The following is a 69337-nucleotide window of genomic DNA, read 5'->3' as shown; positions in this document are numbered from 1 at the left end:
ATCTGATTATGTCTGCAGCTTCAAGCCTAATGACACATTTCCAGCTGGATAACACAATTCAGAAAAAGTTGGGATGCTGTGTAAAATCTGAATAGAGGGCCATGTTTACCACTGTTTGGCATTTCCTCAACTTTTCACAATAGTCTGTAAACATCTGGGAACTGAGGAGGCAGCTGGAATGCCTCATGTTTGTCTAATATAGTCCTGCGATTTCTTGGTTAGTTCTGGTCTGTAGGCACTCTAGTTCAACACCTGGATTCTTCTACCAAAAAGCCATTCACGCAGAGATTTCTCCAAATTCTCTGAATCTTTTATTTACTGTAGATGATGAGATATTCAAACTCTTTGCAATTTGTAGAAGGTGTTACACCATTTTTTGCTGATTGGTGAACCTCTGAACCATCTTTACTTCTGAGAAACTCTTGCTCTTATTATACCTGCTTAATTTTAGTACAACTTACTTTTCCAGTCTGGTCCTACCTTTTCTATAATGAGTTGCTGCCATCACACTTAAAATGAGCTAATATTTTTCATGAAAATCTCCCAGTTTAAACACTTCATGTTTTCAGTGTTCTAAATAAGAGTTTATAACATTTGCAAATCACTGGGTTCTATTTTTATCTATATTTTACCCAGCATCTCAACATTTTCAGAATTGGGCTTGTAACTCTACTTCTGGCTCCGCCTGGTGTGCATTTGCATCCACAGAGGTTTCACTAGAGCAGAAGAATTTGTTTCTCTGTCTCTGATATTACAGAAAGATATCTGTAAGGCAAAACTTTTGCAAAACCCCTGAGAAATACTTCTGATTTGCAGCCTAGATGATGAAGTGTGCTGCAGTGTATGTGTCATCCAGTCCTTGTCTGTTACCCCTCTCTGTGCCTGCACTGATATTTACACCAAGATTCAGCACAGGTTCTCTCAGCGCGCCCACTCGAAAATGACTTGTGAAAAAGTAGAGTATATCAAGACTGCTGCTATCTGAACACCCTGCTGATTTCTCAGATTATCGAGCTTCACACTGGCAACTAAGTTGTGGTACTAAACATCTGCAGTGACACTGTTGGTGAGGAGAGGAACAATATCAACAGGAGTCCAAACTAAGTGTTTTATACAGTGCGAAATTCCAGGATTTTGTCATTTGCAAACTCAATGAGAGTGAGCATTTAGTTTAGTAACATGATTTCTTTGCAGTTGGGTCATTGCTGCATTTTCCCCTAAACATCAAAACCAGATGGAAGGAAAATAAGTATGTGGAAGCTGCTGCTTCTTGGGAAAATGCTCTACAAAATGCAGGCTGCACGCCCAAATACTACATTGCAGATAGTTACAATTGAGGTGCTGTGTATCTTTTGAAGAGCATGCGGTCTAAGTCAGTCAAAGGACTCGGAACAACAGGGGGTGGGTTTCCAATTTAACATCAGAAGGAATATCCTCTTATTTAAAGTTATGTGGTGATCAGTAATTAAACCTACAGAATATATACAGCATGGCATCCCACACCCGCAGCAGGCGATGTGTCTCTGCAGTCCATTATAGCTTCCCACAAATAAACCAGTGAGCCCAGTCGCACACCACATACATCACATACTGTGAATGTAGAGATCTAAAGTTCAAAGATTCGCAGTGCAGTCATGTTGGAGGCAGATGTTGCGCTATATATCCAGGGTTCCCTATATTACGTTCCTCCTGGGTAAGCCAAGAAGATGATAAGGCCAGGGCCGTCCTGCATAGGCCGGGGGGAGAGGTAATAATCGTAGCGTATAATTCAGGGTAATGAAGGCTCCGCCACGATAGATCAGCCATAAAGAATGATAGGGGAGGCAGACGGGAAGCTGCTCACGCATTTGACCTCCACTGGCATCCCTCCACCTCCTATAAATTTGTGCTGTGGTCTGACTCCAGGCAAGTGGAAGGGAAGGAAGAAAAGACAGGAAGGAGATAGACAGATGTGGAGAAAATAGAGGAGGGGGGAAAAAGAGATGAGTGACAGGCTAAATGAGAGAGAAGGACTGCTTGATTTAGCCTCAGCCAAGACACAGAGGTCAAATCTTTTCCTCTGATCTTTAGAGAAATATATTGTACTTCTTGTGTCATTCGGGACTACTGGAGACAGAACAGTGCTCAATAATGTGTCGAGCAATGTTGGAGCTCCTGTGAGCGCAGAGAAAGAAAAAAGAAAGTCTCTTTCTTTTTAATTTTCGATTGATTGCAACAGTTTGTGAGGATTCTGTCGTCTGTGAGCGACTTATGAAAACATCCCCAAAAGTACGCCATAGCATCTATTACAGTCTCCTAACCCTCTCCCAGCCAGTGCATCCCTACCCCTCTCTGTTTTGCCTCCAGTTCATCGGTATGCAGGGAGTGTGGTGGTATATTGTGGGCAGACTGGGCTGCGCTGCTCTCCTCTACATGTCTGCTAAATGACAGTAATTATTTTCCTGGGCTGCAGGCGACTCATGCATGTTTTATTTCCACCTCCACCTCCCCCATCTGCCTTCATGGCAATGCATGGCATACACCGTGGCGGAATGAAAGAAGGAGAAAAAACCCCACAGCAGATAATTTTATTTCTCTCCATACCGTCCGATGGGTCCCCACTGGGTTCTCTAGCCTCAGTTCTTTTAGCGAGGGGGCCCGGTCTTTTATGGTACCCAGGGAGTTTTTGCAGGGACTGACAGATGCTGTAAGCCTGGTCTCATGATGGTCTAGACACAGATAAAGACACCTAATAGTGGCTGCTGGTGCAGGCATTTTCCTTCAAAATGGCTACCATGTTTCAAATGGAGACTTTTATTTCATAAAAAAAAAAGATAACCAAATGGTTTTTTGATCAAGCCTCTCATTACAACCAGTGGTAAGGCTACACTTCACTGTAACAGTGCCCTAAAGCAGCGTTCCACAACCTTTTTTGCGCCACAGACCGGTTTATGCCCAACAATATTTTCACGGACCGGCCTTTAAGGTGTCGCGGATAAATACAACAAAATAAAACTAGTACCGGTACTGAAAAAAAGAAGATTAATTCATAACACATGTGAAAAGACCCAGGAAAACCGAGTTAACGATAAAAACGATAACAAAATCACGCTGAAAACCGATAAAAACCCTGAAAACTATACATTTCACACCTGAGCCTCAACTCTCGCGGCCTGGTACCAAACGACTCACGGACTGGTACCGGTCCGAGGCCCGGGGGTTGGGGACCACTGCCCTAAAGTAGCCATAGTACTTATGATTAAAAAGAATGGTATTGTAAAACCATATGGTCTACATGGAAGACTGTGGTGTGGATAGGTGAGTGGATAAAACACAGGACCTTAACATCAAAAGCCGATGTTCATTTCCTTTTCAAGCTGATAGTCCACGTTACTTTGACCGTGGCCTTTTTGCATGTTTGTTGTCCTAACAATGACAACAAAGTCCCAAACCCTGATCCTCACCTGCACTTGACCTCTTTCTATGCCAAATATAGCCAAACAGAGATAGGAAAAATATCTGTGCTATATTTCTAGTAGAGGGCTGGGACACTTTTCATTGGCTGGTCCATTAGCTGTACTTAAAGTAGCCCAAGCAGACTTTTGCATTGTGGGCTTGTGAGCATCTTTTAATACCTTTAGAATGACTACAAATCATGGAAACATTAAGGTTAAATGATTGGTTAATTCGAGTGATAGTATACAGGCTTTTGTTGTTTTCTTTGCACAGAGCTGAATGAATACAGTCAGCTGGGACTACAAATGACATGTCAAAACCCAAAATGCTACCAATAATGTGGAAAAACTGGCTTGTTATTCATTCGCCATTTCATGATACTAGCTTGTCACATCAGGCGCAGGTGTTCCCAGGTGCTGGTAGTCGTATCCATCAGTGTACTTCCCAAACAACCTGGCCATACTGTATGTATTCAGCTGTGACTGAACAGTGAATCATTGTTGAAACAAAAGAAAACGAACCCTGTCAGAGTCCAGTCAAGGTTGCCTGATGAATGCATCCTATTAAATCCGGAGAAGGTTGTGTCTTTTTTCCCCCCCCTTCATGGCACCATGTTGTGTGTCACACCATCCTGTGACATGCAGCTCGTTTGGCGCGACTCAGGGGATCTCTAATACCCCTGCAGCTTTCATAATGAACATGTGGCTTCTCTCTCTTGGGCACAATTTAGCGTAATTCATAAGCCGAGGACGGGGCATTAGCCAGATGGTGCTGTGGGTGGCATCCTTTCTCTGGCCATCCATTAGAACTGTGTTGGTGACAAAATTCCAATGTGAGGAGACAGACAAGGTATCCGCTTTCAGTACCCATCCAACTGTTTGTTTTGGTGTTTGTGCAGTGAGGTTGCAATAAGTGGATAACTGAGATCTCTTGAACGCTGGCTCTCTCAGGGGAGACAAGTTAAATTAGAGAAATGAATAAATTCAGGAATATATTTAGATACAGTGAAACTATGCTGAAATTTATGATCAGTTCCTAGCTAACCTACAAAATGTTCCTAAAAGAAAACTAAAGACTGCAAGCCACAGGGACTTAGAAGAAGCTGGAAATATAAATATATGCCCATTAATTTGCTATGTCTCACCTCTTTAACTAAACAAAAACGCATTAATCTTTCACTGACTCTTTTTGTCTAAGGAATATCTGCATTCTCGTAAAGACTTGCAACATTTCTCTCGCAAATATAAACAACAAGCAAAGATCTGATTTGTAAAGCTGTGGAAATCAATAATTTCATATGAAAAATAGATCCAAAAAAAGTACAAAAAGATCACAAAAAGTGGTAGAGGTCACTCACAGCAATAAACATTGAGTCAGTATTCATTCAAATCTGTGTTTCCCATCCCTTCAGTTCTGATTTTTTTTATGTTTTTTATTTTTTATTTTAAATCATTGTTCAATTTATTGTTTTGTTAAAATGGGGCATAACTACATTCTGAATCACAGATATACATCTCCCCTGCAGTCTGTTGTTAAGGTCAAGCAACAAAAAGACATTATTAGTCTAAGGTTCTGCAACCAAAATCCAATCTTTCCCTGAAAATTCAAGTGGTACGCTTTCAGTAAATATTTAAATTAATTCATCTTTATTTCAGACATTTAAAATCATTAAAAACGTTAGAAAAGAGTTGTTTTACTTGCACCTTTACTTTTCAGATTCCAGATAAAAAGGATCATACCTGTGTTTTATGATCTCAGAAGGGATCCCCGTCACCAAAGAAATACCATCCTCTTCCTCCTCACCTCACACCTCATCTCCTGAGCTGAAGTCACAGCTGTGATATGTGACAATGTGCATAAACATGCGTATTTATTAATGGTACTCATTGCAGTTACTTATTATCAACAGATTAGACATGCAACCCTCCAGTCTTCAGACTGCTGACAACAAGCTAGCTAAACATCAACAGCTGGTTATAAGCTAACTTATTCAATTCAATTCAATTCAATTTTATTTATATAGCGCCAAATCACAACAAAAGTCGCCTCAAGGCGCTTCATAGATACAGAGAAAAACCCAACAATCATATGACCCCCTATGAGCAAGCACTTTGGTGACAGTGGGAAGGAAAAACTCCCTTTTAACAGGAAGAAACCTCCGGCAGAACCAGGCTCAGGGAGGGGCGGCCATCTGCTGCGACCGGTTGGGGTGAGAGAAGGAAGACAGGATAAAAGACATGCTGTGGAAGAGAGACAGAGGTTAATAACAGATATGATTCAATACAGAGAGGTCTGTTAATACATAGTGAGCGAGAAAGGTGACTGGAAAGGAAAAACTCAATGCATCATGGGAATCCCCCGGCAGCCTACATCTATTGCAGCATAACTAAGGGAGGATTCAGGGTCACCTGGTCCAGCCCTAACTATATGCTTTAACAAAAAGGAAAGTTTTAAGCCTAATCTTAAAAGTAGAGATAGTGTCTGTCTCCCGAATCCAAACTGGAAGCTGGTTCCACAGAAGAGGGGCCTGAAAACTGAAGGCTCTCCCTCCCATTCTACTTTTAAATACTCTAGGAACAACAAGTAGGCCTGCAGAGCGGGAGCGAAGTGCTCTAATAGGGTGATATGGTACTACAAGGTCATTAATATAAGATGGGGCCTGATTATTTAAGACCTTGTATGTGAGGAGCAGGATTTTGAATTCAATTTTGGATTTAACAGGAAGCTAATGAAGGGAAGCCAAAACAGGAGAAATATGCTCTCTCTTTCTAGTCCCTGTCAGTACTCTTGCTGCAGCATTTTGGATTAGCTGAAGGCTTTTCAGTGAGTTTTTTGGACATCCTGATAATAATGAATTGCAGTAGTCCAGCCTGGAAGTAATAAATGCATGAACTAGTTTTTCAGCGTCACTCTGAGACAGGATATTTCTAATTTTAGAGATGTTGCGCAAATGGAAGAACGCAGTCTTACATATTTGTTTAATATGTGCGTTGAAGGACATATCCTGGTCAAAAATGACTCCAAGGTTCCTCACAGTGTTACTGGAGGCCAAGGTAATGCCATCCAGAGTAAGAATCTGGTTAGATACCATATTTCTAAGCTTTTCAGCGCCGAGTACAATGACCTCAGTTTTATCTGAATTAAGAAGCAGAAAGTTAGCGGCCATCCAGGTCTTTATGTCTTTAAGACATTCCTGCAGTTTAACTAATTGGTGTGTGTTATCTGGCTTCATGGACAGATAGAGCTGGGTGTCATCTGCATAACAGTGAAAATGTATGCTATGTCTTCTAATGATGCTGCCTAGGGGAAGCATGTATAATGTAAACAGAATTGGTCCTAGCACTGAACCCTGTGGAACTCCATAATTAACCTCAGTGTGTGAAGAGGACTCTCCATTTACATGCACAAATTGGAGTCTATTAGATAGATATGATACAAACCACTGCAGTGCAGTACCTGTAATACCTACAGCATGTTCTAATCGCTCTAATAGGATATTATGGTCAACAGTATCGAATGCTGCACTAAGGTCTAGCAGGACAAGCACAGAGATGAGTCCACTGTCAGAGGCCATAAGAAGATCATTTGTAACCTTCACTAAAGCTGTTTCTGTGCTGTGATGAGCTCTGAAACCTGACTGAAACTCTTCAAATAAACCATTCCTCTGCAGATGATCTGTTAGCTGTTTGACAACTACTCTTTCAAGGATTTTTGATATGAAAGGAAGGTTGGAGATTGGCCTATAATTAGCTAAGACTGCTGGGTCTAGAGATGGCTTTTTGAGTAAAGGTTTAACTGCAGCCACCTTGAAGGCCTGTGGTACATAGCCGATTATTAGAGATAGGTTGATCATATTTAAGATCGAAGAATTAATTAATGGCAGGACTTCTTTGAGCAGTTTTGTAGGAATGGGGTCTAAAAGACACGTTGATGGTTTGGAGGAAATAATTATTGAAGTTAACTCAGAAAGATCAATTGGAGAAAAAGAGTCTAACTTAACATCAATGGTACTAAGAGTAGCTATAGATAATATTACATCTGTGGGATGATTATTGGTAATTTTTTCTCTAATGATAAAATTTTATTTGTGAAGAAGTTCATGAAGTCATTACTAGTTAACGTTAAAAGGATGGTTGGCTCAAAAGAGCTCTGACTTTTTGTCAGCCTGGCTACAGTGCTGAATCAGTGCTTTAATCAGTGACGAGTAGTAAGCTGTTCTGGCTTTGCGGAGGGCTTTCTTATAAAGCAACAAACTATTTCTCCAGGCTAAATGATGATCCTCTAAATTTGTGACACGCCATTTATATTAAAATTATATTAAAATATTTAATTCTAGAAGATGGTGCATTACCTTTCCAAAACCAAATAACAGCCATACAAAGTTTGATGTTAGTAGAGAATTCAGCAAAAAAAAAAAAAAAAAAAGTCAGATGAGAAGAGTTTGGTGGAGACCAATATTGAGTGAACATTGAACTTACATCCTCCAAAGTCAACATGAATAATAATAATATATCTTTCTTGAAAACATTAGATATTTAAAGTTTATAAAGCATTTTTTGAAGAAAAGCCACCAACTCTATGAAAATATTTGGAGACGTTATTTGATCATTGTTATTGTCTTAAAAACACTTTAATAACCTGAAAATGTCAGACCTAAATCAGAAACCTCTTGTACAGTTGCTGTAATAGCTTAAGGCAAAGATCTTTCTGGTGTACTTGAACCACAGTGCTCCAAAATCCAGGCTCAGACTGTACAATATCTATGTTAAGATGATTAGAGTCATGTGTTGATCAGCCCATAACTGGGCTTGTCATTAATCTTGCATTTAATTCATCAAATTTATCTGAACTTCTAGTCTGTGTTTGACATCAAATGAGTTTATAAATAATTGACAGGACAGCAGAACAACATTATATTTCAGTGGAAATGAAAAATAACATGTTCTAATATTCTAAATATAATGGGCACCTACAGGGTATATCAGAAATAAGGAAAAATTACACTGGAAGTACTATGTATGTACCTACTTTTTATATGCACGTGCTGACTCAGATTGAGTGCTCGTTAAAAAATAATTGAGTACGTCTAGATTCTATTCTACTGAGTAGCTGACATTTTTAAGTGTAAATTATGACAATAGCTAAATGTTATACAGCTGAATGAAAAATTCTTAAATTGCTGGTGTAAGACCTGATTTCCTCATTAAAATTAAATAGCATTGCGATTAGTCTGGATTTAACATGGCATTGATGGTTGTGATGAAAGTGCTTTATACGGATAGCTATACAATATCTTTTCCAGGGTTATTTGGGCCTTAAACATATCAAATGTTACTCAAACCTGGTGCCTCTTTAGCATTTAAAGTAACTTCTTGATATTAGCATGTCAACTTTGAAATAATTCTATACATGCCATCTGGGTAAGCCCCAATGGGTTTTCTCAGTTCAAAAGTTCATTGACGTTTTCCAACGTTTTCTAAGCCACGCTGTGATTGCTTACAAAGTGGGTTTGGTACATCTGTCTGTGTATTATTAGCTTAGTTAGACTGTTTGTTTATAAAGTGGTGTAGGTGAAGAGCAACGCTGTAAAATGAAAAAGTCAGTAAAAACACAGTACAATGTACTGTTTAAAAATAAAGTATAAAGAAAGAAAGAATTTTCCATGCAATTTTATTATTTATTTTTTATGTATGTTTTAACCGCAAAATGATTTTTATGTACTATTTCTACAATATTTTTTAATTCAGGTTGCTGGCTGCTAGGCATCCTGATAAGGTCATAGTATCTGATATAGGCACAAACCTTCAGGATGTTTTGTCTACGTTTTAATGCTGAACTCCTGATCGTGTCAGAAAGCCAGTGTATTATAGTAATACACCAGATTGTATTATCCGGTGTGTTTTCAGCTTTGTGATCACGGACATCTTCTCCGTTCATTAACAACTCCTTTGAACACATATTGAAAGTTCCCATTGACAGCTACTAGATATAATTTCATCACTTCTTTTGCTTTGAAAGAGAAAACAGGCTGCGCCTCCTAAAAACGTTATTGCAATATTTTGTTGAACGCCCTGAATTTAAGCTAAAAGTTTTAATCACATGTAAAATAATTTCTTTTAAATCCATTGTGCTGATGTTTAGAGACATAATCAGTTCTCCCTCTTTTGGATGTATAGAAAAGCCCTCAGTTATTTCAGCTACTTCTATAGCGACAAACACGTAGGAGAGAATAGGTACACATATCAGTAACAAACATAAAGACGTGTACGGTCACAAAAGACACACACGTACATACACACACACTTTCTGATCAGCAACTCAGCCTTGCGTGGCTCTCACTTCGTCAGCGGAGGTGTCAGGGTCCCCATGGCAACTGTATAATGGGGCAGGCCTAATTCAATCCCAGGGGCGAATGGTGGGTCTGGCGGGGACGCAAAGGGAGAATTGGTCTAGGTCTGAAACCTATTCAAGTCAGGGCTGATGCACTTTAGCTGCTGCCTGCTCAGTCACCAAGGAGAAAACATTCTGTCGACAACTGCACCCAACTTTTGCATTTACTCTAAAAATCTTCGCTTTCCTCTCCCCTCGTCTTCCTTTCAGTCTGCCTCTAATTTATTTTATTTTTGAATTCCTCTGTTTATTCACTTACTTTTCACCAACTACGCTTCCTTGCCTTTCTCTTCCTCTTCACTTCCCCCTTTATCTTTCTCTTGCTTTGGTCTCTATTCAATCAATACCTCATACACTCTCAGCCCCCCCCCCCCCCCCCCCCCCCCCCCCGCCCCCTCTCTGACATTCAGGAACCTGATAGGATTTCATTAGTACCTCTGGATCTTGTTGTATTATTGTTATCCCTCCCTGAAGTAGACAGGGATTAGCGCTGGGGCTGGAGACAACTTAAAGTAATAAGCTTGGATCCAGCAGTCCACATTCACACACACACACACACATATGCACACACACACTCATGCATGTACGACTGCGAGCAGGGAAAGGCTTCACATGCAAAAAAGGCAGAAGGTGGGGGCGTGGGCATCGCACTATTCCCATATTGTTACCATACCAAACCAATCACACAGCTTCATACATGCAGCCCAGAGAGAGAGAGCATGGCTCGCAGCTTGTTACTGAGGGAACTTACAGGGGGGAGAATAGTGTGTAACTCCTGTCACTGGTTCTGCATATAGAAAGGTCTGGGACTGGCCTGGGGCTATCTATGTTTGCAGGTGGGGGAGGGGAGGAAGGAAGTGGGTAGATTTGCATCCCTTTGACTCTATATCTCTAAGAACTGAGAGGAGAAGAGAGGCTGTGTGAAAACACACACACACACACACAAAACTATACAGAGAAAGCTGTTGGTAGGTAGGTGTTGCTGATTGGTGTTGTCAGGCTCAACTCATGCAAGCGTTTAATCCAATCTGATTTACATACTGTAGTGTTCACCACAGTTGCACTTGACGTAAAGTGTTTTTCAGTAATACAAGCCCGGCCACACTCATGAGAGGGAAAAATGTAGAGGCGAGGCAGCGCTGTTCACACAACTGTGCACAGGCTCAGAGACTGGCCATTACACTGACTTGAATAGATTTCTTGTGTGCATGAATGGCCCAGTGAGAAGTTAAAAAAAAAAAGTGTTTCCTCTCCATGGGTTCATATTGATATTCATAGTGCCTCTCCACACCGAGAGCACAAATGTCAGAGAAAACGGCCTTGATATATGCTCTAATTCTGTCCTCTTCCTGTCGCTCCATCCTTCTTTTTCTCTGTCTCTCTTCCCCTTTCTTTGTTCCCATTCGCCGGACACATGGTGCCTGCCGCTGCCGGATAGGGGGGGAAAAAATGAAGAAGAAGAAGCAGCAATGTACGGATGATGGAAGGAGTGGGAACATTATGCTGTTACTCATTTAGGCTTTTAATCAAGCACCAGTGAAATGTTAAAGCTATCTCTTCCTGTAAAGCCTGCCTCACCTTTATGTGGAGTTGTTCACTCTCTCAGCGCGCAACCCCAGATCCTCCGAGCGTGTTGCACATCCTATTAAATGTCACATTACCTAGAAGCTGAAACTCTCTTTGGCTCTGAGGATTTTTTTCCTGCAAGCCCAAAAGAATGTGGCTCAGATTTTTTCCCCTTGGCATCTTTATCAAAGTCTGCACATTTTTTCCCCCCATTGTGGTACCACGGAATATCCAATTCACATGCTTTGTGAGCATGGTGTCCTCTTACATGTGTGTCTTATGTCAGTGAAATATATATGAAGAGGAAAAGAGAAGTCAAGTGGGTTTCCTCCCATTTCCCGGCAATCACTGTGATGTTATAAACACTTTCACGGAGATTTAGAGCCTTTTGGACAGGCATCCGGCAGAGCGTTGGAAGAAATTGTGAGAAATTAAGGAAAAGTATTCCTGGTGTGCGAGCAGCTGGGGCACAGGTGCATAAATCTCTGTATATTTGTTAATTGTACTTGGAAATCGCTGGATGACAGCACTTTTGGCTTATTTGTGTTGCTTTGGCTGCCAGGTAGGAACATTGTTGTTTTTTGTTATCAGTGTGACATTTTGTTTCAACATCCTGACGTCTTCCCAAAAAGCTACCTTAACAGCAACATGTTTGCTCTTAGGTGCTGGGAAAGTTTATCATTCGTGAGTCATGAAGTGCAATTCAGTAAAAATCATAAGGATAAAACAAACACCAGATGAGGCCCTGCAGAGCAGTTGCATATTCCAGGGCACAGCTTCCCCCAATCTGGTGGTAGTTCAAATGACATTTGGCTGACTTGTTATACATAGCTCAATATATTCCAATAGCTTATAATGATTACCGATATTGGAACCAATAAAACATTTGTGGGCCAGAAATTGTGAAAGAATAAAATTAAATGATGTGTGTAACTTTGTTCTAACATTTTATGTCCCTCAGAGGCTCGTTTCGTTCTGCCTGAAAACGGCGGGAATGTCAAAAGAGGTAAAAAAGATGGCACCGCAGTGTGTGCTCAGGGTGTAAGTTATGGCTGTAACTTTCTCACTCTGTCAGGCGCTTTAACCGTCTGTCCTGGAGGACACATTAACTTGGTATCCTTAAATAAAGTCCTTTAAATAAAGCTGGGGGAGTTAAATAATGAGAAAGCTGCTCCCACTGTCCTTTCTGCTTTTAAATGAACCTCTGCCTTTCTTATTAATGTCCCCTTATCGCTCATCATGGCCGCTGACCCGCTGCTGTAACCCCTTCCCACTCAACCACATGAGAAGCTCCGGCAAGTGGTCGGCACAGAAGTAATTGAGGGCAATTTTCAAATTAAAATTTAAACCCCTCGTCCATCTTTGCGCGATGGGAGAGGGGTGGTGGATGAGAGGGGGTTTTGGGGGGGGGAGGTGGTGGCTGATGACTTGATCAGGTTTTGCGAGCCGGGCAGGTACTCAGGCTGGGAGAGGTGGGATGATGAACGAGGGACATTAATCTCTGTGACAGAGAGAGAGGAGTTAGCAGCGGTGATAGCACCGCTAACGGCTTTAATTAGCATTTAATCAGATGCCTCGGGGCCGATGGAGGGGGAGAGAGGAGATCAAAATCCAACGGCCTTCTGTAAGAAGAGGAGGAAAGGAAGTCAGTCCCTGTGGTAGCGCGGCCGATGCTGAAGGCTGTGCTGAAGAACACATGTCTGTGATCCTCTTTTTGTACTCCTGTAATGATGGCAAGCTCAGTGCACCACAAAGGCCCCAGACCCTGTGCAGAATAATGTAGTGAGTAGGAATACAGAATGCACTCTCATATACTGTAAATGCTCAGCCTGTGAGCTTTTCCTAGACAGATGCTGGAAGTGCTGAAAAGATCATGAAAAGCGTGCTATTTGCAGAGATATTAAAGATACAAGGATCAAATTCTGGGGGTCTAAAAGCATTTTTATATATTCTTCTGCATAAATGTGCTTTAAGTCACAGATATACAAGCAAATAAAGATAATAAAGACTTGGTTTTTTTGCATAATTTTAGGTGACTTGCAGTCTTTCAAGGGCTGGATGGGTGTGAAGCTCAGTTTTCCAATAATGCTAATAAGCATTGAAAAGCCCATAAAATGTAAGAAGAATCAAAGATCAAGAAACATTTCAGTAAGAAACATCCAGCCATTGCTTTTGCAGGTCACTTTTAGATCCTGGAAGAGTTCTGTGAGTTGAATTGTGGGTTTTGTTGTCAGAGCAATGAAGGTTTTTGAAGCTGCTGCAACTCCTGTTCACAAGGGTCTTACAGTGTTCAGAGCCATCTGCAATTGTAAACGATAAAACATTTCTGTGATCCACAAAAGTCAACTATGTGCCTGCAAGGATAAAATGTGAGGCCAATGGAAAAAAACAAAGCAATGCCTGTTAAACCTAATAATATCACAGCATCTTTTCAACATCTAAACAGTGCACTCAAACCTATGTGAAAATTCCACGTAAAAGATATAGACATAAAGTAGGGGTGCAACAATACTCGTATCGATATTGAACCGTTCGATACAGTGCTTTTGGTTCGGTACGCATATGTATCGAACAATACAAAATTTTTAATTTATTTTATCAACTTTTCTTCTGACGGTGCTGTCTGTGTTGAGAGCTCAGTGGATCTGCGCTCGACAGTGCAGCCTAGGCGGAGTAGTCGAACGCAGATTCACTGAGCGCAGGGCAAGCTAGCAGACAGAAGTTAAGCTGTGCAACATGGCAAATTGAACCTCCCCCACCCTCATTCAGATCTGGAAGTATTTTGGTTTTCATGTGACGTATGACCCTGAAGGTAAGCGCGTCATGGACAAAAGTAAAACAGTATGTTGGATGTGCCACGCAATGCTCAATTATATTGGTGGGAACTAGTGCATTAGCGCAGTTAGCTCGTTAACTTGTTGGCCGTCCAGCCCCACGCACGGGGCGATCCGCGGTAGCTCGTTAACGGAGAGTTGCCGTGTTGTGGCGTTAACGTCATTTCAACGAGATTAACGCTGACAGCACTAGTGGGAACACAACGAATATAACTGCACATTTACACGACATCATCCTAGTGCAAAGACAAGTGGAAGCAGACAAACAACAAGCACGCATGCTACAAACTTTACCCGAGTCATTTAGACACCCGTTAGCACATGAGTCTCCTTATGGGGACCTGATATGTTTAATATGCTGCTGAGAATGTAGCCCAGAAGAAGCGTATAGGATAGCTTTTATTTTGGAAACAGCCATTTCTCTGTAATAAACTCTCTTTTCCGAAGATGAGTGATTTCTCGATCAGATAGATTTATTTTTTTTATTACTTTGTTGTTTCAGCAACATTAAATTTAAAAACTGTACTTTTGAGTTAAAATATATATTTATAATTTTAATAAATGACAAATTAAAAAGGCATGAACATTTTTTTTGTATCAAAAAAATATCGAACCGTGACACCAAAGTATCGAACCGAACCGTGAATTTTGTGTATCGTTGCACCCCTAACATAAAGATATAGACAGATTACAGTAACCCCATATCAAAGGAAAATAACTTCGTTTGGAGCTGTCCAACACGTGCCATTAGAGATGCTTTAGTGTGCTTTTGAAGTGATTCTCTAGTCTTTTCGTGAGGTGGCACAGTGCTACAGTGGCTAGCATTGGTGTCTCACAACAAGAAGTTCCTGGATTCAAATCCAGGCTAGGGCCTTTATGTGTTTTGGCTCACCCCCAAGGTCCAAAGCCATGGGTGCTAGGTTAAAGGGTAACCTGTCCAGGTCTATGACAACTGGAGCGACCTGTGAGCATGAATTGGATAAGAACTAAGAAAACAGACTGTGGTTGAAAAAGTTGTTTAAACAGCTGGTTCTAAAATCTTCCCATAGGTGCTCAGTTGGGTTGCGATACAACTGAAAAGCCTATAAAACTGTTATCAAACTCATTAAAACGGAAACCATACAAGCATTGAAACCTTCGTGCTTTTTGGATAGATGTACTCAGATCAGAACGCAAATAATTAATCATAGGAAAAATGTGATTGCCCAGAAAAACTTTGCAATAATTTGCAGTGACTGTTACCTATAAAGCAGGAGGGAGTAATTCATTTTCCCAAAGGACATGAGAAACTGGGACTGTTGTGTGGAGTGTGCACCAATACACTGAACCTAATTCAATTTACTTTAATTCAGCTGTATTTATATAGCACCAAACAGCAGTCACCTCAACATGGTTTATATTGTAAGACAAGGCGCTACAGTAATATAAAAACAAAAAACAACAATTGAACATCTACAATGACTGTTGGGGGTGAGGGGAGGAAGACAGGGCAAGAGACACACTGTGGAATAGAGCCAATTGTATTAAATATGAATGTATGTCTTATTGGTGCAGCCCAGGTTTTTATGTGGCCTGTTGGAAAAATGAATTGCCCATCCCTCATCTAAAGGAATAACTGGAGGTTGTTCCAGGTTTTCCCTTTATTTTGTCACTTGTCTGCTGGACGACAGGTAAGAAACTGTCCATTTTTCCTACAAGACCAGGATGATTTATGAGCAACTCATGGTGTAACATGCTGCTGTCAGTGTTCTCTACTGGGAAGCTGTACAGAAGCATCCTTGTCTGCAGGTTACGACTTTAATATAAAGTGTACAATTTTTGGCTTGGCAGCGATCGCCCGCAACTATAAGCTGTCTTGCACAGCACATTTAAAACTCAGAAACAGTTGAGGTTGGACTTTCTATAGGTGAAAATATAAAGCATATTGAATTTACCGTCTGACCAAAAAAAAGCCACGGCCTTGTCAAAGTCTTGATGTGTTGTGAAGTCGTGGTGCAGCGTGTGTGTGAGAGAGAGAGGGGGGGGAGACAGACAGAATTAATACCCTAGATGGGATTTTTGATGGTGATGGTGAGGAAGAGGGCTTTTGGCATAAAAGGGGCCAGCGTGTGATCATGATGTCATTAGAAGTATACAGTGAGACAGACTGGAGGAGGCTGCTGTAACGTGCTACACCCAAGGGACGTCATTACCAGCTGAAACTGAGCAGGGACCCGAGCACAGGTCAGGCACACAGGAAGCGTGTATCTCCTACAAACGCATGCAAGCAAGTGTATTCTTACTCGCATGTGTACACACTTGCATGAGTGCGTTTTTCCTTCAGCGCACACACCATTTCTCACAGGATAGCATCCATAAGATAACAAATGGACAGCGCTGTCTGGCCTCTGACAGCAGACCGGTGCTTTTGTTGGCGAACCTGACGAATTCCTCAATATCTAAGTGGACACCTCTACAGACAAATGCACCTCATTAATGAGCGCACACAGATGGACAACACACACAAACGCACACACAGATGCGGACTGCAAGCTCGTGCTGTGCTAAGTTGCAGTGTGTATACCAGTGTAGCCGTCTGCGCTTCATTACTGTTCACACACAGACAGTTGCAGTGTTTTTGTGTCAATGTTTAATGAGGGGCTGGGAGTCTGGGGACCTTACTGCTGTCAGGAGCTCCTGTAGTCTGGAGCTACCACCTGTTCCCATCCGCTCCCTAAAGACCTTAACACACACACACACACACATGCACACACATGCACATTAAAATACATGCAGACACGCAGAGGCATGCAAACAAGGAGCAGCACACACCAAAACATGCCTGCACAAACGCACACACTTGACAAACTGCATACACTGATTTAGTCATCCTGTGGCACCACTGTCAGTGTTGGATACATGTAAACAGGTTATTGTGGTTGGCTGAGCCTGGCTGCCTGACAGAAGCTACAAAGACCATGGGAATATCAATTGATACATTTCACATTCTTCGTCAGCTCGCCCGGGATGACAGCGTGAAAGCTGCTGCCAGCGAGAGTGATCCCTCTCTGCCTTTTTCTGACATCGCCGTTTGATGGAGATCTGAACCGTCCTGACTGATCGTCTCTCGCCGATACGCCGAGCAGCATGCGCCGTCATGCTCAGGGACCGCGTCACATAATGATCTACGACAGACCTTCTCAGACAAAAGTGCAGCTGTAAAACATATATAAAAAATTAAATAAATAGATAAAAGAAATGCTTCCCGTTTTTGGCAGGGTGTAAGTATAAAAGAAAAAAAAAAATCAACTTTGAGAGGAAATAAATATACATTTCAAAAAACTAACTTTTATTAAAACAAAAAAAACAAAAAACAAAAGAATCAATTATTGACTCATTAACAAGATTATAAAACAGTGATTTAGTTACATAAATAAATTGATATCGGTGTATCAAATCTTAATTTCATAAGCATGTATACATGGGTCATTGTAATAAATAAAATGGGAGAGCAGAACATTCCTACACGAACAAAAACAACAACAAAAAAACAAACAAACAAACAAACAAGAAAATTAAAATAAAATAAAACAAACAGCTAGAAAGACTCAGAGGAAATTGTTTCTGAAGAGAACAAGAGACACTGGACAACTTTTCCACCAAACACACGTGAGGAATTGCTTTGTTAAAGCATCAGTTACACAGCCATTCACTTACTAATTAAGGACACTAAAGCTGGGACCAAGGTTGGTTGTCTCTCCCCTCTTAGAACGCGTTTGGTTGTTAGATAGATCTTCTGTTTGGTTACTTTAAAGCGTTAAGACAAGGCAAGAGAAAAGGCTGCTTTTATCTTTAATCAACACAAGATAGAAAAAAGACGCAGAGAAAATGAGATATTAAAAAAAAGAAGAAGAAGAAGAAGAAGGAGAAGGTAAAAAGGCAGGTAATGATGGGACAGCTTGAACTTTGCAGTGGAGACACTGGAAAATCTGCAGGGAATGAAGGAGAGAGCTGAGGAGACTCATTTGTCCATGTGCAGAATTGTCGAGTTTGATGACTAATAAGTTACTTGCGCGGTTATTATATATTACTGGAACATGAGGCAGGTTCTCAGTAAAATATGTCCTTTTAAATGTACGACTGTAAGGCTGGACACATAATACACGCTCTGTTCGCCAATTAGCTCCCGTATAAAGCACATTATAGTATTTTTCCAATAGGATCCCATGGAAATCTAGGCTACTACAACAGCTTACATGCATAACTAAGTATGAAATCACGTATTGTGTTTTTAAACATTTATCCACCACTGGCGTGGAGTAGTCTACCTCTCTTCCCATTCTACACGTCACTCAGCGGAACAACATTTCTGACAGGATCCAGCGTCTCGTGCGTGAACACATGCGAGTCCAAAAAGCTGTCAACAAGGTCAGTCGAGTCCTTCTGATATGTTCTGTTTTGTTGTTGTTGTTGTTGTTTTTTTTTTTACAAAAGAGTGGAGGGGAGGGAGGAAAGCCCACACCCCCAAAAAAAGAAAAAAAAATGAAAAAAAAAGGGCAAAAAGGGAGAAAGAGATGAAGAGCGAGAGAGGGAGAGAGAGCAAACTACAGCGGCTTCAAGTATTTCACATTACATAGAATACTCTGTATAAATTAGTTAACATATACTTTCAGATCCTCCATATTCAGACATATACTATGGCATATATACAGAGTACAATAAATGCTCGCTCATGTTGTGTCGTGTTTTTGTCTTTTTTTTTTTCTCCTTTCTTTCTTTTTCTCCTCGAAGTTCAGTTGTTCGTATGTTCCGCCTTTTTTGTTGTTGTTTCTTCCTGTGTAGAGAAATCCCTGAGAACGTTCTGGCTGACAATTACTGAAGGTTCCACACAATCAACTATAACAGTAGAAAGTCTAATTTCTATGATTCACATGCACAGAGGGAGGTGACACTGGCCGAGTCGGAAAACACCACGATGATGGCGGCTGTATATAGATGAGAGTGGACTGATATACTGACACATGTTGTGTGTGTGTGCGCGTGTGTGTGTTGAAGCTTTTTGGAGAGGGGGGGTGCAAGTACCGATGCCAGGGCAGTGACGTACAGCAGAGCCAAGGGCAGAAACACTTAGCGGGAATCTGAAGCTTCCTCATAACCTCGGTCTCACTGATGAATCCCCCTGTTTAATTAACACTGTCAGCTATCATAGACGATAACAATCACGATAGCAAATAAAAAAAGAAGAAAAAAAATAATCTGGGAGCAGTTCAATACCGTATCATGAGGTAGTCGTCTGCCTCTGGGGTTCTGCTTCAGCTTGAAGTAGCTGAAGCTGAAGCTATAACAAGAATACTCATTATCTTTGTCTATAGCGCCTGCATTACTGTCTTCTGTCTGGAACAGGTACTCATTATGGAGGTGGGTAAGATTATAACAATATCAACAACACGAGTTAGCTGAGAGCATTGTTGTGTATAATGAAGCTAATGCCTGGAACTCAGAGAAAACTAATGGCTGCTCCAGTGCTGCTGCTTCTGCTGCTACTGCTGCTGTGTCTGGAGAAAATGCTGATAGCGGCTTTTCTTTCAGTGCTAACCCAAGCTGTGCCGAGCCGAGCTAAGCTGTGCAGTGCTGGCCAGCGCCCGCCGGTGAGGGCGTGGACAGAGGGAGGTGCTCTGTGTGTTTTGAGTGTGTTTTTTTAAAGCCTTAGTTTCTCTTTGAGGATACCAAGTTTTCTCTTTTTTTTTTTTGTTGTGTTTTTTTCCTCTTTTTTTTTCTTTTTTAACATGAGCGCCATTGTAGAAGGGCTTCAGCCACTTGACAACATGTAACTCAATATACACTGAAACGGGAGGGAGGGGGGGAGATGCTTTAAATCATTAGAGGAACGAAAAGGAACGGAAAGAAAAAAAAAAGCCGTTTCGCTTTCGTTTTCGTCTCGCACACATGTAGAGAAATACACACAACATTCACAATGTGACAAATTTCCTCTCTTCTGAAAAATAAAAACACTTCTGTACACATAGTAGTAATAATATTATTATTAATAATAATAATAGTAATAATGTTTATGACAATAACAACAGCAAGAACAATAATACCGCGTGTGGCTCTGTTGATTTTTTTGTCATCTTTTCCTTTCTCTTTTTTGCTTCATTCTACAAGTCGCATCCCTCTTTTTTTTTTACTTGTCTATTTTTAATCAGTCCAAAAAGAAGTTCAAAAGGCAGACTCAAGTTAATAGAAAAGTACTAGAGTGGGAGGAGGGCGGGGAGGGGCGGGCTTTTTCACCACCTCCCCTTCGGCCTCGCCCTCAGCCGAACCTCTCCCTCACTAGCATCATTAGTTTCTTTTTGCCCTTGTAGATCTGTTTCAGGTTGTCTATGAATTGGGTGAACTGAATGTGTCCGTCGTGAGCCATCATGAAAGTCTCCCGGGCTTTCCCCAGGAACTCGATGAACTCGCTATAGTGGCGCGGGCTGATGTGCGTGAGCCGTGAGTGCGTGGTGTTGATGTAGGCCCCAATGGTTGCGTCCAGCAGCTGCCTGAGCGGCGCTTTGTCCAGCGACATCAGCTTCCCAGAATTCCTGCGGCTGTGCAGCGCCGACACCATGCCCGGCGTGGTCAGCGTGCACCGCCGCAAAATGTCAGACAGCACGGTGGCGCACTTGACGCTCTTGACCACCAGGGGGATTACAGCCGCTAGCTCGTTCTTCCCCAGTGAGTGGCTGAGCGCGCAGGCCCACAGAACGTCGTTGATGGCCGGGTGCGTGTCCTGGTTGTAACTGAGGTTCAGGTGGGCCATTGCTAACGTCGCCAGCTTGTACGCTCTCATTGGATACCCGCGGTGTTCCATGTAGCGCGCAATAGTGAACAGCTGTGTGTAGCTCATTCCCGTCGCCGCCGCGTCCAGTACAATCTGGTAGGCTGTCTCAAAGGCAATGTGGTCCTTTTCGCAGAGCGTGAGAGCGGAGAGGGCGCAGTTCTGGGGGTCCTTCATGGCACACTGTAGGGCGAGGGTGCGAGCAGATGAAGCCAGGTTCTCCTGCTGGTGGCAGTCCAGGTGCAGGCGGACGATAGTGCTGTTGGACATGACAGTGGTGGCCACGATACTGGTGGCTTCCGTGGGGGTGAAGAGGGTGAACCAGCTCTGCATGATGCTATCCAGTGCGTACACACCTGGGGCACACATAGAGGCATGAATAGATGTGAAGAGAGATATAGAGCAGAAGCTAATAATAATCCTTAAAACAGCTGAAAAACACCAATTAAGCGGACGGCGTGGCTTACCAACTTCAGTGGCACATGTGACTAACCAGCGAACCATCTCTCTCCTCCTCCAGTTTAATGTGGACAGAGTTATTCTCATCACCTGAGGAAGGTGAAAGATGATGGAGCAGGAGGGAATGAAAGGTGAGTTACTGATCAGACATGTAAAGCATTAAAATGCACAGGGAAGATGAGCTATATCTACTATTACCGCTGAAGAGTATTATAAATATTCCTGTAACCAGTTCAACTGTAACTTCAACGACGCACTAGAACTGTGGCGGAAAAGACTGTGGTACATATTGCAACAGCCTTGGGGGGGAAAGGCCCACAGGAAAACCATCAAAGTGAATACCTTTACAAATATATGATCCAAGGTAAATCTATAAATAATTTATTAAAGTCTGCAAAGGCGAATAAGGTGAAAAAACATAATGAACAATATTGTGACATTTACCAAGCATCACCTCTCAAAAGCTCATTCTCCTCCCTGAGGTGCACAAAATAAAGGCCCCTTAGAAAATAGCATTGCAGTGCTGTTCCATCTAGAATTAAATATTCAGGAAACCAAAGGATCCACAGATACAGATCTGTTACAATATCCTTTCTGATTCCTCTGCACTCATCATATAATGGAGCTATTTTACAGGATTAAGAGCACCCTATAATGTAAATGCCGTTTCCTGGTAATCTTCCTGTATTCCAAGACAATAATGTAAAATTCTGTTTCATGAACATCAGGGTAAAATCCTTTTACTGACCCAAGATAACTAAACCCTTGTGATGTACAGGGTTAATGTCATCCTCCAGAGCTATAAGCTTTTCTTGTAAGAAAATGATCCAATATATCTCTACTCAAAGATACAAGTCAACAGCGGCTTGGTATAAGTAGAATATTACCTTCACATACACATGTGGATGTATTATTAGGCTTTTTTTTTTTTTTTTTAAACAAAGGTGTGCCATGGAAATTTACAACCTGACTTCCACTAAAAGGTGAAAATAAATTCACAGAAGTACACTTTTTAAAAAAAAAAAAATGCATACCTGCAGTCCTAACTCCAGAGAGACTTTGAGAAGTGTTATATCAGGCAGGCTGTCCATGAGCGTGGCAATCTTAAACGCGTCCTGCGCCAGTTTGAAGATGTGAGACGAGGAGTGAATGTTTTTCTGGATGGACTCCAGGACCGTCTCCAGCCTGCGACTGTCGCCTGTGGTACAAACACAGAAATAGTTTCGAATTGCACAGAAATTACTGCTACCCCTATCTGTATACATGCAAACGCATGTGTTACTAATAGCACGTCAACATGAGGAAAGTTAATGGCGGGATCTGTAATTGTGCAAATATCTGTGCACCTTTGGCAGCAGTGAGCATGGTAGAGGCCAGCTCACACTGCTGGGACTCTATGTGGCTCAGGGTGAACCAGCGCGGGTAGCGGTTGGGCACTACGGACACGATGTGGTGAGGTCGCGACAGGTCACCGGATGATGCCGTCGACTCCAACACCGGCAACCTGACGGAGAAACACACCCACAGCACAATTATTAAAGATATTCTGTGGAGAATTATGTACTTCAATTAAATACATAAATATTAAATAGAGTCTTGAGTCTTGAGCCACCCCTTATTTCTTTAGATTTTGCTTTCAAGAAGCCAGACTTTTCTAAAGTGGTCTTGAGCAATATTTCTCCAGGTCTCCAAGTTTTTCTTTGGACACTGGCTGCTTTTTCACTCAAATTTAGTCCATCCTTATACCTGAATATATTTAGAGGAAACTAAGCAAAGAGCAGTATTTTTGTAGCAACAAATCATCCCTGACACGAGACCCAGAGGTGGGTTTTTGGCAGTCACCCTGTCAAGAAGCAAGTCTTAAGGAAAGGAAACAGGGAGACGAAGTGGAAGAAGAAGTGGACAGAAAAATCAGTGGCAACAGGTTTTATAGAGCGATGAGTTTCAAATCATTAATGGTATATATGGAGGACAACAGTGTCTACAGCCATCCGTAAAACATGTAGGAGGCTCTGTCATGATTTGGGGCTGGGGATCTGATCAAAAATGGTGAAATTATGAACATAGAAAAGTACCATCAGGTTTTAATCCTCCATGCAATACCATCTGGAAAGCCTGTAACTGACAACAGCTTTACTTTTCAGCATGACAATGATCCCAAACACACTGCCAATGCAATAACAGCATGCATGGAATGAAAAACAAACAATGGGAAACTATCAGTCATGGACTGACCTCCCCAGAGTCCGGACCTTTACTGAAACAGTGTAGGATCATCTTGACAGAAAACGGACCAAAAGACAGCCAACATCCAAAGAGGAGCTTTGAATGTCCTTCAAGAAGTCTGGAGAACTAAGTGTATTTCAGTTAATTAAGAATATTAAACTCAAAAACATCAAATTAAAGAAATACAAGAGTGAAGAGAAATTAGACAACAAAGGTCCGTGAATCATCATCAATGAAACCTCTTTTTTTCCTCCATACTGTAACAAGTAAACAGAATACCTTACTGAGAGAAAAAAAGGCTTCATTATGAATGCCTGAAAGTCACTTCAAAATCAAAATGACTTCAGTCGACACAGGGGGATTACAGTTAGCCTCTCCCAGCAATTTACTTTCAACCTAGTATTTAATCACCTAGAAACCATGGTATAATTAGTATTTTCTTCACTCTAATTGGTCATAATGAAGTCAGAGCCGTGCAACACCTGCTAGTGGATGGAGGAGCTTCACTAGTTTCTGTCTCTCATTATAATAATACTGACAGGGCCAAGTCTTCACAAGAGCCACGAGCACAACACAGTTACCACTGTGGCCGGCTCATCTCCTATTCTGCTTCACTTCTCTTCCCTCCGCTCCCACCTCAGTTTCAAAGGTCTTCTTTCCTTCAGAAGACAGCGCAACCTGGCCTTCTCTCAGCCAATCACAAAGCTAATTGAGTCCATGGGGAAATTAAGGAATTCACCTTCTAGCCCCGTAAGGCTGGACACACATCAAACAAATACCAACACACATCAATGAAAAAACCCAGAGCATACACACGCACGCGCGCACACACAAGATCAGATACACACACACACACCTGCCCTTTTGAAAACACATCAAAGCAGCCCAGTAAAAGCAATGTAATGCTAAATGCCAGTTTCAATTTCAGAGCAAGGTGCATGTGATACCGCTGCCACCCGAGTAAAGGCATGTACAAAAACAGCCTCGTCTTCGCTCCGTTTCGCCCAAGAGGGCACCGGCGGAGCTCGTTTCTCGGAGACAGAAGGTGTCAAAAACCCAGTTGAGATGCGTGCAAGTGTGAACGCTGACACTTGGTGCAAAATGGAGATGTTTGGAAGCCCTAGCAACAGCCGGATTCATTCCACACAAAGCTTAAGAGCTGCTAAAAGCTTTTGCCACACTGGGACCTTCTGGAAGATTCCTGGGGTGCAGCAAAGCAAAGCAAAAAAAAAACCCGCCTTGGATAAAGATGGAGGCCTCATCAACATTCCTGCTTTTGTTTGGTGTTCACCAGAGAGCCGAGTACTTGCATCGGATGGGTGCTTAAGGACCTGGATTTGCTGAAGAATACCTCAATGTAGGAGAGGTAAATGAACCCTCATGAACTTCTCCAAAGTATTCAATCCAACCACAAGTACAGTTTAATCCCAGCCAGCTAATATAATTAGTGCAAAATGCTGCACATCTAAATCCAACACCAATTTACTGTGTTTACAGTATAATAAAAAAAAACTGTAACAAACTGTTCTTTACAGGTTTTCCATGGTTTGAAGTAATTGCGTATAAATATATTATCTAAAAAGAAACAGAGTGATCGATAAGAGGCAATCAATTCCTGTGAGGGTCAGTGAGAAGGGTTTGTCGCTCTGGTGTCAAATGTCTCCTGCGGCACTGTAGCACGCTGTCACATCTGAAAGGGGCAGAAATATGCAATACAGTCAACGTGGAGGCAGCTGGCAACAGATTACAGAAGAGGAGCCTGTGATGAGGCAGTGATGGGTAAACCAACGTTTAGGGTCACACATTCACATGCCCATGTAAGAAGAATGAAATGCGTAATGCTTTGCAGAAAAGCTGCAAGGATACAATGATAAAAAGCAGTGCGAGCAGGTTTTACCTAAATCCTGAGGCCCTTTGGGTTTCTGGTCTGCATCACCATGACTACTGACCTCTTTACCTCTTTCTCTGTTCCCCCTTTGACTGTAAACACCCTTCACTTCCATAATTTATCAAGCGCACATCTATCAGCTAAGTGACACATCCGGTGGAAGACCATACACAAACTCCTGTGGGATAAAACCTGCAGAACACCTGGCAGCAGGGATGAAGTCATACATGAACGAGATGAGCAGATATTCTAGCCGTCAGGAGCCTAGGATGCTAAAAATGACATTTGCTTTGAGTGATGCTTTTTGAGGAACATGTACTACATTAAAGTCATCACTGTCGCAGTCACGTGAAAATCTGTGTTTTTAAAATATCATTCTCGAGAGGTTTGTTTGTTTCCGTGCACTTGGATTTTCTGCAACTCACAGATGAGCATGTTTCTTTATATTGTTCAATAAATTTCATATAATACAATAAACACATGTGCATGAGCAAAGTGATTGCAAATACACCGTCTGTACGTGTGTGAGAGTTTGTGTAGTGGTGATTCTTTATAGCTTTGTGCGGACAGACAGTAAAACATTATATGCAGAGGTAGAAGGCAACAAGGGACAGACTTAAAGATTTCACTGACTGATAGTAAAATTGTATTGTGTAAAACATTATATTTCAAAGGGAAATCAACCCATTACATTACTAGTATTTCTTTTGGCTGTGTGGTTTACGTCTATTTCTCTCACTGGGACCAGCACAATAGTATTGCGCTGTTTACATGTCCCACATCAATGATTCCCAGCATCTTAATCTGAAAGTCATGTAAAAAAAAATTGAGAGACTAGATAAGGGTTTTACTATGCAGACTAAAGAAAAAAGCCACCAAAGCATTGGGTAAGGCACATTAGCTCTTAACAGTAGATCTCAATGTCACACGACGTCAGCTGATATGCTTCTGTGTGTCCTACTGAAACATCTAGAGGTAGGCGGATCTAACCAAATATCCATAGTATGGTATTGGATCAATACCAGCCATAGGATTAATACTTTGTTTCTATCCTCTAAATTCAGTTTGAACTGTGTCATTTAAAAAAAAACCATCCCATCCAACCTTTTTGCGCTGACTGTCAGAAGCAGAAGCTGACCCAAAGTGTTTTAGAGACAGGCACATTTACATTCCAGGTCACAGTCATGATCAGTGCTTCATAGGTTTAAAGTATCGGTAATAGTATCGGCATTGGTATCAGTAATACTGGCCATGTATTCACTTGTTATCAGGTCTATACCAAAATTTGCATTATCACACAGCGCTAACAGAATCTCATATAAGGTATACAATTTAAACTGCTTTAACCATCTGTCAACTGTTGCTCATGCAAGCAGCTTTGCAGCCCGCCTTGATCCCAGCTCGTCCTTATCATGCCGCGTCTGAAGATGTCATATCACCAATGCCTGCTGTGTTGTGCACCACAGGTCTTTCTCCTTCCCCCCCGTCTGGAAATAATAATCGTCTTTGGAATAAAGTGGTCCAGACTGAAATGATGGCTGCTACCTGTGTGCACTGGTGATGTATCGGTCTCATCTTATCCTCAGACGGCAATCGTGATATAGAGTACTTTATATTCAAAGATTATGGATTATGCAGAGGATCAAAGGTTGTGGATTACAGCGAAGATCCAGAGTCATTAGCATTGGAAGGCTCATATCTCATATGGAAATCACATATGATAACAGGCGACTGGGATTTGTTTCTTTGGCTTCCAAAAGAGTTGAGATAAGCACCGTCTCTGGAGAGGCAGTGAGCTTCTTCTTCTCCTTCTTCTTCCTCTTCTTCCTCTGTGGCTGCAGTCAAATTCTGGGCAGCCCCTGAACTAGTAGGCAGCTTCTCTGTTTTTGTGTTGGCCGCTCACGTCGAGCCATTGCACGGCATATGCTGCTCTTACACACTTTAATTAACCTCATCCAAGACACATAAACTCCCAGGCACTTTAAAATACTCTCATGGATATGCATGCACACATGGAGGCAGTCTGACTTCCTCTCATTTGCAAAAAAAAAGCCGTTTTAAGAGCAACTGTGACAGAGGAGAAAAATCGAGAATGCAAGTAGAAAGAAAAAAGTGTGTGAGAGAGCGTGTGTGTGTGTGTGTACAAGAGAGCGAGAGAGAGAGAGAGAGAGCTAGACTTTCTTTCTCTCTCCTTGTATCAATGATAGTGTTATAATAGGTCCATTAAAATAGCCCTGGTTACTTTACCTCCTCCTCTATATTTAACTGTCCACCATCCCGTGGGAGCGGGGAGGTATATGCTATCACATTACACTACGCTACATTACACACATTCATTATGTGCTGAGTAGACACCCCTGGCTCCCAGGAGCACCCATAAGTGGCCGTATTATTCTAAATCGACGCATTCACGCCAAAGGAGTCGGGATGGAGGAGCAGAGGGGAAGGAAACAAAAAAAAAAAAAAAGGTGAAGGGAAGTAGCAAGGGAGGGAAGGGAGTGGCTGACTCAGGGAAAACAGGCTTGGGACTTGGGTTTAGAGGGAATGGAAGGGACACACCAGCTGGATTTGCAACCTTGAAACCACACTGAGAAATCCAAACCATCTCGTTTTGGTTTTGTAAGTGTGTTATTTACATCCTGACGCCTCCTAAATGGTTAACTGTAGGAAGGTGCAAGGGATGCGCTTCTTGTCTTTTAGTTCTCCGTTCGGCCAACTGTGACACATCACGAGAACCCGAAAAAGTTAAAAGGAAGAACAAGAATCGCTTCATTTTTAGTCGTTCACAAATCATTTGCTAGTTTTACAGTGATGGACTTCACAGAGCTTAGCTTTGTAGAAACATAACAAACATCTTCCTCCTCTGTGTCCTCTCCCCGTTGGCTCGGCATATGCATGTGTTTGTGTGTGCATGTGCGTGTGTGTGTTTGTGTGTGTGCGCGCATAAGTGTGTGCGTGTGCGAATCCTCCTCATTACAGCCACACTAATTATACTCTCATTAATGTAATTAATATTCACTGATCCAGCTCCCACTAGTCACAACATCAAAACACAGCAGCGCAGACTGATTAACGTACATACACATGTCCACATTGTCCACAGATGAATACACACAGGAGCTTAATATAGAGAGATCACATGGACAACGCACAGGCCAGCAAACAGCGTGGAATTCCCTTCAAAACACAGATGCACACTGAGCTGCAGACATTGCAAGCTTTAAAGCTTGAAGACAAGCTTGCACAAATAGGAGAGATCTTAAACTTGAGGAGATTTTTTTTTTCTCAAATCGCTTAAATCCTCACTCAGATTTTAAGCGAGGATGACTCGGTCATCTACAAATCAGAAGGTTGGTGAATCGCTGGCTCATGCAGTTTGCATCGTCGTATCCTCGGGGAAGTTAGTGAACACCAAATCGCACGTTACAGCTTCAGACTGACGGACCAACAACAGCACAAATAAGAGTATCCCACAGAGCAGTTACGCCACATATTTTTGACACTGCCCCCATCTGACAACAGATGCTCTCTGCAGGTAGACGGGCAGCCAACGCCAATGCACTACCACAGCTGAACCGTAATTTCCCCACCAGTGTGTGTGATCGTCAGACAGTACTTAGAATAGAGCGCTGTATGGGTGTGTGTGTGTGAATGGATAAGAGTGGCTTGTAGTAAAAAGTGCTTTGAGTCCGCAGAGTAGAAAAGTGTTACATAAGCATCAGTCCATTTTACCATTTATAAGCCGCACGTAAATATTTTATGGTTACACAGGATGCGAGGATATATCATATAGTGGGTTGGGGCGTGCATACCAATATTCAGCTGTTCACATATTAGTGTGCTGCACAGGTAAGCTCATTTGTTTTTCAGAAATCTGTAAAACACACTCAGGATCATCAATGAGTGGTAACTTAAAACTTTGTGGCCATGGATGCTAACATAGATGCTACTGCTTCACAATCACCAGTCTCTCCAACAACAGCTCCTATTAGAGCGTGGGGCACTGCTCTATCTCTGATTGTTTTACTCATTACTTCATAGGAAATCTCCAAAGCTCAAAAAAGTTTTATTTCAGATTCTTAACAGGGCCTCTCTACATCTAGAGCCTTCTCCTCAATAGTCACCTTAACTACACCGGTAAAGTTTCATAGCTGTCCCTTGCATGTTTATGACACCATTATGACAAAGCCCATCCACAGACAGACATATAAACACCTGCCAAGCTTTGGTAATAGTTAAAGGAGGTGCCCAGGATCACATTCTGCCATGATGACACACAGACTGAGACACACACACATGCACGTGCGCACGCAGACGCACAAAGTGAAAACAAAGCGAGACCTGCTGTCACAGCTGGTAAAAATCTGATTTACAAGGTTTTGACATGATTACGGAAACAAGCCCACACAAACACAGGAGACCTACCGCATGGCTCTCAGTGCAATTTTGTACGCCAGTTCAGCGTCGTGAGGTAGGAGAGAGGTGAAGAGATAGCGGGCGAAGGTGTGCATGGGGACACTTTCTCTGTGGACGATCTCTCCGAGGCCAGAGTACGGACCAGCTGTGACAAAAAGCACATGAAAACAATATAAACACACCGAGAAAAGTGGGTCCTTTTTAGCTATGGAACACACAGGAGGAAGAAGTGTGTCCTCAAGTTATTATATTTTATAATATGTACCATACAATTAACACATTCTGGTATTGCTGCACATTAAGTCATTATTTTCCTGTTGCACACTGACGAGTGATTTATCTGGTCTGTCCCTTGTAGCCAGGAAGCACCGAAGCCACGCGGCATTAAAACAAACTTTGATGTCAAAAACCATATGGCCGTGTGTGCAGCCTTGGCCTCACACTCTTCCTTCCCTCCCCCTCTTCCTGTGCTTCCCCCCTCATCTCTGGTGGGTTATTTTAAACCCCAACAGGCTTCTAAGCCACAGACCACATCACACAGTGGCGCGGCTGCAGTCTCCAGGGACCCACAGAGGCCTCGGAGCCCGGTGCTCTATTAGTAACGGAGCCAGAGGTGGGTGGTCGCGCCAGGGATGAGGCAGGGTTGGGGTTTGGGTGGGGATTGGAGTAGAGTTTGACTGGGCTGGGCCCTCAGGGATGAGCCACCACCGCACCCCTCCTCCTCCTCTTCCTCCTTCTCGTTTTCCCATAACCAAACCCCATTCTGCCCTAGCTCCACTCCTGTAAATGTACACACTGGTGTGCGTGCACGCATATATGTGTGCTGACACAATACCCCTGGTGTTACTGTGTAAAGAGCTCATTTTGGTCTGGCCCAGGGCAGCTCAGCCTCTATTTGCACCACAAAATGAAAGGATAATAAATAGCGAGACAGAGTCAAAAGTGTTTTTCCTGTTTTAGCAGGAATGTGTAGGCTCTTGGTGTGTGGGAGGTAGAGGAAGAACAGGGAGGAGGTATATATATATATATATATATATATATATATATATATATATATATATATATATAGATTTAAATATATAGATATTATATATATAGAGAGAGAGAGAAAGAGAGCTATAGGGAAATATGGTGAAAAAAGTAAATTGTAAACAGGTTACACTTATGAAAAGAGCTTTAGACTTCTCATTCACCCATACAGCATGCTGGAGTTCAGTGCTGCCCCAGCACACTTTATCATGTGGACAGGAAGAGCACACACCCACTCGACCACGTTGGGAGCAACCATTTAAATGTAAATTTAAAAAAAACCAAACCAAAACAAAAGTATAGTTGGAATATATTCTGTTATCTCTCTTACCCTCCAGCAAGAAGACGGCCTGTTTACGGAAGATTTTGACCAGGGAGTCGTCCAGTTCCACTTCCTGCAGCTTGGCCAAGAGCTGCTCTTCATTGCGACACACCTTTTCTTGAGCATACAGCCCATCGGGCATCACCCGCTGCTGGCCTAGGCCGATCAGAGCGGTCTCCACGGCCAGCGCCACGTACGATTCGCCGTCCCCCAGCAATCGTTGCACGGGCATCCGCTGGAGGTCCGCTCGGCTTACGACGCTGGAGCAATCTATGAAGAGGGAAAAGGAGAAGACAAAGAGGCAGATGAGAAGAAATGAGTCAGCAGAAACTGGCTCTCTGAGGCGCTGGACAATAGAGGAGTCCGTCTCCTGTGAAAAACACACTGTGTTCGTCACACAGTGCAGGTCTTAATCCAGTGACCACCCAAAATAAAGATCGACCCCTTAGGAGCATTCCTCTGTTCGCTGCTCTTCCTCAGAGGAGTGGGCTATTTCTGTAAGCAGGAGACGCACCGAGGGACGGAGCAATCGCAGAGAGTAGGCGAGGAGAATTTGAAAAACATGGTGAAGAATAAGACAAAGAGAGTGAAGGTGAAGCTACACTTAAACTATGCTTTGTATAGACTAAAAATTACTCTACTATAATCGATGAGATATAAATATACATGGAGAGTATAGATTTCCTATCTCATGTTAAAAATCAGTCCCATAGAATTAGAACAAACATCTGTGCTAAATTACACAAAAACATCTGTATTTTCATGACTTGTTTGTGTGTAGTAGCTGATTTTTCCGTGTAGATACATAAAGACAGACACATGAATCACTATGTAAAAGGGTGTGGGATGAATAAAGAATACGATAAAGTCGCATTTTGATGTGTGTATGGGTTTTTTTGTAGCTATTTAAGAGCCCAGTTTCCATAAACCAGCAGTACCTGAGAGGTCTAAGCAGGTGTTAGAGCCCTCCTCGCCCACTCGTCCTGACTCTGTTAGGGTGCTGAACAGGGTGCCAATGGGATCCAGGGGATGCCCGACCCAGCCCTCCATGTTGGTTATGGAAGTGTGGCCTTTATGGAGCAACTCTAGAAAAGGACAAAGCAAACGGGGACACGTCTCAGTGCAAAAATTGACAACATCTTAAAGTAACAATGCACATCATTAGCCTCTGCAAGCTGAACAGCGTATTAACACAAACACATATACACACAAATAACAACTGTCTGTCCCAGCAAGACCTCATCTTAATTCTTCCACCCCTTAAAGTCGACCCCCCTCCGCCACTGAAATGCGCAAGGGTATGAAAACTAATATGCACAGAGCTGTCATCCATACCTGATTAAGAAACAGCAGCGATAGGCCCCATAAACTACCAAAAATCAATACAGACCATATCTCAGCGATGGCATAGGTATTTGTTATTTTTCAGTACCTTGCATGAAGAGCTCATCTACTCTGAAGTTTGGCAAGAGTAATTAGATGTTTAGATGTCACACTTTACGGAGGCAAAAGGATTCACAGGAACTGAAAGCATTTCTGGCTTGTTCCTTTTTAAATTTTCCTTTGAGATTATTAGGCATTATATATGATATCACAGTGAGCTGGTGTTGTTTGTAGGTAATTAGTGAGTTTCCAAGAATGGTTTGCTGCCAAATTGGATTCTGAGAATAAAAAACAAATAAGGCTTGAATACCGCAATTTAGTTTCACCTTTCTTGTGCCGACGAAAGTGCTCCAGTTGCCTCTGCTGCTGCCTTCGTAACGTATTGACCACGGCGATGGCCAGACGGAGGGCTTCTCTCGGGTAACCATGGGAACGCAGGGCGTCCACCCTGGCGCAGGCTGTTGGGACATGCTCTGAGGGAAAGACAGAAGTTTTAAAACCAGCGTTCTTCTCTCACCTCCTGGACAATCTCAGTTTGGCTCACTGTGTATAAATAACTTTTCTGGCACGTGCTCACTCACACCTCCACACACACACACACACACACAGACAGACTCACCGTGCCATAAGGGCCAACCACGTGAGTCGAAGAGAGAACCCTCCTGGTTGTCATGGTAACAGTAGTTGGCGTAGAGGTCACTGGCGATGATGTGCTGGAGGTGTCGGTCCTGCCAGTGCAGGTCGCAGGCCTCGATGGCCCGTGTGAACACAGTCCTGTGGGGGCGCATCTCTGAAGGAGAAGGAAAGGTGAGGTGAGAAAAAGATGGATAACAGCCAAACGCTCGATAATTTGTGGACTTCTTCTTGTTTTAAAAGACAGCCCTAGCATTTCAATATCTTTTTTGACATTAGCGTAATTGCTACAAAAAACAAAAAACCATCACTCGGAAGATTGGCAGCTTGAACTGGCTTGTGTACCACAGAAAATCTGCTGTGGTGTTTTAAAGCCGGAAAGCAAACAGCAATCTAAGCGGCCTCCTCTCGACTCCAGCAGACCGGATTCACACAGCAATTATGTGGGGCAGGAAAATTATTGTGTTTTTGCAGTTGTTGGGTTAATGTATGGAATTGTACTTCTCGGTGTTGTGTTGAGATTTATCGTCGACGTGGTTTTTCTCTGTTTCTTTTGTTTTGTCTATCTTGTAAGAAAATAAAATGTGTATGAAAACAAACAGAAAAAAAGAAAAAAAGAATGGAAATCTGTTGATTTATCTCCAGCACATGCGTGGCTCTTTTAGCTTGGAATTGCTGCCTGTGTAAAATTATCTTTTAGGACAAACACTGGATAGAGACAGACTGATAAGCGAACACACACATACGCCCACCCTGTAGCCAAAGCTCCTGAGCCCTTTCACAGTGAGGCAACAATTCTTTGATTTACAATTTTTAATTCATTTTAAGTAAACCGAATATGAGTCATACCAATATGAAATTGAACTTCTCTGCTGACATCATGATTTAGAAAAAAAATACTTTTTTTTTCTTGTTCATTTTTGAATCAATCGTTAAAAGAAAGCATCTTCTTCTCCTTGTCCGAATCAGGGTCACTTAGGGGCGAGAGGCAAGGCCGTGTTCATTTTGACAGCAAACTTGAGATGAGGGTAAAATAAAGTGTAGACTTTTGTCATGGTTTTACCGGTGAGAGTTGCTCCACACGATTTAACAAAGCGTCTTATTATATATTAATAAGATTCCACATTAGATGATATATCTATCTATCTATATATCATCTAATGTGGAATGTGTCCATATGCCTACTTTTCTCTTCCTTCCAACTTTTGCCATTTTTTCTTTTCATGAAAAACAGAGAACCGTTTCTCGTGGACAGATCAATTGTGTGCACCTAACCTCACTGCACCACAGATCACATTCCTGCCTTTCTGAACAAATTAATTAGTTCTTATTGGATCTCGTCAATGCGTTTCAGCATATCTTCTGTCCTTGTGCTTTGATTTCTATGTAATTATTGTCTGAAATACACAAAAGATGAAGGTAATTATTGGTCAACAAAATTAATTAGCTGGCCGCCGGGCAAACACACAGAGGTAGACATCCAGTCGCACTCATATTCACACCTAAGGCCAATCAGCAACCTAGCCCCATCCCCATGTTTCTGAACTATGGGAACAGAGAGAGGCCACACAGACACGGAGAGAACACACAAAGGTTGGACTCAAACCTTGGACCTTCTTGGTGCGAGGCGATGTTGCTAACAGCACCACCTTGAATGGACTAAATCTATGGGAAAGAAATTTGCCAAAACAGTTCTTTGGGTGCTCGCTATTCCTTCCTGCACAACAGATCTTGGAAGTGCCACAGCTGTGACGAGACTCACCTCTCACCCGCTACAACTGCCAGACACGTGTCACGACCAATAAATACGTTATTGACAGACATACAAAACCTGTCGATGTCTTACCTTGGTTGCCATGGGCGCCCTGAGGCAGTGAGTGGGTGAGGTTGGGCAGCTCGTTGCCGTGGTTACCGTCTTCCCAGGGGCAAACGTCCACACTGTTCCATCTGCGCAGCTGGCGCAGCCATGATGACTTCTGCTCCGGTTTACAGTGGGGGTTCAGTACGATGCACATCCACAGGGCACCTGGACACACACACACAAACACACACTTCAGTTAGCTGCCCTACTTCTCAGTGTGTAACAGTGATGTAAGCAATGAGTCATACAAAAGCCATAAAGTGTGTCTTTTGAGATTTAAAATACCTTTAATACAGATATCATGTGAGATTGAAAGCTCGGGGCTGTTTTTACACCCTAACACTGTTTCTTGTTCTTTTAGGAGCACATTTTACGTGCTGCCGCCATCTTGCACTGGAATACAAAACTCTGTGAAAACAGAGAACTTGACTAGTCCCGAGGCAACGCTGACTGCACACACATCATTTTAGAGTAAATTGGAACAAACAGAATATGAAAAGTGGCTATGTCTCTGGGGATACAAGCACAATTGGGGATTTTACTCTCCAGACTCCAAGAGATATGTATACACTCACATTGTGTGTGTGTGTGTGTGTGGGTGTGTGTGTGTGTGTGAGAGAGAGAGAGAGAGAGAGAGAGAGAGAGAGAGAGAGAGAGAGAGAGAGAGAGAGAGAGAGAGAGAGAGAGAGAGAGAGAGAAACTGTATGTGACTGTATTCTACAGATGCATATGTGTGCAGACAGAGTTTGGGAGGAAGGACGAAGGCAAGGACATAGACAGAATAAGAAGGGAGAAGAAAACACAGCGGAGAACAGAGAGAAAGTGTAAAAAGGAGGGGGTGAGGGGAGAAAATGAAATGGGGGCGCGGATGATGTGGACGAGAAGACACGGGTGAGGACAAGTGAATGAGGCAAGGCTTTGTGTCTGGAGGAGAGGAGTAGCTGCAACTCAAAGAGGAGCAAGACAAAAGAGGGAGCGAGGGGGAGAGAGAGCGAGAGAGAGAGAGGGATAAAGAGTGCGGCGCCAAGAGGCAGCATTTACCACACATCAGGGGGAGTGATAAGGACTTGGGAAGAAGGTTTTGAAGTGTGGACTTCAAAGAGACCGTGCACACACACACACTTCCAAAAATACGTGGGATTGAAACAGATGAGATCACTGCGCTGTCCTCGCAAAGTGCAGAACAAGACCAAAGGGAGAAAACGAACATCATCATCAACAACAAAAACAACAACAACAGCAGCAACCAAGACATTAGAGAAAGAACAACAAAGACGCGGAGACAACACGGCTGCTGTCCTGGTGATGAGCCCGCTGGTTTTGCGGCATGTGAGGATGTGCTTTGCTGTAGGTACAGCACGTCTGTCAGAAGAACTACAGGATGTATCAAGCCGAGCGAGAGCACGGCGAGCGGCACTCTGTCACATCAGCTTAATATGTAATGAGATGAGTCTGAAAACACTGCAGAGGTTATAACATTTAGGGTTTCAGCACGATGCATTAAATAGCTTGTAATTCACAAAGACACTTTTATACACCACCAGTCACAGTGAGAAAGTGACTGGGCTGTCAGTGACAAGTGTGTGCGGGACAAAAACAAAAAAAACAACAACACCTTTGTGTCGATTTTTGCTAAATCCGTCTAGGCAAAGAGGTGTGTGCACATTTATAGGACAGTATGTGCGTGTGCAGTGTGTTTCTCGCTCTCACCCAGCTCATCCCAGAGCTGTCTGTACTTGTCGGTCATGGTGGTGCCCTGCTGTCTCCACAGCGCCAGCCGAGGGTCTGCCATGAACTGTTCTGTGATCAGTGTTAACATCCTCGCTCCGTTGGAGTCACGCATCTTCAGCATCTCCCTCACCTAGAGGAGGACACAAGAGGGACAGGCCCGCGCACACATGTAGTTTACAGCAGCTGAGGAACAAAGAGCAGCGATAACACGAGCGGCACGTTGTTCTAACATCGTGTGCGCGCTGAAATATTCATGGCACGTACGCAGGCTTAAATCAATGAAGAAAACAACTTTTATGCCTCGGGATGGCGCAAAACACGTGTAGCACATTTAAAGACGGCCGGGCATGTTTTCATATCTACTGTGTGTAATCTGTTGGTAGAGGTAAATACAGTGGCGGCAAACGTTTATATTTTAATCTTGCAGCTACTGCACTTGTCAACGGTCAAATCAGGTTTAACGGTCGCATGACAAAATTCCTCTCATTCTCATCGTGTTTTGTTTCCTTAAAACGCTGTTTTAAATACTTACTGTGCTTTTTCAATCCAGTTCTTGAGACAGAAACGGAATAATCATTTATGTTTTCTAAATAGTTCTCTGATTTCACTTAGGGGTTTTAATATTCTGCAAAACTAGATGTCACAAAGAAAATCCAGTCATTACATTACATACAATATGGCATCATTAAAAAAAATTAAAAAGAATGAGAATCCAACTTCAAGAAAATCAGTTACTAGAAGAAAAAAGTAAACATTTTTCTTTGTGCATAAACAGCAGCGATAGTTTTCTCTTCTCTACTTCAGTTTTTGTGAGAAGCGCTAATCACAAGAGGGACTGGTTTATTGTAAACTATGGTGGTCAGCAACTTCTTGTAGGAGGCATTAAAACTCTTGGGTGTGCAGGAATATCAAATATTAATCTGATTTGCTACTTCTTTAAATACAGGGGACGGATTTTTCAGTGAAACACCAGAAAAACAGAAAACAGTAAATTTCAACTTTGCTACATGTGCGGAGACAACACTCATGCACACACATGCATGGACACTTGCAGTAGATTCACAAGTTCAAATGCAGTGGATGTGTGTTTTAGATTTAAGGGCAGCTCTGTGTAAGCGCAAGTGCGTACATGACTCTCGATGTGGGCATGCACGTCTGTGTAAGCATATATGCGGCTGTTAGTGGGCGTGCGCGCGCACTGAAATGAATATAACAGGCAACAAAGAGCATGAAGCCGAGAGATATTCTAAAAGCCAGGCGGACTGGATGATAATGGCCTTGGCTTGCAGTCTTTACATAGCACACAGCGCATTAATGCTGGTCTAGCTCTGCCACTGTAATACCAGGTAACGGAGCGAACGGCACGTCTCTCATGTAATCATTTAATCATGGGTACAAAGGAGCATACAGCGCGAGCTTTCGCCTTCCGATACCTCTCTCTTTCTTTATCTCACAGTGTCCGTCCCTCCTGCAATTAGCTCCAGCATGACGTTCAGTGTATGTGCTCTCTGTATTATGTTGTTTTTACTCCTGCTTCTTATAAAAGTGCGCTAACAATATGGAGAAAATATTTATTCAAAGTAGCTGTTTGTTCTTGTGAGAAAGACAAAAGGGAGCAACGTGAACGTGTCCGCGACTGGCAGGGCTGGTATGTACTGTATGAGAGCTGGTGTGTTTTGTACGTGTATGTGGGAGTGTTCCTGGGTCTTGACCTTGCTGAAGAGCAGGTTGAGCTGCTTGCCCGAGCCGTGGTATCCTCCCTGGGACAGGAAGAGCTTGACCTGCTCCTGAACCTGCTCCTCATCCAGGTGCCAGCAGTTCTCATCATCCACACTAGCTCCCGCTGTGGGGTCCGGGGCCCCTACACACACACACACACACACTTCAAATCTTATATGTGCATAAGGCCATAACATTTTTTCCCTTATTATCTCTTATCATAATGTATGCTATGGCATTATTGGTATATATTGGATATTGTGAATATAATATTTGTCAAATAAAACCCCGTGCAGATTTTATATTCCAGGGAATGAGATGAAAGTCAGTTTAATTTTGTTCATGAAAAGCATAAAAACAGTGCACTTTGATCTTAGCAAACACAGTTAAAAGCTAATTCTACAAAAAAAAACAAAAAAACATCTCTTTCCAAGTTCATTTGCCCTTCCTTTTAAGAAAAAGATCAAAAATGTCTCCATAAATAGCCAGGAAATAAAAAAATAAAAAAAAAGACTGACAATGTAACTCATCTTTCTACACCTTTATGTCCTATGACTACAGCAACCTGCAAGTGCACTACTCGTACTGCAGGCAGCAATGCGGTGTTTTGTTTCTATAACATTACCAAGAACACATCAGCAAAGCCATTTAGCTATTTGATCTTAACAATAGACACCTCCCCATAACTTCTTTTTTGCTTCCTTCATCACTTCTCCAGTTACAAAGCAGCAACACACAATCACAAAAAAAAAAAAAAAACGCATCCAGACTCTTTTATGCCTTTTTGTGCTTCCTGGTTTCCTTGGTTTCTCTTCCCGAGTTGTTTGCCCTTCTATTTGTACTTGCTGCTTACCTCTTCTGGGTAAGCAGTAAGTACAGCATCGATAACAAGAGATAAACAAATCTGTCTAGTAACCTCTTGATCTGTATCTCTGCATTGTTATATCTCTCTCTCTCTCTCTCCCAGAGGTAAACAACAGCTCTATAGTGTTGATTGCAGCCACAGAATCTCTGCTTGCTGTCTGGCTCTTATTAATGAGTAACATTGATCCCGCCACACTTCACCTTCCCCTCGCAGTCAATACGTGCGCACGTAGAGGGCGTTAATACCCACGTGCGATCTTAAACATGCCCATTACCTCACAAAGACACTAACACACAGGTTTCCTCACCGTGGACCTGATTGATCTCAGAGTTCTGTGACAGAATCTCGTCTGCCAGTTTCTGCGCAGTAGGCAGAACCTCAGTGTGGTGGACTGATATCAGATACTGGACGAACTTCTGCAGCTGGTCTCTGCTCATCTGGAAGAGGGTTTCCGAGATGGGCAGGTGCAGCTTGACCTGTTCCGGTTTCCGTACTCTGTAAAGCGACAGCGCCACTACATGGGCGCAATAGAAGATGTCCTTGTTTCCACAAGTGCACGTTACCGCCGTGATCTTGCAACGATCAAAGCTCACGCTGACGCTGCAAACGAGCTCCGGTGACGAGGGGGTGGCGGGGTCCGTCACTGTGCCGCTCAGGTGGAAGCCTGAAAATGTTAGAAACAAAAGAGAACGTGCTTTGTTTTAGGAATGTTTTTGTTAAATCCTTCGTTGTTTTCCATTTGTCTTTGCAACTAAAACAACAAGTCAAGCTACAGAAACAGCAGACAACTAAGCAACGTCTTATAGGGACATAACCACCATCAGCCACTAGTTAACAGTGCCCACAATCTTCTTTGTAGAATTGGTTTAATTTTGGAGGGTTTTTAAGCATGAAAGGTCTGTTTAGGGTGATGCTAATAGATCTCAGCTGGAGATGGTCCAGGTCCTGTAGTCCCAGACTATGACACTACCACCACCATGTTTGACTGTTGGTATGTTGTTCTTTTTATGAAATACTGTGTTATTTTTGAGCCAGATGTAAGAATATACAAATGACCACAACTGTTAGTATTGCTGAATCATGAAAGCTGACCTTAACTGAGACAAGTAAGGCCTGCAGTTCTTTAGATCATACGCTGGGTTCTTTTGTGACCTCCTCGATGAATCATCGATGCACTCTTAGAGCTCATTAAGGCCATTCTTGGATAGGTTCACCACTATTCCAAGTTTTCTCTATTTGTGGATAATGCTTCTCACTGTGGTTCGCTTGAGTAAAAATGGCTAGTCTAAGGTAGCCACATGAGGTAGTACAGCGTTTGAAGCTTCTGCATTGGATTGAGTTTTTAGTCAAGAAGGTTGCTGCTTGGTCTACAGATCTACAGACACACAGAGGCAACACGACGTTTTGTACTACAGCAGCTAGTTCACCAAGTGTGCTCTTTATTAGATGACACTACTGCGCACATTGTCTACAAGAATGAATAAACTTAGGATGGAGTTATGTTAAACAGACTCACTCGACCGCAGTCACCTGCCAAATGCCCCATGTTCTCTTATCAGTATGATCAGGACCAGCTGCAGTCTACTACCATTACTGTGAGTGAGAGTAGATGGGCCTGACAGAAATCTAGATGCAGGAAACTGCTGATCCACGGCAAAAGGAATTGAGAAAGAGATAAGGAAGTGAGCAGCGTGCTTGACTTTTCCAGTATGAATTATACAGGCTCTCATTTGAATATAATGTTTGATCTTGTCCTGACTGCACCATCCAGAGGCGTGGCTAGTCATTATTCGAGAATACATATGAATGAACCAGGTGGGGGTTCCCAGCAGTGGCCTAAAACACACACTTATGAGCATATGAAAGAGACACACATATGGGCACACACATACATATTGAGGCACAGCGTGCGATCATGCATTTATTAATAATGGGAGTGGTTAGCAGAGGCCAGGAGTAGCTTATGAATGCATTTATGCGCTCAAGAGAGAACTCTGAAATTCATGTGGACCATGCAAAGACATACATATGTTTAATATGTTTATCAAAGGACCGAGAGCATACATCGATGTGATATCAAGCATGTATTAACGCATATATCAAAGTGTTTTCTGGGGCTCTATATTTGGTATGAAGGGAGGGGCAGGAGTTGAATATTTTATAGGATATAGATGGAAATGAGTGGAGGATTATTCAGGAAAGCTAAACAGAGGTCAAAATAGACACCCTTCTTTCTTTGTCCTCAATGAGTGGAATAAGAAAGCGGGTGACTAAAATAATGATAATATAAAATGTCAGCATTGTCCCTAAAGCAGCTTCAAGAAAAGCATAGTTGGAAACTTCATTTAAATATCTTGCATATCACAAGACTTTTACTACTTTCCATTTGCCATAGCTATTGCATTCAGCTTATATAGGCTCAGTTATGATTAGTGAACTCTCCCAACTAGTTGTCAATAGCTGTTGTCTTACAGTTTTAATAATTTGCCAACAAGTTTTAGTTAGTCCTGCATCTAACTTCATACTTGGTGACCACTTTCATTGGTTTATTCCTTCTATTTAGCCAACAATTTCAAGCATTTATTTATACATTTATATCCTTTCAATAGTTACTAATTTAATGACATGGTATGCTTTCAGCTAGTCATTTAAAACTCTGTTTATTTCACTTTTATCTCACCATTTCAACTGTTAATCAATACATCTGGCTAAATATTTCAGTAGCAAGCCATACCATTAGCTTCTCATTTCAGAGTCTTCATTTAAATTTTTACTGAGCTAATTTAAATGTTTATTCATTATTTTTAGTTAACAATTAGCCAACACACTGTGGATACCTTTCTCAATATTTAAGCTGTTAATACATTAAGGAAACAATTTCAACCAATTTTTTTAAACTATTAATTTCAAACTTTTTATTAATTTAGCATTGAATAGCATACTTAGCATAGCATACTTTGACTTTTATTTGTTTTAACAGTTAGCTAACAATTTCACTTACAAGGCACGCATTTGGGTAACCATTTTAAACCACTTTAAACTGTTTAGTTATAGTTTAACAGTTGAAGTAGTGAAAATAATCATTTTAACAGTTAGCTAACAATTTAAATTACAAGCCATACCTTTAGCTAACTGCAAACTCAAAATTTATAATTTTAGTTAACCATTTATATGAAAAAATAACATTTTGCTTAACTAACAATTTTATTTCTTTATCTATATTTTTAGAGAACAAACTTAACTCCTAGCTTTACTTTGAGTAAACTTTAGATAACCACTTCACATGTTTATCTAAACTGTGAATAAACTATGTGTTCCTATTTATTTTGACTGACTGTTTTCTGCTTCACATCCATTAACTTCAGTTAGCAGTTAACTTTTCTTCTCAAGCCTCTTCAGGCCCCTCCATTCTTAAATTGATTTGAATTCCCCCCCCTTTTTGGATTAGTTGAGCATTTGTGTCCATTTAATGCTTGTTCCCTTGGATGAGAATAGTTGCTATCGGTTTTATTAGACGGATGCCTAATATAAATCTATCAATACAACATTCAAAGAGCGCTATCAGCATGAATTGGAGTTTGTAAAACAGAAAGAGCAATGAATTATGATATTTACCCTTTCGCTTAGCATTATCTGCAAACTAAGAAATGCTGGCTGCAAAAACCTAACACTGCACAACACTGCCATGGAGATATGCGTTTCCATTCTGAAAGCCAGCTGGCAGAGGAAACACATGTTTGTTAACAATATCCACAGTAGATTGAGTGTGGATCAAATATGGCAGCCACTCGCATCTGCAGTGATCAAAGCCTATATGTCTCCAGCTGTGGGAGACTCCAGCACTGAGACAATCTTAAACTAGACAAAAACGCTGACATAGTGCACCTGGTTGTAGAGCAGAAAGCTAGCTTATTAAGCCGTAAAAAACATACAAATGAGCAAATGTTTGTAACTCTTGCTGCTACATTTAGTCTGTCGGTACGTGCGTGTGTGTGTGTGTGTGTGTGCGTGTGCGCGCGTGTGCGTGTGTGCACGCATGTCAAGCTTGTGTTTCGAGAGTGGCCCCTGGTCCACAGAGGGGGGAGAAAGAGAGAACATCAAAAACATGTGGGGCTTAGAGAGCCCAAAAAAAATGAACCTTTGATACAATTGGACACACTCTTACACACACACACACACACACACACACACACACACGGTTGTAAAACCAGCTGCACTTTAAAAACCAAAACTATTTTTCTTTCTCATAGAGAAAATGAACAGGGATACTTTTTGGATTCAGAACACATGGAGTATAAAACACTGAACAGTGATAAAAGACTTGCGTATTTAAAAAGCTAAATTCTGTCGTGTTTCCCTTGCTTTAATAGGCATTCTCACTCTCTCCCCTTCCAAGCCCTTTTCATCCATCCACATTCCCACAGCTCTTTCTCTCTCACTCTCTGACAGATGGGTAGGTAATGAGTTTCGCCTTTCCCCGTCCAATCGTCTGGGCACCAAAACCTGCCCCCCACGCCAAAAATGCCCTTTTAATTTAGCCAAGCGCTGAGTACAGGGATATTACTGTTTAGATACACGCACTAGCACACACACACACACACAAACACACCTCCCCTGACTCCTGGTTGGGTGGGTATGAAACCTTCAATGTCTCATGTGCTAGCTATTAAAGAGCCTGGTTTCCCCCTCACCCAGTCCACCCAGCTTTCCTCCCCAAGTGGTACTCAGGGCTCTTTTCTGTGCATGTTCAAGAGGCCAGTGTTGGCTTTCAAAGTAACCATGGCGGCCATTTTTAGAACAAGGCCTCTGTGAGGTTGCCCTAGAAACCCCTTCTGACCGCCCTGGTGAAATCACACTTGGCCCAAAACACAGAGGAAGCAGGCAATGACAGTGTGTGAAAGAGTGAGTGAGAGTGAGAATGAGTGTGTGTGTGTGTGTGTGTGTGTGTGTGTGTGTGTGTGTGTGTGTGTGTGTGTGTGTGTGTAAAGCTAGCTAGCTTGCTAGACAGACAGACAGACAGACAGATAGATATTCACAAATGTCTGTGGACCACCCACACTCTTTGGGTGACCCACATCAAAGCATTCCTTCATATTGCACTTCGATCTTTCATTCTCAAATTGTGTAAGTGCAGATTAGCCAGTATGTGACGTCTTGACCAGCTATGACCACTTCTGCTTATTCCAAAAACAAGGGGCCCCCTGAAATGCCAGATTTGTGCTCTTATTTCAGGGAGGAAAGACCTGGGCTAAGACCTGCAGCTCCTTCAACGTACGTCTGCTGTGACGGAAGAATGCCACCTTTATATGCTCCCTATGAAACAGGATTTAGCTTCCCACATGAAGGCAGTTGGTGGGGAGAGGGGGTTTGCTTCGCTAAGCACAAAAGTGCCCAGTGTTCCAAAATCAGTGAACTAAATTAGATTTAGCAACATACATATATTTCCGCAATCAAATTAAGATTCCAAGTCAATGGAGAAAATTCAGGCCCAGCAGTGGGAAGGTCATTAAGTTTATTGGCTGAATTGGTCCATGAGTGACTGTCACCTAAATCTAATATGGCACCCTGCAGTTCAGACAGCACTCATCCTTTCTGTGTGTGTGTGTGTGTGTGAGAGAGAGAGAGAGTTTGTTTGTGTGTGATTTATTCTGAATACATGATGCATTTGAATGAAAAAACAAAAGACAACAAACAAAACCAAAAAAATAAAAAAGAACCAAGATTAAACAAATGGGCCGGTATGAAAGCAAGTCAACAAAGGCAAAGAGGGAGAAACAGCCAGAGCAAATATTTAAAGCCCATTCGCCTGCACAGATTCACTTTAGCCTTGCACATTAATCAAATTACCTCGTGGGCTGTACACAGAGAGAGAGCAACACCTAAATCCGACTCTGTCCTGCTAGAGCTTCTCTGATCCAGAGGGGACCACCTGCAGCAGTGTGAGCTTTAACATGGGATCCTATTTTATGTTGACCAAAGATAGCCTGCTTAAACCTAACAGAGAAAAGGCTATTGGCCTGGAATCCAATCCATTTGGTCGGACTAAACTGAGAGGCCCTGCTGAAAGGAGATCTGAACTGCTACAAGGCTGGAAAAGAGACATAAACTGAGGAGCAACCCCCACCCTCTAACACTCCATCCCACCCACAGCTAAAGGAGCATTTCCTTTGTCGCAGCTCCTTAAACTGGCCCGATTAATAAGGTTACAAAGACGTACACAAGGCTATGCAGCATCTAAAAGGGTAGGTCTGTGTGAGTAACAATAAGTGCATGCGTGTGTGGTCCTATAAGGAAGAACCCATACAGAGACTATAAACAGACATCAGAGCTATTCTGCAGGAGACCTTGCTCCAGGCGTGTGTGTGTGTGTGTGTGTGTGTGTGTGTGTGTGTGTGTGTGTGTGTGTGTGTGTGTGTGTGTGTGTGTGTGTGTGTGTGTGTGTGTCCTAGGTATGGGACAGGCTTTAATAACACAACTGAGCTCCAGGGGCAGCCATATTCATGCCTTAAACCCACTGGTGAACCAAAAAAAAAGTATTTTTCCTCCCCGGGTGTGTTTTCATCACCCACACATTTACACATGCATATTTGTACACAAACACACACACACACACACACACACACACGCTCCCAGTCCGAATGCTTATCCTGACAAGACACACATAAGCATAAATTAATGTTCTGAGATATTCTATGAATTTCAATGCATTTACTTCCGTTTGAGATTCTGACAGCAAAATCTGAATGTTAATCATAGGGACGGGAGGGAAAGTATACGTGTATGTCTGTGTGTTTGTGTCTACGTGCGAGTGTGCGCGCACGCTGACGGATGTGTGGGTGATTGGAGTTGTCATCAGCTGGCGGTTGAAATGACAGTCGACTACTGGGCTGCTGCCACTTCGTTGCCACGCGGTACATCAGGAATGACTTGCAATTTTCTAACTATCACTTTCAAAATGGATTCTAATTTTGCTGGATTGGGCCTGTCAGACAGAGATGGTGTTACTGCTCTGCTGACGGATCCCAAAGGTTGGTGTTCAAGAAAATGACCAGTATAGGAAGACAGTGAAGCCTCTCGTCATGGACGGGCTTGAGACGAGAGGAAAAAAAAACAGTTTAAGGGATATTCATTAGAAAATGTTGGGGAACAGGGATAACCAGCTAGCATGACTCTATATAAAAAGATACATAAAAGTCTGTAAAAGTTTATTAGGCCTCAGTCACACAGGCCTAGAGACTGATTGGCCACCATCTGAGAACCACCAGTTGAGATTGAAAAACCTGGCAACCCAACTTTTTTGATAAGTGGTTGCTGACAGTTGCTAGAAGAGGATGGTCACAAAAACTTGTAATTGCTTCACTCCCTGAAAAGTCACCAGTATTTTGCATGGGGGATGCCAGCTTGACTGTAAATACTCTATCCAACCAGTGTAAGTAGAAGGTACTTTCAGCTACTTCCCACAGTGGATGGATCCACATATCGATTTGGCACAGATTTTATGTGACACAATCCTCCAGTTTATCTGGGCTTATGATGGGCCACTAGGAGAACACTAGCTGTTGGCATCCTGAGGCGTTCTTTGCCTTCAGTCAGACCAGAAAGCATAAAAAGTGAATGACATTCCACGACTTCAAGTGATGGGAAATGAGCAGCGTAAACATTGTTGAAATTCCATGCAAACGACTAAAATAATCACTTATCAGATAGTAAATATATTAGAAGGCTGCTTAGGCGACCAGAGCCTGGAATGGAGGCAAGTGGCCAGAAGTCAACTGCAAACCTATAGCTGAAGAGCAGATCATCTGCAGTGTGTACTGAGCACAAAAGTTGCAGCTAACACATTTCAAAAGCCACAAATTTTCCTTTGAGGCAAGCATTTTCAATTTCCGGTTTGTGTTGCACTTCTCAGTTTCACTACTGCATGAAGACTCAATGGCGAGTGTTTGCAGTTGAGTTAGTGTCTCCCGTTCCAAAAATGGGCAACTGAAACAAACTGCTAATAATCAAAGCAATCATAACTGTACACTTCTTTGCAACCAATTTCATCTTCTGACTACAAACAACCTGGTCAGGAAATACATATTTATCCCTAATGACCTGTGGTTGCCAGGAGGTCACTGACCAGCCTCTAGGCCAGGGTGACTAGGATTTTAGTAATCAGTTTCATAGTGACTACCATCAACTTCCTGCAATCACTCACCAACTGATTAGGGAAATCTACATTTTTTTCCTTACAACCAATGATTGCCCAGTGAACATGGCTGGCATTCAGACCTGTGTGACTGTGAGAAACTAAAATTGGGGTCTAACAAAACGTGCTACGTTAGTCGTATTTAAGTATTTAACGCTTAAGTCTAAAATTACTATTAGGTGTAATTTCACCTGTGTGGTATTGGGTGAACTGTTCCTTTAGTTGGTATCCAACAAATTTCTGTCACTTGATAAGTTAGCAGCCTGCTAATTCTGTCTCCCATCTGTACATTAACTATACATTATCCCAATCCATGTGCAAGGTTCATTAGTGTGAATGAAATTACAGATGGCTGGAAATGAATGCGTGTAATTAGCAGAAGTCTGTCCCAGAAGACCCACGCAAGCTATAGATGAAGGTAAAAGGATCCATTGAAAAGCCATTGTCTGCTACTACAGCACTTGAGTATCTTTCTGGTGGCAAACCTATAGAGTAAGTTGAGACAGTAAAGCACTAGTATTGTTCAAAATGAGCTGGTCTGTTCAGTTGACAAAGTAAAAGGAATAAACGGGGATTATTGTAAAGTGTGTTTTTCAGCTTTTATGCAAAATCTGCATGCAGAAACTCCCAGATTGACATGCAAAATAGATTGTAGATGCGTTTTGTTCACGTAATCTGAACTTTGACCCAGAAATCCTTTGGCGATAATGCAGCTTTTAGAAGTTTGTCGAGCCACTAAAGCTCAAATATTAAAATTGATAATAATATATAAAAAAAAAAAAAAGAGCAAGTGTGGTTTAAAAAAAAATAATTCTGTAAATGCAGCACGCACAGACAAAAAGCCACTGTGAAAGTTAATGCTGCTGAAAGTGAACAGAATTTATTTGCATATGAAAATAGCTGGGCACTAATGGCACTGGACTGAAAACTGCAGCATGACTGCGAGTGCACATGCGTGGGTTATGTGCGTGTTTTTAGGTTCACTTCTCCACGCCAGGAAATAACCTTACTCTCTTTACCCTTCCCATTTCATTTGGAAAGTCACCCGACACACACACACACACACGCACACACACACTCACACAAAACCCCACCCCTTGACACACACTCATGATTCCTTCATGCATGCACGCATACTGGCTTCAGTGACTCCCTGCAGTCAACCTCCTTCTGCTCACAAACAGCCCCTCCTCTTTCCTTTTTCTCTCTCCAATAACTGACTCCTCCCCTGTTCCCCCTCCCATGACACGCACACTCACACACACACACACACACACGCACGCAGAATGTTGCCTAGCCCTAAGCTGACCTGCTGTGTGTGTACTGACGTCACACTATAGACAAGGAGAGGCATCATTCCAGACAGACACGAACACGTGCGCACACACACACACACTCCCACATACACACACACACAGGCCCCAGCCGAGGGGGAAGCTGCATTCCAGCACAGGCCCACAGACACACAAACACACATCACCACGCCTGGCGGTGGGAAGCATGGGGAGCACTCAGCTGTAGCGGGGAGGAGGGGGAGGATGGCGGGTAGGGGTGGGAGGTAAAGGGGGGGGGGGGGGGTTTCAGAGGAGGGAGGAGGGAGCGATGGCTCTGAGCCAGTGTTCCTCTGAGCTCAGCACTTCCCCTTTCAGCTCCAGCCAGCCGCCAGTTTGCGTAACGCAGCCAATGTAGCCATGCTGGCTTTTTTTAACCCCTTCTTTCCTGGAGTCACTGAGGTCACACTGGCTGTTCTCTGTTTGCCGGCGCGTGCTACATCCTGCCATAAAGCTGCCTCTGCCCAGCACCCCCCCACCTCGGAGCGTCCTGTTAGAGCATCAGGCCTGCTGGCATGATACTCGTGCTTCTGCCTTACCTGGCAGAGATGGCAGCAGGTGCACATGTGTGTTAGTGCCACAGTGAAATGTACAAAAAAGTTATTTATTGTCTCCCTGCACAAAGAAAATAAACAAATCTACATGGAACAATTAAACAGGTGGGCAGTCTATCGGAAAGTGACCTGGATTCATCAGCGGCACCCCAGATAAGACAAAACTGTGCAACAGCTACAGCAGCAGTTTTCAAACACCATAACTGAAAAATATGTAGCTTGCACAATAACCAGTTTGACCATTAAAAAAGGGAAAAACCTGACACAGGTAAGGTGTCTGTGCGCTGCATCTATTCCTCTGTGTATCTGCTGACCTTCTCTCCACTCTATACCCAAAGTGATGTGAGGCTTTATGCATCAGATGTGCCGCCTACCCCCCTCCCTAAAAAGACAAAAAAAAAAAAAAAAAGACCCAGTGGAAAGTGTCATAGCTCACACTAACCACAGCAGACACAGTCCACGGTGGCAGGATGGGCAGAGTGGGGGTTCGGGGTGTGGGGGATGGGATGGAGGAAGAAAGGAGGGGAGGTTCTCTCACATTTAATATCACTTGACACGCGTCATCCAGCATCTCTCAAAAAGTAGCTGAGCCTGTGTCAAAGCGGTGGCCCTGTCAAAGATCCTGCGCATACAGGACGCACCTTGTGCTCACACACACACACAAACACAAAACAAAGGCAACCCAAAGACAAATAACTCAGCCACCTGGCGCCTTGATCGACGGGCTGTTGCAGAGAACGGGAATAGCTGGGATGAAAACAAGTGAGGGAAAGAAGAGAACGGGCAGGAAGGAGGGGGAGCACGAGAAAGGTTGATGTCTCTGCTGAATCGAGGTGGTCGATTCGCTTGCCTGCGGGCTATTCCTGTAAATATTGACGTTGATGTTAGCACCACTCTCTTAAGGATAAGCTATAAAGCAAAGGGGGGTGGGGGGGTGGGAGAGAGTCAGATTTACTCTGTGCAAACTGTAAGCATCTGAAATCACACGCTACGCTCGGCCTTCAGAAAGCAAGTCGAAGGGGAAAGGATGAGAGACTTTTCAGGGTGAGGACCTGAAACACATGGGGGAACTGAGATCTCTCTCGGTAGGTTTACAACTCACTCCTCTCCTCTCCCCTCTCTCGCTCGCTCTCTCTCTGGATGGTTAAGGTTTCCATTCTTGGACTAAAAGCAGGCAGCTGACATCAAAACCTTCAGAGAGACCCTTATTTCCCAGAAACAGCTCTGGTTTCATGTAAATAGCTGCCTTTCATGGCTACATTGAGATAAATTGCACCCTGCTGGACAAGAGGGGGGACAATATTCACCCTGGAGCCTCTTTTGTTGACATCCGTGTGCGTTGCCATGACAATGTGTGTCTGTCCGGTGTTGGGTCTATATGCATGTACATTCAGGGGGCAAGCACACACACACACACACACAGAGTGCAAAATATGCAGGCAATAAAAATATGAACAAGTAGCTTTTTTGTCAAACACACAAAACACCGGCTGCACAAAATATTACAAAGAACACTAACACAAGCGTGACCGAAACACAGTTTCAAGCTAGACTTCATTCTAACCATCATGTCCTTGTGAAGGCCTGTAGGCAGAGAAGTCTATTACTAATCATCCTCACATTAAAAAAGAAAAAAAAAAAGGGGGGGGGAAAACTAATCCAAGAATGACAACACCCTTTCCAAAACCCTCCAGAGGACCTCGTCCAGTTGACTGGGAATTAATCTGCCAGAGGAATGCAATGATGCTTGAATTCATTTTTAGCACATTAACAGACTAATTCTCAAATTGCTCAACATGCACATAGTCTGTATCGTTCAAACTTTAAAAAATGAATTACTGTGATTGCCAATACACCCAAAGTACCTCCAGATTATTTGATCGAATTACCTCAAATTAGCATTTTCATAAATGACAGAAGAATAATCGTATCCTTACACAATTATGCTGATTACATCTCTTCAGAGACTAGTGAAGTGAAGCGCTATGTCACCTCTGAGACCACATCAAACAGAGGCCAACTGCTTTGTTTATATTTTACTATGTGCTCGCACTTTGATATCCTCATTATGTTCATTTGGGATGCCAGACTGCTGAAGGAGGAGAGGATAGAAGGGGGTTTGATTGGGGAACGAGGGGGTGAGCTGAGGGGGGTCACTTGCCCGCCACCACATCCACTGTACGGGACATCGAGGGGCCTGCATGTTAACCGTAAGGATAGAAAAGATTATGTGTGCATGTGTGTGAGAGAATCACCTCCCGTGGGCAAGTCAGCATTCACCCATGAAGTAGGTCAGTGAAATTTGCCCAAATTAGGTCAGAGGCAGTCAATGGGTGCCATCCTGAACAAGAGAAAGGATAAAAGGGAGGGAGTGAGAGAGACAGACACAGAAGAGGGGTTGGGGGGGCGGGGGTCTATAAGGTTAGGAGAGCAGAACCAAGCGGCTTACTTCATCTCAGCTTTAACACTCAGTTAATTACTGTTGCACTGGTCCATACAAAAAAAAAAAAAAATACATGCACACCAAAAAAAGAAAGCAGCCTCAAAGTGAGGGCCCAAAGCAGAGTTCTTCATAACTTCAAGCCTGTCACTATTTCTCTATTCAAACATCGCTGGTATCAGAATCAGTGCACATCAAAAGCCCGTTTTGATTGAAAATGCTCTTGAAAAGCAGTCCGATTCAGTTACAGCGCTTAGGTTTGATTATTTAGCGCCCCCACCTCCTGACTCTGCCCCCTCAAGCTGTTTGGACGGTAGTTTCTTTTGTCATATGCCTCCACGTCTTGCAGCTCCTTCCACGCCCCACCCGCCCCTGCTTCCCTCCCTGTTTTGAGGAATCCACACCGGGTTGTTGTGCACTGATGCCAATAAGTGAGGGAAGACAGGAACCTTTGATGTCTGTGGCACTTTGCGATTCGCTTTCATCATCCCGCGTCTGTCAGTCAGCAAGAGAAAACGTGACTCCAAAGGAAACTTTTGCTGCTCTCCCACCCCTCCACCCCCACCCAGCAAATCACTCTCCACGCATACATACAAAATTAAAACATAACAACAAAAGCCGACAACAAATGCAACAAGAGAGGAAGGGGGGAGAGACTGCTGTGGGCATTAGACAGACAGGAATGGGTTGAATAATAAGCAAAGAACGGCAAGTTTTTCCACAGGAGAGACTATTTTTCTTCCTGCCTGGGCTTCACTGGCCCACTTCCACTCAAAGGGAATGTGTATCCCAGTGTAGCTGCAGGCTGCTCTCTGAACTTTACCCTGTCAGTCCCTACAGTCGCCCTTTCAGAATTGCTCGGTGTCAAGAAGGAAGAAGCGTATTGGCATGTGTCTTCTGTGGGCAATGTCTGTTCAAAAGAGTGATGATGGAACCTGGGCCTGCACCTAATCACACAAGCCTGCACCCTTCGCTCTGACAGCCTCAGAGGTTAGGGAGGAGGTGGGCGGGGGGAGTGAACAAAGGCTCCCTTTCCCTGGGCAGCGATCAAACTTGAGCCCCCGGCTTGTCTAGAATTGTGACAAGGCCCACTTCCCCTTTCGCTGCTTTTCCCCATCCTCCCCCTACTGCCAATCATGTGTCATATGCTTCACACTCTCGCACGACGCATGCTTTCGTGCGCCTGCCGTGTGTGTCTGTGCCGTTGCCTGAGCCAGAGCCCGTCTACACAACTTAAAGACACGCACGGAAACTGGAGTCGAGGAGACGGAGGAGACACGCGACGAGTCTGAGAGCTTCACGGAAACTGTTAAGCCAGAAACAACCGAATGTACAAGCTGAGTGTGGCTTGGAGTAAAGCGAGCCACATTGAGTTACAGTGACTAACGTTATAGCCAGAGAGAGGAAGATGCCTGGCAATGGATGCTGGGCAAAGGAGCCAGAGAACTGAACTGCAGCCAACCTGGATGAGGCCTCGGTCCAGATATGTTGGGACAGTACCAGGGGCCCAGCTACAGCCTGTCAGAGCAGGGAGGAGGGTGAGCAAATGAAGTAGCAAGAAATACACAATTTAAAAAAACAAAACAAAAAAGCCAACACACACACACACACGAAAAAGAGAAAGCAAAACAGAAGGCTTATAGGCAAAACAGAGAGAAAGAGAGAGAGAGCGAAGGGTTTTGAGGCTTTTCAGCTCCAAAGTGGGATGGAGGGGGATGGTTGGAAGGAACCACTGAGAGTCAGGCAAAACTGGAGCCCAGGTTCAGAGGCAGGGCCAGGGCTGAGCTGGGGCTGCTGAGAGAGGAGCCAGGGCTAGAGGCCAGAGAGAAGAGGGAGGGCTGGAGGAAGGGAAAAGGGGGGCTGAGAATAGGAGGAGGCTATGGCAGAGCTGGAGCTGGGGCCAGGTCCAGAGCCAGAGCCAGAGCCAGAGCCAGAGCCAGAGCCAGGGGCCCCAGCTTTAGATTTAGTCAGCTGTTCCCCTGGCCAGCAGCTGGAAGTACACAGGCAGAGTGAGGGAGGGGAGGTAGCAAGGGAAGACAGCACAGGGACTTCGTTGGAGAATTTTAACTGGGAAAGTGAGAGATGGAGAGGAATTAGAAAGAAAAAAATGGAGAGAGAGAGAGAGAGAGAGAGGGGTAAGAGTAGAGAGAAGGGGGTGAGGAGGGGAGGTGTGGAGGTTTGGAAAGAGGACAGTGGAAAAGCCATTAGATTCCGAGGAGAGAGAAAACAGCACCGAGACCAGACAGACTGACAGAAGGTGGTTAAGGCTCACTGGCTTCGCAACCACTCTTCCCTTCCTCCCTTACTGGTCCTCTCGCTCCGTCATCCCTTTCTTTCTTTCCTCCCTCCCTCCCTCCATCTATCTATCCGTCCATCCTCCTCCTCTCGTTCCGTCACTGGTGAGCTATTCTCTGGCCACCTCCTTCCCCGACCAGTTGTGCTTCGCCAACAGCTCTGCTATTCATTACGCACGACCTGCAGGCGTGACCCTGAACACACACCGAGATCCCAAACAGGTGCCCCACACACAAAATACACACACGCAGACACACAGCAGCGGCAGCGGCAGCAGCAGAGGGATCACACTTAACTGTAGGGGGAAGATATGCAGGGAGTGTGGACAGAAGGGCTGTAGCGGGGAGAGAGAGAAAGCTCAGTGTTGCTGCCAGAAAAGCACTGCAGGAGGAACAACATGGAAAGATGAACAAAAATATATAGAAAAAACAACAATGTAATTAAAGCTAAGCACACTTTGTTTCCATGAAAGTGGCGAAATGAGATTTGGAGAAGGGTGAGTGAGAGCGAGGGGCAAGGGTTTGCCATGGGGCAAGCAGCCGCTGCTAGCAAAGCACTTTACGGCCTATTATATTCCATTCAGATGGACGAGGCGTCTGGGATAAAAGCATTTAGTCTGTGCGTTACTGAGTGACTCAGCACTTGGAGCCTTCACAGGTGGACCCCCTCATAACTACACAATGCATATCAATGAAGTGGCCCACTCACTGCATATGGATCGCTCACTCCCACGCCTCTGCCTCTCTCTTTTTTGCCCATCCTCCTCCACCACCTACGTCGGCCTTTTCCTCCTCAACCTTTCACACCTCCTTGTGGAAACACTCTACCTCTCTGTTGTTTATTGTCGGATTGAAGTAATTCCACCTGCTCCTCTATATGAAAGACTTAAATCGGGATGGCATCCAATAAAGCAGGAAATAAATGGAGCTGCAGAGTTCAAAATAAATAAATAAATCTGTGCATATTTCTTTTGCTGCACTTTCCCCTAAATTATTAGGAGCAATTTCTGCCATGTATGGAATAGCTGACCCACCTCCTTGCCTGCCTTTTCCCTCTTATTTAGCGCTGATACGGTAGACAGCTACCCCTCCTCCTCCTCCCTCTATCGCTTCCTCTCCATCACTCTCTTGTCTCTCTACAGCTCTACCTCCACCCATCTGCCCTTTCCTCTTAGTTCTACCTCTGCGCCGCTCCATCCCCTTCTCTCCTCCCCTTGGTAGTGGTTAATGGCACAGGGATCCAGCGTGGAATATAGATCAGTGCGAGATGGATGGGGCACCAGGAGCTCCGGCCAGTCCCGTAGGTCCCAGACCAAAGATTAACTAAATATTAGCTGACAGGAAGAGAGAGGCAGGGACACAGCTGCAGCTGCTAGTGCCGCTGCTGGCAGAACAAACGACAGAGACCGTTTTTAACCCCTATTGCTCTTGGGAGAGAGACAAACACATGCGATAAACACACCGAGATGCAAAAATACACACAACGCATGGGGCCAAGTGCACCGCCATGCACGCATACACACATGCTATCAGAAGCACCCTGGGAGAAGAAGTCCACTAATCACATTCTCTCCTCCCCCCCTCGTCTGCCCTGCCAAGGCGGATGGCGAGGGGGGGGGAAGGAATAAATCTTTATTAGGCAATGTGTCCCTGCTTTATCGATCGCTTCGCTCCTTCCCTCCCCTTCTCTCCTTTCCACCCCCTCTCTTTCGCTCCCCTCCTTTTGTTATTTTAGGCGTGTGTCTGCCATCCAGTTCAATTGAGTCGGGGTGTACATCAGAGAGGACCATTACCTATGTCTCCCTGGGCTGGGCTGTCACTGGCTGTGAGGAGGGTATAGGATGAGGTGATGTAGCCACCCAGGAGGGACAGCTAGCCTGCTAGCAGCTAGCCAGTCTCAGCTAGAATGCAGACAGACAGGTTGGCAGTGACACACAATGGCATACAATCATCCTCGACAATGCCAGGGAATAATGCTAGCGTCAATACTTCACCCACACTATACCTGTGCCATTCAATGAGCAGAGCGTGGGACAGGCATAGACCGGTTTCAGTCAAAATAAGATTATTATTTCCACATTTCACTCTGCTTGGGAACCTGCATCCCATTTCATGTTCAGACATGGAAAGTGGGAAGAGGGGAGAGAAGCGGCAAAAACCCCAGCAGAGAACAGAGCAGGCATCATCACAGCAGATTTGATTGAGAAACAGCAGTGAAAAGAGGAACTGCAATGGAGGCGGGTTTCAAAGCAGCTTGCAGATGCCTGCAGAAGTCACTGTGGGTTGTGTAAAGCATCTTAAACAGCACACCGTGTATGACATTTGCCATTTGGATGTGTAGAAATTTATCTGCTATTGTGGGCTAGCATTCAGATCAGCCGATCAGTCAGGATTTTTAGTTAGGTTTATGTTTGTGGCCTGGCAGAAGTGTTGTGATCAGGACAATAAACAAGTGTCATTCATCAGTGTCGACCTAAAAAGGTTCCAGGATGGCCTGCCATGCCTAAAAAAACAACAACATCAGATTGAGGATCATTTAAAAACTTCAGACAAATACACATCACAGCAAGTAGGCCAAGTCTTGTTTCTCTCATAAATCCTGTAGTAAACAGAGAGCTTGTGAATGTAGAAATAGCGACTGCCCCTGAGACCTGGACACAGACTGGTAGCTCTAGCAAAGCACAGAGAGGAGGAATTAGAAAGCTTGTTAGCCTTCTTTTGGGACTTTAGACACAGGAAGCTTGATGGAAACATGCTGTATCTAGACAGGAGCCGTGTAAAATACAATATGGGTGTCTTTAGCCTGGCTTGGGAATTGAAACTTGAAAATCAGGAAGTAGAGAAACAGAGACAATGGGAGCTTAGAAGCACAGAGAGGGAGTGCAAGTATGGAGGTATGGTAAGACCAAGAAAACAGGCTGGCAAGAAGAAGGAAAACAGGAATGAAATATGAAAAAAAACTAAGCAAGCAAAAAACAAAAAAGAGCATAGAAGTGAGAGAAAAGAAAGAAAGAAAAAAAAACCTCTTTAGAAGGGCAAACTAAATTCCATAGTCATTTGAAAGCCTTCTACTCCTTCCCTCTGAATCTCTCTCATTCTCTTTCTTTGTCTCTCTGTCTCTCATGCCTGGAGAGCCTTTCCAGCTCTATTCAGCCCTGCTCTGCCACAAAGCAATGAATGCATGTCTCACATGCCACACCGCCACGACATCGTTGGACCAGGCACAGCCAGAGGCACCTTGCACTCTCAAAACCTCCTCCTCTACATAGCTCACACGGCACTTGAGCCTGCCAGGCAAGAAGAGAGAAGGGGATAACCCCCCTCGTCTCAATCTGGCTCAGATTCCCGATTGTTCCACAAAAGGGACAACAAAAGTGGGCATACTCTTTGTCTCCTCCTGGACCGTTCTCTCGGGTGAGAAATTGCTTATTGGGACGTGTAAAGACGCATGCACACATTCAATCAAGCAAGCAGCCTTTTCCTTTGGTCAGGTGCTATTTATTGGAAAACAATAATGCGAGCAGGGGCCTGTCTTTCAAGGAAGGCAGTCAGCCACTGGAGGGACAGTCTGACCAGATTGACCTTTGACTTCGGTAAATCCCTGGAGATCAGATGAAGAGGTCAACACTGGGCCAGCTTAGTGATGGGGGAGGGACCAGTCAATAAGTGAACACCTCTATCAGTATGTATGTGTGTGAGCAACAGGGGTCAGTGGCAGGTAAACCCTCATCCTCTGCTGTTGTTTATTCAAAGGCGCCTAGTCACCGGCACTGTGAGGTAAATGTGTGTGTGTGTGTGTGTACATGCAAGAGTGGAAACGAGATAGGGTGGGAATGATGACAGACGGGAATGTCATCCACCCTCTTATCATTAACATGCCTCACCTTTATTCAGCCTGACACACACAGCCATAAACACGCTCAGCGAGCCATTAACACACAAAGTCACACACGTACATTCGCCTGTTCACACAAAGTTAAATAGACTGAAAGAATCTTGCCTTTACTTATAAGCTGTGCAGGAATTTGGGCGAGCTGTGTCTCAGAAGTAGCTTTACAAGGCAGATCCACCCAAGTTAAAGTCCAAGTCCAAATCTTTATAGCCTTCACTGCCTTCTTATTAGAAAGCCCTGGGCTGTTCGTTTGATATAGACGAACATGATACAAGAATTATACTATACCCACTACAAGGGAAAGTTGTGTTATTATTATCATTATGCTGTGTATTTGTTTAGAATAGACCGAAGTAATTGTTCTTAATATTGGACCACGGCAGGTAGCTTTCTACTTTCTGAGCAAAGCACACAGTGATTATGTACGCACACAAACACACACAAAAACCGCAAAACGTTTGGCTTCTGAGGTGACAACAGCTGTTGACCAAACCACATGGAGAAGCTTTGGATTGTGGTAACAGTGAAGACGTGTGCAAAGTCTTTAATACAGATGTACATGCATGCATGCATGCAAGGCACAAAGACAGGCATCCATCCACAATAAATATATACACATTTAGCTCTCCACTGCAGTAAGCACAGACTTGGACTGCTTTTGTGCTTATTTCAGCAGCACATTGGTGCAAAGTGGAATTCATTAAAAAGAAAAAAAAAGTGAAAGGGAGAATCAGATAGGATAACGCTGAGTGCTGCATTCCCCTGTTGTTATTATTGCCAAATCGAAGCGAGAGGGGCGGCTGGTAATAAAAGTCATTAAATGAAATAGAAAAAACGTCTTTTAATAGGGCCTTGTCATTGTGGATTTAGTACCCTTTCTATCGCCTGCTCCCTGTGCTTCATTCCCTCTGCTGACAGAGAAGAGAGGGGCAGGAGCTGTGTGGAGGAAGGACTGGATTCCTAGACAGAGTCAGCCAGCCGAGGAGCTGTGCTGACGCACACCCAGCAGCCACAGTCTGGGACAGGAGACAAGTCAAGCTGGAACAGGGACTGGGGCAGACGTTACAGAGCTCATGCTGGAACTTTATTACTTTAGCTGGTTTATTTTAACAAGCACCAACACACGCTGATCTTAAACGCTGAGCATCTCTGAATATATGCTTCTATTAGTGTGCAGGGTCATTTTGAAAAGAGGTCTTTGGGCTACTTGCGATAGGTCTGGCAGTGTGGCAGATACAGTGCAGCTATGGTTGGAACTGGGAACGTTGATTTAAGAGGAGTAGGGAGGAAACGGCTATGTCTGGGACTGAGAATGAGACAGAGGCTGGCTCCAGTCAGGTAGAAAGACTGGAAACAGGGCACACAGACATTAGTCCGAGCTTGAAATGACAGGACTGTCTACAGGTATAGGCATTGGAAATGGGAGGAGCAGGGGACAGTTAAAGCCAAGTTTAGGAGATGGAACATGGCTGGCTACAGGAAGTTATGGTCTGTGGTGGGAAAAATCTATCTAAAGGCACATCTGGGAACGGGGTTGGTTAGAGTTTGGAGCTAAGGCTGTGACAAGCATTAGGGACCTTCTGGAAAATTCTGACATGATGGGATCGAGGCACAGCTAGCAGAGGAACCAGTGGTCATCTATCACTTAGCGGCTGCAGCATGGCATTGTTTCTTTATAGGGTATATCCTTAAGGAGGCCACCCACATTGCTTTCAAGCGATAGAAAGCGGAACCTGAGATCGAGCTGAAACTTATTATTGCAGAATTAAAGTAATTATCATGCAAACACATTTTGGATTTACTGTGACGCTTACGCAACTTTTGCTTTAGATGGAAAATATTCTGCTCAGCTGGAAACATACAAAAAAAAAGTAATTTTCCTGGATGCTTTGCCAATCTAGGCATTATCTCTCATCAAGTAATATTATGAAATAAACAATAGCGAGATCAAAAGATGAACACAAAACACAATCTGTTGTCTCTAACCAAACGACTGCAAAGCCGCATTTGCATGTGCACACACTCGCACACACACGCGGAGGTACTAAGCTAACGTGTTTCCATTACACGACAGCTGAAAGGTATCCTATCTTCTTTCCATTCGGCCAACATAATGAGACAAGGCCCTGGAATCTCCTTCTCCCAGGCTCAGATACACAAAGCCAGACGGAGAGAGAGAGAGCGCTCTCTTTAAAGACTCCACTTCTCTTCACATGGACGCAGTTGCTGCCCCTCTCGCTCCCTCTTGGACAGCCAGATGTTTACACTAGCTCTAGGCTCAGGCATGTTTCCATGACGATACAAGCCCAGGGTTAGTCATATGCCTAGGGGTAGACCTGATGCACCGGATCCTGGATCACTGCTCCCTCGTCGCTATCACCTTCAAGCTTGATCTACAGACATCTGATAACCCTGACTTTCACAGAATCCTCTAAAAGAACTTTTGCTTTACAGGAAAGCACAAAACCGTCATGGGGAATAATTTTGAAAAGCCTCTGAATTCTATTGTGACAGCATTTCTTTAAGTCCGGCATCGCAATTTCTGCCTCTTTACAGCAGTATGGCCTCCCAGAATATTCGAATAATGCTCAGTCTCTCTCTCTCTCTAGCTCTCCCTGTCTTCAGCGGTGGGCATGTGGGCTCATTCTCGACGGGCATTGTAAAAAAGATAAAGGAACTCTCTAACCTAACAGGAAAATAAAACCAGATCCACCCACATGAAAAGAAACAGCCCACACACAAACAAAAAGAATAAGCCCTCACCCAACAAAAACAGCCTTAACGCTCAGCCCGATAGCGTCTCGCAGACGACATGCTCCTGCAAGATTTGCGTTGCGCATCTCAAATTCTGCACCTTTGTGGACAGAATGTTTGAATGCTTGTTGATGTGGGCCCTGAAGAAGCTCTTTGAAAAAGCCTTGTGAGTCCTTAGCTAAAAAGAAGTGCAGAGGGGGAAAAAAAAAGGAAGATGTGGATCCATGAGTCTGTTCTTGCACAAACAAGCTTGTGTTCCTTCAACTTTGTAAAATATTTCTCTTCGGCATTGTCATACCAGCAATAACTTAACAATGTGTGCAAACCTTCATTGTTTTTACCAAGCCTTTTGTTTAAATGCTGTTCTCTGTATGTTGTATTGTCGTCTCATATTGGCCGAATGTTAAATAAAGTTTTTGTGCAGCATCTCCACTAACACACCCGTGGTGCACAATTATGGAGCCACACAGACAATTTAAGCAGAGTCTGTGTTATGATTTTCTCCATGTGACAAATAGGAAGAGGTTTAAAAAAAACAAACAATCAACAAACAGGTGAAATAACAACCAGGCGGGTGGTTCGCCTGGTTGTTATTTCACTGTTTCATTGACATCATGATTTATTTTTTATTTTTTTTCTAAAAGAAGGAAGAAAACGGAGCGTTGGTGAGAGCAGATGACGCAGAAACCTAATTAAGATTCTCCAGAGCGTGAACAAATTAACCTGAGTTATGAGCATGCAGAAGCAAAAGACAAGACACACATATATGCAAACATACCCACAGACACACACACACACCTAACAGTTTATCTCTGGAATAGGTGGAGTCGGTGAGGATGACATTCACACTTACACCGGCATGACTGCCATGGACACTCAGTGATATTTTTGGCAGGGCCAAGGCAAAATATTACAGGCCATTTAGTCCGATAACACCACCATGGAAAACACAGCAAATTGGTCCACAGGTTATGGCGTATCTACTTTCATTCAAGTTTAATTTAAAGCGCCCTCAAAGTGTCTGCCTCATCACTCAGATTTGGGGCAGTAAGGATGATAAAAATGACATGTAGCTTCATGTGGAAGGAAAAAAAAAATTAGCCTAACAAGCGGAGCTGGATAAACAGGCTGTCCCGCGTAGACTATGCTAATGACGACGCAGAGAGCGACATATGCCAGGCATCAGTATGTCACTCCTCGGGGACATGGGGGCTTACGGTAACAGGATAGGAAGGTGGTGGTGTGTACGGTGGTGAGAGTTATGGGGTTTTTCCTTTTTAACTCTCAGTACAAAGCCCTGGAGGCAGACGGGGGGTGGGAGGGTTTAGAAACACAGGGATGAGAGTTCAAGGGAAAGGTACAAGTCTTGAATAAATGACAGCAGCGGGGATGAACTTGACCCATGCTGGAGGACTAAAACAGGAAGGAGAGTAATGAAGTGCAAACATGCTTTGTCATGCCATGTTACAGCCATAGGATTAGAATTCTATAATTAGAGGATGGGGCACAATAACACTAGCCTTCCTTTTCAGGAAGATGAGCCGCTGAGTCTAAATTACACAAGGGGACCAGAGAACAGATGCTGTGATCAGAACAGGCTGGTCTAGAAGTTTTCTATACCTGTAAATGATGCTTAGTTGCCACACGGTACAGTGTGATTGACAAGCTAAAAAAAAGATTCAAAATTTGGCACCACTGGTGAGATTTACTGATGTTTCTGTGATCACCTCATGACAATGTAATTTTTTATGACAGACAGCTGCTGTTAGGGGGACTGCTTTCCAAAGCAAGATGCATATTTAATGCTGTTCGTTTGCAGTTTTTCATGTATTATTACACACAGAAGCCTTTAGAGGTTAAGGTTAGGTATGTGGTCCGACACCTGCTCTGTGGCTGACCTGAACATCAGTGAGGAGCGCAAAAATACCGAAGCCGGGTTGTTATAACGCCGCTATAACCGAGGAGCAGTGGACCGCTAAGATAACGCCTGAATTTCGTATATGAAAATTTATCTCAGAGGCTGGCATTGGAACAGATGAGCCCGCATGGGAGAGAGAGCGAGCCATCCATCTCACTCTCTCCCCCTTTTTCCGCACTTCATTCTTTACTTTCATGCATCTCCCTTCTCTTGCAATCACCATTTCAATGCTTCTTTCCTCTTTTGCATTTTCCACCCACATTTTCCCTCTAGGCTTCCCCTCTTTTTCTTGATATCACCCGATCTATTGCTCTTCCCCTTAAGCGCCATCCCCCTATCCATTCACTCCATAGCACTGATGTATGGAAAGAGATGGAGGGACCCAAAAAAAAGGAAAAAGGCTTGTGATTAATGTCTTTGAGAAAAAGATAAATAATCACAGGAGACTGGGGGCTGGTAGTTGGCCTTAGGGGAGTAAATATGGAGAGTTTTATAGCTGCTCACTTGGGAGAGAGGGAGGTGGAGGACGGGATGGGAGGGGAAGGAGCGGAATACAGCGACAGCAGATCCATTCAAGTATATTAGCTTCCCCCCCCCCAAACCCCCATACACAATAACCTCTGCATCTATTCTACTGCTCTACTGTCTTTCATCATCAACACTGAATCCCATCCCACTGACAGCACACACATTTGCACACAAGAAGCCACACAAAGTCATGCATGCATATACGCTTGTGTGCGCACAAATACACGCCCTAACAGCCACCCTGCACTGTTTTCCAGGCCAGACCCACTGTATGTGTTTGATGGGCCAATACATGTGGTGTGTGATGTGGCTGACAGCCTCCCCCCTCCCACGCTGCCCTGCTTTTAAGCCCTCATCCTCCAGTGGCTGCCTGTCCCCTGGAGTAGATTGCATCTTTTATTTATCATTTTCTCTTCCTGGCTTTATCTTCCCAAGCTTTAAAAAAAATAAAAAATTCTGGGGTGAAAATTGCAATCAGCATAACATGCCCTCCTCCTGCTGTGTACTCGCCTGTCATTCTCCACTCTCTGTGAGCATGCGGGATGAGACTGACAGCCCATGCAGACTCAGACACACAGACACACACACAGAGGGAGAGAGATGCATGTACAATTTCCCTCTGTGTTTATCAAGCCCACACACACACTCTGACACACTTTTCCATCTCTTTAAAGCAGACAGAAGCACATGCATGGCCACAGTAAATGACCTCGTTACCCTGCCTGTCACTATTTCCCAAAGCACAGACACACACACACTGCTTACATATACCTCGCTGACGCCTCGCACTTTTTATTTAACCCTAAGCTGAGTGCTTTGCTTCCTAAAGCCCCAAATGACCGAGCCCATAAATGAGACTAATGCTGGGGAATCTGGTAAACAGGCCAGAGAGAGGGAGGGAGAGCTGCCTTCCTGTCTGCCTACTCCATGGCTACTATTGTGCACTGCACATTCTCTGAGCCCACAAGAGCTGAAGCCATCTCCACACAGATTCTTTGGAGGGATAGTAAGCCAAGAAGTGAGAGAGGAAGAGGGAACAAGGAGGGGGAAGAGAGAGAGATGGAGAGGGAGGGAGGGAGGAGGAAGAAGATCATGCATAAAATCTTGTTTGCAGAATGCATTAAGATTCAGATGAACTGGGGAGGGTAATGGGATTAGAATCCTGAACCGTTTCCAAGGGTGGGGAGTCGGATTGACAGCTGAGTCTATTGCACTGACGATTGCAGTGAAATATTGTGGCTCTGGCAAAGGCAGCCAGCCAGCCAGCCAGCCAGGGGGTTGCTGAGCCTATAGCACCTCTAATTACCCCGAGCTTTACCAAAAATGATGCCGCCAAGGGGAAAAAACATATTTGTCATTACCCCCGTGCATATAGCTTGGGCTTTAAGTGAATATTGGAAAGGCAGAAAGAAAGACTTCAGTCCGTCTCACAAAGGTGTTTGGCAAACAAAACAGAAGCACTGTGGCTTTAAATCACCGTCCCTCCCACCCTTTCTAAATATCGTCTATTTAGCCAGCGGTGAAAAGATATAGGGGGCTTTTGTCTGCGTACCCATCGGTGGGGGCATGGAGAGCTAGAAAGACACAAAAATAGGAACAAAGTGCTAAGCTTCCAATTGGGAAGGCTGTGGGCCATTCAATGCGCGCAGCTCAGTGGGTAAAAACAAGAAGAAGTGGGCTACTATTACGGGCTTGTCTGAAAATAGGCTGCTCTCACACACAGCTATAGGGTAGACTGGTGTGGAAATACCCTGCATTGTTTATAATAGACGAGACTAAGGGAGGAAAACACGAGCCCTTTAAAAGTCTGGCATGGCTCCAATGGAAAAGGCAAACAGTGCTAGTTGGGTGTTTTGTTGGTTATATGCTGTTTTCCTGCGTTACTCTAACGCTATGGTCCACTCACCGACTTGCAATACGTTGTCCACCCAGCCACCCTCCAACAGAGTGACACCCCGTAGGAAAGGCAGCTGGGTCTCGTCATTATTGTCCCCGCTAGTTCCACTTTCCTCTCCTCCAGCGTTGAAAGAGGAATACATACAGATCTCCTTCTCGCTTCTCGGGAAAGACCAATATACGATCCTCCGCTGGACGGGCTCCGGGATCCTTTCGAACCGCTCCTCCACCCTCTGGAACGGCCACTTCTCCGCGACTCTGCGAGCCGCGATATCGAGCAACGACTCGGGGTTGTGCGTTTTCCCATTTCCCGACCCTCCCGGAGCGGACCCCGCGCCGCCACACAGGACACCTCCAGCCCGCTGCCCCTGCCTGCACGCCGGGTTGTAGCCGGGCCGGCAGCAGAGCCTCTTGGCTGGGGGCTGCTGGACTCGCTCGGCCATGTTCGCACCGCTTCCAACCTGAAGCGCAGTTCCTCTCCGATCATATAAACGGGATAAGGAAGAGAAAAGGGCAATCTCGCACCGATTGTTTGCCGTACATGGAGAGACTGCCCTTATTTGGAAAAGTGGGCGGAGCTTGTGAGTTCCGTGAAGTCCTTTGTGTTGTCAAAGTAACCGGATGGGCGGGATCCTGGAGAGCTGCCAGCGCACGAGTGGCGCTATAAAAGGAACTGGAGGCGGAATTCCCGAACGTCGGCAAATCCTTTGTGAAGCTGTTCGGGAGCGCGAGGGTGGAGCCCCGGCGGCCGACGGCCTTTGAAGTTTCCTTCTTATTTGAGTTTAAAGGCGGGGACTTAATCCAGGGGCGGCCTCGCAGTTTCCCACAGGGGTAAAAGGGGGCAAGAAAACTGACTTTTTTTTCCTTTGGAGCCTCAGCTACCACCCCGGGCTCCAGCTTCTTCAATAACAACTTGATCGTTGTTTTTGCGGCTTTTTAGTCCAAAAGTGGTTTCAGCTGTCAGGCCGCAGAGGGTAAGAACATATGAAGGTGGACATGCCTGTCCTCTGTAGTCACATCAGCTCTTATATGGTGCAGCCAATTGACAAGTAATCATTCGATCACTCATGAAAGACAAGCTTTTTGCCTATATTATTTATTTTAAGGGGCGACTCTTGATTTTTTACTTGGAGATCAGTATAATTGTTGCTTGGATACATAAAGTCTGAGAAAATAAGTCCAAAAGTTTGGCTGTGGTAACTTAAGATACTACCAGGTATACGGGTCATTGATGCTATCAAGGTAGTGTTTTTTAGAGTTATAGTTGGAAGTAGAAGTTTTATCCTGGGCACCGATGTAGTGGTAATTTGGGCCTTTTAACAATTTCTTTGAACTTTTCTTTTTTCCAGGGTGGAATGATTGCACTGCATGAATCTTTGAAGACTTCAAAACGACAAAAATTGTTTGCTCAAGTTTCAGTTTGTTTTGGGTTTTCTCTAATCCACACAGGGTCAAAGTAAACATACAGGTTCAAATATATTCATACACTCACATCAATATTTTAATAAGTGGTTCTGAAGGTTCTACAGTGTCTTTTAACTTGACAATTCCAAGCCCTATTGACTTCTCATTAGTGATCATGATTGTCTACAACTGGTAGTTTCTTTGTCTGCATCAAAAGGATTTGTTTGACACAGCATTACTCAAAACTATAGGAAAGTCCAAGGTCCTCAGTGAAGATCTAATTTAAACAAGTTGGGACGGTCTCATAGGGGAATTAAACAACTGCAGCTGATCCAATGATGATCCAGGATCATCAATTCCAACAACTGCACATAAGCACAAATTATTCAAACATGTCAACACTTTGTCAAGGACTGGAAAGACCCAAACTGCCACCCTCAGGTGGCAGGAAATTTGTTAGGATGTTCAGAAACAACCCAGGAACCATCCGAGGCTCAAACCTGCCATGAACTAGAAACTGCTGGAATACCAGCATCACTGCCCAAAGTGAAGCCAGTTTTACATCACTATGGACCACCAATGCACTGACAAAGAAAGAACTCCCTGTTCCAAAATCTATAGACTGAAATTTGCAGCTGCCTATATGAAAAAGCAAGATACCTTCTGAAGAAAAGTTTGATGGTCAGAATAAACAAAGATTGAGCAATTAGGCCACGATTACAAAAGGTAAGTTTGGCAGAGTAAAGGTGAAGCTTTCAAACCTATTCACTCTCCCAAGCATGGTGGTGGTAGCATCATGTTCTGGGGATGCTGAAGGTGACACTAGTACATTGCACAAAGTGGAGTAGAGTAATTAAGGAGTGCTACTTCCAAATTCTTGAAATTCACCTCAAATCAACAACTGGACAGTTAAAACTTGCATAGAATTGGGTGTTCCAACAGGACAATGATCCCAAACAAATCAAAACTGGTTTTGGAGTAGATAAATCAAACTCTGGAATGGCGTCTACAAATTCTTCCAAGAAGAGTTGTCAGATATCCATAAAGAATTATACCAGAAGCTTGTTAACAGCTACCAGAAACATCTGTGGAAGGTGTTGAGGGGCATTTCACAAAATGTTAATGGCATTAATCCATTAAGGGGTTTGGCTCTGTGTGGATTAGTAACAATTCTAAATAATTTCAAACTTATGCACTCAGTTCTTGTTTTTTATTCCACCCTGGGGAAAAAAAGTACAGTCCAAAGAAGTCATTGAAAGCCTCACATTACCAAGACAGCACCGGCCACAACTGTAGTTCTAGATAGCTATAGGTATAACTTTTAGGCTTTTGTGTTTTTTTTAAGTTCTCATAGCCATCACGTTTTCTTCTTATTACTCTTTCCTGTATTTCAGTCTATCATTCTGCCAAACAAAAAAAAAGGAAAAGAAATGCTAGAAAATTCTCATAGGAGAGCCAGACCTAGTGTGTTTCTTTCTTGAAACACTTATGACACATGGATTAGTGGAGCCAGTTAACCACAAACTGTGGTACACTCATTTTTACTGGCCCCCACCCTGTCTGTTGATAATGCTAGTTCCATGTCTGTGTGTCATGAAAGGGGCCCCCCAATTTTATAGGGGTAGAATACTCATCAGGGGTTAGGGTGTGGCTGCTGTTGCCCCCTGGTTTTTCCTGTATGATGAGCCACTACAGAAGTTAATTGTTATAAGCAAGTAACAAAGAAAAGCTGCCAAGTTGGGGTATGTTTTTCTAAATTGTCTATAAAAGTTGGCTCAAAACTACACTGGTATACCAGAATGTGTGTTTGCAATGTGTCTGCCTGCCGCATGTGTTCCCAGCTGCCCCTCTCATTGCTCTGTGAGTAAGTCTAAAAGGCTGGCCTTTGAACTGCTCTGAAAGTGATCCATGCCGTATGGACGGAGCAGATGTGGCCTAACCTGATTTGGTTTCAATACTTCCCCACAGGAAGTTCACAAAGCCAGCAGGTCCTCCTTTGTTATGTTAGTCATCTTTCTCAGAGGGCCAATGAAGCCTTTTTATTTTATTTTATTTTATTTTAACACAGTTATCATTTGCTTTATTCTCCAGATAGAACAGCTCCACACACAATCAGACATTTCAGCTTATATATGTATATATGTATATATATATATATATATATATATATATATATATGTTTATAAATTGTTCTACATGTCTTTATTGCATAGTCTACTGCGTTTCCGTGTTTCTTTTGAGCAATTTGATACTGATGGACATAACAGGCAACCTCCAACTAGAGTATAAATAAGGTAATCTAAACTAAATGTTCCTTAATTTTCTTGAGAGCAACTGGCAAATAAATGTATTAAACATATTTAGATTTTAGAGTCATTCCTATAGCTTGATGGTACAGAGGACTACATATCCCAATAACCAAGGAATCGCGTCATGTCCAACCACAAGCGAGAACTCATGGTGCATTCAAATAATACTGATTAAGTGTAATTTCGAAAACTTCTACCGGGAAAACAGAAAACAATACAAATTTCAGACAATTTCATACCCTTTTAAGTAAAGATAAAAAAAAACAT

The 69337-nt window shown here is 43.5% G+C and overlaps 1 protein-coding gene across 1 annotated transcript; it reads right to left on the bottom strand.

Moving 5' to 3' along the window:
* Positions 1 to 18949: 18949 nt before the first annotated feature.
* On the bottom strand, positions 18950 to 65899 carry LOC102791788 (zinc finger SWIM domain-containing protein 6). The gene is made up of 14 exons (XM_006789797.3): positions 65368 to 65899; positions 39867 to 40223; positions 38688 to 38836; positions 36955 to 37105; positions 35230 to 35409; positions 33370 to 33540; positions 33077 to 33223; positions 32306 to 32452; positions 31377 to 31637; positions 30026 to 30161; positions 22833 to 22990; positions 22521 to 22684; positions 21495 to 21576; positions 18950 to 21383 (listed from the first exon to the last, which is right to left on the bottom strand). The coding sequence occupies exons 1-14, from the start codon at positions 65798 to 65800 to the stop codon at positions 20518 to 20520; spliced, it is 3402 nt and encodes a 1133-aa protein (XP_006789860.1). The 5' UTR covers positions 65801 to 65899; the 3' UTR covers positions 18950 to 20517.
* Positions 65900 to 69337: the final 3438 nt, after the last annotated feature.

Source organism: Neolamprologus brichardi, chromosome 12, assembly GCF_056152115.1.
Source record: "Neolamprologus brichardi isolate AB-2024 chromosome 12, ASM5615211v1, whole genome shotgun sequence".
NCBI classification, from domain to species: Eukaryota; Metazoa; Chordata; class Actinopteri; order Cichliformes; family Cichlidae; genus Neolamprologus; species Neolamprologus brichardi.
Note: the sequence above shows the minus strand (reverse complement) of the source record. Positions and strands in the feature narration are given on the sequence as shown.

Bases quoted from the DNA above. Each gene is read 5' to 3' on its own strand.
- LOC102791788 (XM_006789797.3), bottom strand. From the start codon at position 65,800: ATGGCCGAGCGAGTCCAGCAGCCCCCAGCCAAGAGGCTCTGCTGCCGG. The intron at 38,837-39,866 runs GTGAGGAAACCT...GTGTGTGTGTAG, and splicing joins TGAGATCAATCAGGTCCACG to GGGCCCCGGACCCCACAGCG. The intron at 32,453-33,076 runs GTGAAACTAAAT...GTCCTTTTCTAG, and splicing joins CTTTCGTCGGCACAAGAAAG to AGTTGCTCCATAAAGGCCAC.